The sequence below is a fragment of the Vicia villosa genome, unplaced genomic scaffold (assembly GCF_029867415.1).
Source record: "Vicia villosa cultivar HV-30 ecotype Madison, WI unplaced genomic scaffold, Vvil1.0 ctg.002608F_1_1, whole genome shotgun sequence".
NCBI classification, from domain to species: Eukaryota; Viridiplantae; Streptophyta; class Magnoliopsida; order Fabales; family Fabaceae; genus Vicia; species Vicia villosa.
Genome location: NW_026705984.1, coordinates 29,827 through 101,915, shown reverse-complemented (window position 1 = coordinate 101,915; position 72,089 = coordinate 29,827). Strand labels below are relative to the sequence as shown.

General features: G+C 33.0%; 4 protein-coding genes and 1 long non-coding RNA gene across 5 annotated transcripts in view; 3 read left to right on the top strand and 2 right to left on the bottom strand.

Annotated features, from left to right (window-relative positions):
• The window catches only part of LOC131639383 (cyclin-dependent kinase C-2-like), a 3,979-nt gene extending 2,570 nt beyond the window's left edge, over positions 1–1,409 (bottom strand). Inside the window, exons 1-6 of the mRNA XM_058909882.1 lie at positions 1,096–1,409; positions 712–793; positions 542–632; positions 395–424; positions 195–304; positions 41–113 (exon numbers count right to left, since the gene is read on the bottom strand). Of these exons, the coding sequence (XP_058765865.1) occupies positions 41–113; positions 195–304; positions 395–424; positions 542–632; positions 712–793; positions 1,096–1,277 (568 nt within the window). The 5' untranslated portion in view covers positions 1,278–1,409. The remainder of the gene's footprint in view (positions 1–40; positions 114–194; positions 305–394; positions 425–541; positions 633–711; positions 794–1,095) is intronic.
• Positions 1,410–12,802: 11,393 nt separating this feature from the next.
• Positions 12,803–14,995, top strand: LOC131639384 (uncharacterized). Its single transcript, XM_058909883.1, has 7 exons — positions 12,803–13,030; positions 13,317–13,613; positions 13,701–13,783; positions 13,888–13,951; positions 14,050–14,167; positions 14,412–14,566; positions 14,767–14,995. The coding sequence occupies exons 2-7, from the start codon at positions 13,551–13,553 to the stop codon at positions 14,848–14,850; spliced, it is 567 nt and encodes a 188-aa protein (XP_058765866.1). The 5' UTR covers positions 12,803–13,030; positions 13,317–13,550; the 3' UTR covers positions 14,851–14,995.
• Positions 14,996–32,404: 17,409 nt separating this feature from the next.
• On the top strand, positions 32,405–40,986 carry LOC131639393 (long chain acyl-CoA synthetase 4-like). The gene is made up of 19 exons (XM_058909892.1): positions 32,405–32,746; positions 33,260–33,323; positions 33,442–33,531; positions 33,925–33,981; positions 35,302–35,350; positions 35,705–35,781; positions 35,898–35,937; positions 36,020–36,114; positions 36,563–36,730; positions 36,933–37,043; positions 37,193–37,280; positions 37,471–37,537; positions 37,717–37,792; positions 37,890–38,007; positions 38,367–38,612; positions 38,739–38,878; positions 39,507–39,689; positions 40,174–40,293; positions 40,664–40,986. The coding sequence occupies exons 1-19, from the start codon at positions 32,595–32,597 to the stop codon at positions 40,709–40,711; spliced, it is 1,989 nt and encodes a 662-aa protein (XP_058765875.1). The 5' UTR covers positions 32,405–32,594; the 3' UTR covers positions 40,712–40,986.
• Positions 40,987–43,801: 2,815 nt separating this feature from the next.
• Positions 43,802–50,982, top strand: LOC131639387 (protein phosphatase 2C 77-like). Its single transcript, XM_058909885.1, has 4 exons — positions 43,802–44,181; positions 49,256–50,114; positions 50,304–50,409; positions 50,486–50,982. Exons 1-4 carry the CDS (start codon positions 43,802–43,804, stop codon positions 50,800–50,802), a joined length of 1,662 nt encoding a protein of 553 aa, XP_058765868.1. The 3' UTR covers positions 50,803–50,982.
• An 816-nt stretch (positions 50,983–51,798) lies between these two features.
• LOC131639395 (uncharacterized) lies at positions 51,799–53,122 on the bottom strand. The gene is made up of 3 exons (XR_009294933.1): positions 52,992–53,122; positions 52,537–52,603; positions 51,799–52,427 (listed from the first exon to the last, which is right to left on the bottom strand). It is a non-coding gene; the product is annotated as an uncharacterized LOC131639395 (long non-coding RNA).
• Positions 53,123–72,089: the final 18,967 nt, after the last annotated feature.

The window sequence follows — 72,089 nt, the reverse complement described above, 5'->3', positions numbered from 1 at the left end:
GGACATGCAGCACTTTGGAAGATTTTCACAAAAAGAGAACCTTTGATATCACGGTGAAGCACTTGATTGACATGACAATAATGAAGTCCTGTCAAGAGCTGCCTCATGTAACACTTTTGAGGAAAGAAAAAACAACTCAATCATCAATAAAATATTAATTATTAGTGTGTGAATTTACATTTCAACTGTCATACCTTAATTTGAGGGACAGTAAACCTCACGCCAGGCCGGTCTGCAAGACCCCTTAAATCATGGTCCATATATTCGAAGACCATATATATGTCACCTTTGTATTTGTTGCCATCTGTGCAATCCCAACACAAAAGCGGAAAACAGTAAAAGCATAGAGCATATCATATACTAATGTAAAATATCATGAAAAAGAATAGCTTGCCTGGCCTCCCTTGATCATCTTTCTCAAGACCTGTATCAGTGAGCAAAAATGTTAACTCGCAAAAGGAATCTTTTTCAAGCCTACATATTTTTGAATAGAAATTAGTTATAAAAAAAAAAACATTAAGATCAACATAGAATAAAGTACCTGGAGATGTGACGATTTCCTTCAATTTGATTACATTTTCATGATTTAGTTTCTTTAGAATTTTGATTTCTCGTATAGCAGTTATAGGAAACTGAAATGACATAATTTAAAAACGATTGAGAGGTAATCTAGCCGAATTTGAAACGAATTGAAAAAGTATGTATACATACCCCTTCTTTCTCATTGTCCATTCGTATTTTCTTGAGAGCAACGATTTCACGAGTTTGGATCTCTCGGGCCATGTAAACTTGACTGCATGCATATAAAAATGTTAAAGAGTTGAATTTGAGGAAATATTCGAGCATGGACTTTGAGGAAATAGAAGCAATGACAATCAGTGAATGGAACATAAAGTATAAAAGTAGTTCCTATCCAAAGTGAATTTTTAAAGCATTGAATCAAACCATGTTAGTATAAAGAAGTATAATACAAAAGCAGAAAACCACGTCACAATTCCACAAACAATAAACAGTAATTCAATTCCAAAGAAAACCACGTTAATTCAAGTAACCTATAAGGAGTATAAATCTTGAAGTGGTTAAAGAAAAACTGACCCATAAGTTCCTTCGCCAATTTGCACCAATTTTTCAAAGCAATCAACGCTTCGGGATCCCCGCAAAAGCGATTCAATGACGTTCAGTTTCACTGATGGGGCTGCCGGCAATTCAATGACGTTCAGTTTCACTGATGGGGCTGCCGGCAATTCAATGACGTTCATTTGCCCTAGGGCTGCCATTGCCCTAAAGGAGTGGGAATGCCGAAATTGATGATGAAAACCCTAAAACAACGAGGGTATTTGGAGACGGTGGGAATGACAAATTGATAGCTTTCATTCTTATTTGCTTTTCTATTTATTTATACATAAATTATAGTCTCCGTGTTTGTGATTTCAAAATAACCGATTCTCCAACTTCTTATATTTCAAAACCTTTATGCTGATTTCACTGTTCCATTAAAAATGAATAGATATAAACTCTCATAATTGCCCTTTGTAATTTCAAAATAACCCACTACAAAAGGCTATTATCGTAATCAATTAATCATGTAATTAAATCCACGTGGCTGTTTCTCTAACCCCGCATTCTTTTTGTCTTCAACCAATCAACATCAATTTTGACGGGACGCGCGCATGTACCCTAAAGACCAATCAACATCTATTTTTTCATCTTTTCAATAACCAATCAGAATCAATTTACGCATCCACTAACCTGATATATCATAGGGGTTGCTGTTTTCCAACACAAACCGTTTCAACTCATGTGTTTTTCTGATACATATTTGTCTTCCCAAGTTCTCTCATCATTCCTAAGTATATCTCTATCCATGGCTATTATAAAACTCATATGCTCATTACTTCTTCACATAACTAGTTCTTCAACTTCTTCCATTTCAAGGTTTGTGTCGACTTCCTTTCAATGTTTGTGATTTTCAAAATGTTATCTTCACCGTTAATGTTCCTGTTTTCATGGTTTCATCCATGTTGTCGGCATTTAACTAGATTAAATTATGTTGAAATTGATGCACATTTCTATAATATTCTAGCAAAATATATGACAATGTTTAGAGAAAAATAGAATAATCTAAAGTTGCTACATGTTTCTAGAGTGTTATAATAAATCTTAGATTAACTAATAGTCTAGAAAGTTCTCTGTCAATGTAATGTAGAAAAGACAAACAAAAGTCTAGATAGTTCTATTCTAGTAACATCATCAAACACCTATAAATAGGCAAGCATATGTGTAATTGTATTCAAACCTTTAAGTCTTTAAGGTTAAATATCAATATAATTGGAGGCTTCATTCTACTATTACTCTCCTCCTACAACAAATTGATTACTTATGTGTTACCATGCTCCAATACTAGCTCACACACTACTTGCTACTATCTTTCAACTATCAACCCAAGCTCTTCACACTATCCAACTACATTCTAAACTATCACTACTACCCTCAAATACCAACAGTGGTATCAGAGCTACGTTCGGTCATTCACAGGGCGTAGCGAACTATTTCTTCTTGTCACCGACTATTTTATAAAAACTAGAAAATGAGGTCTCTGACTCAAACACAAAGGAGTACAGGTAGCTACACGGCCCGACTCTGTTTGAGTTAAAACCCAAAACTAAAAATGAGAGAGACTTAATTTCAAGCACAATTGATGTCGTAAACCTATGACAAATAAGGCTCGAGTTCTGATAAAGCGCAAGTCTAGGCGATAAAAAAATTGAGACCTTTGACCTCCGAGGCTCAACTTGAATACAAGCCTAGGGAGACAAATACATCTACTAGAGCAAGAAAGAGTCCCTGTCAAAATTCTTCTACAAGAATGACAAGGAGACTCATAAGTAACTAAGAAGCCAGAGTGATGATAAGGAGATTAACATGCAACTAGATAACAAAAGTGGTCCTTTTAGAAGTCTTTAACAAGACAAACAAGGTTGATCCCAAACACAACTAAGGAGTGAAAATGATTCTCGTCAAAAGCCTTCAACAATATTGAGAAAGAGTGTAATAACATTCATTGAGACAAGTAGTGTGACAAAATTGAATCATGGTGGAGATAATGCTTTTCAAAATAAAATATATTGCATAAAAGTATCAATGAAGGAGGAGATAGCTTCACAAATTCACATTTGAACAACTATGAAGTACACTTGGAGTTACTGAAATATGCATCAAGGAGGAGTGTTGAAATTGATGCACATTTCTAGAATATTCTAGCAAAATATATGACAATGTTTAGAGAAAACTAGAATAATCTAAAGTTGCTACATGTTTCTAGAGTGTTATAATAAATCTTAGATTAACTTAGCCTAGAAAGTTGTCTGTCAATGTAATGTAGAAAAGACAAACAAAAGTCTCGATAGTTCTATTCTAGTAACATCATCAAACACCTATAAATAGGCAAGCATATGTGTAATTGTATTCAAGCCTTTAAGCCTTTAAGGTTCAATATCAATATAATTGGAGGCTTCATTCTACTATTACTCTCCTCCTACAACAAATTGAATACTTATGTGTTACCATGCTCCAATACTAGCTCACACACTACTTGCTACTATCTTTCAACTATCAACCCAAACTCTTCACACTATCCAACTATATTCTAAACTATCACTACTACCCTCAAATACCAACAAATTATCTGAGGCAGTGTTACACCTCAATTTTACAGATTCTAACCATACATTTTTCCTTTCACTTTCTTTCTATGCCAATAAACAAAAATTTGCTTGGAGACTAGAGACAATTAAAAGCATGAAGCGGTGAGAGAGACAATCTTTAACTAGCACAAACTACAATCTTCCTCTTACACTTCCAATTTTCCTTCATGTTCCTATTATATCATCATGGAATTTTTTATCAATTATTTTTAACTAAATAAGTTGTTTGTGTAATTTTTTATTGTCTAAGTTATTGTTTATATCTTGAATGAATTTAGGTTGAGTTGAGATCTATAATTTTTTATTTTTTATTTTTTTTACAAATATAACAAAGCTTGAATTAGTTGTAAATATATTAATTTTTTATACATGCAAAATTGAAATTATTTTAAGTTTTAATTTATTAATATATTAATACTTTAATTGTGAATAGAAAAAATTAAAACGTATATCAATATATTAATAAATCACTTCTTTCTCTCAAGTCGCTAATCAATTTCATATATTTAAAAGAAATGTTTAAAAAATAATAGTTTTGAATAAAACTAGATTCTAAATATTTTTTTGAGAAAAATATGATTCTTAATAAATAAATATTTTCTAGTTATTTTTAATAAATTTCAATTTTCATTTAAATGAAAATTTTCTTTTTACTTGAATTAAATAATGAGTTCCTAGTAATTAAACTCTATCATTTATTTTAAGTACATAGAAAATAATTTAATTTAAATATAAAAAATCATTTAAAAAGAAGAAGAAATTATTTTTTATGAAGAATCATGATTATCTTAAAAAAATATCTAGAATCACGTTTTATTAAAAATAGATATATTTCTACACATTTCTTTTTAACTATATAAAACTTATTAATCACTTGAGAAAAATAAATATTTTATTAAGATATAGATATTATTTTAATTAGGTTGTACAAATAAATATGAATATTTTATTAATTATAGTGTACATAGAATATCTATATATGGAATGATTTTCTTATGTGAAAAAAAATATTTTATCAAACTATCTTTTAATAGTCATTAGATTTAAAATAAATCAAAGGTTATAAATGAATTCACTACTCCCTATATATATATATATATATATATATATATATATATATATATATATATATATATATATATATATATATATATATATATATATATATATATATATATATATATATGGGGACGACTCAAGTGAGAACACTTGGTTATTATGAGAAATGAGAACAATGAATCACGACCATTAAATTTTGATTTTGTTGATTTTAATGGACTGGATTGGTTTCTCTTTCTAGGTTGATTTAAAATAAATATTAAGGATCATAGAAAGAGAAATCAATCTAGTCCATTAAAATCAACAAAATCAAAATTTAATGGTCGTGATTCATTGTTCTCATTTCTCATAATAACCAAGTGTTCTCACTTGAGTCGTCCCCATATATATATATATATATATATATATATATATATATATATATATATATATATATATATATATATATATATATATATATATAAATTTTAAATCAACATAGAAAGAGAAACCAATAAAGTTCATTAAAATCAACAAATCAAAATTTAATGGTCGTGATTCATTGTTCTCATTTCTCATAATAACCAAGCGTTCTCACTTGAGTGGTTTCTTTTATATATATATATATATATATATATATATATATATATATATATATATATATATATATATATATATATATATATATATATATATATATATATATATATATATATATATATATATATATATATATATATGTATGTATGTATATATATATACACACACGCACTAATGGGATACTTTGTAAATTCAAGCTTCTCAATGAAGGAATTTGTTTTGATGAAGACAAATCTCTTAGTGTCAAGAAGGCAAAGATGAAGTTCAAAGATAAAGCATCATGTTCAAATTCAAGCAATTACATGTCAAAGATAGAGCATCATGATTTAAGGCTTTGAATTCAAGCTATTCATTTTAAGAAGGTATAATGATAATATTTACTTTTACTGAAGTCTTAGACGCTCAAGTAATCAAACTCTCATTGCATATATTATCCATGCCCATAACACAAAAGTCTTAGGCAAATTTATCAAGTTTTCCTGTGTGCAATCGATTGCTGCGTTGGTGCAATCGATTGCTCTCGGAAGCTTTTTCAAAAATATAGCCTAAAAACACTTAGCAGAATTTTTGTCCTATTAGTGCAATTGATTGTTGTTTTGGTGCAATCGATTGCTTGCTGAAGCTTTTTTAAAAATTATAGTTGTTGGCCCTTGTGCAATCAATTGATGTTTTTGTTCAATCGATTGCACCCTGTACGAAATTGAAAAAACCAGTAGCTTTTTAGACACCCTTTGATACACCACTTCATGGAACCATTTCATTTAAAATTGACAATTGTTCATGGTATTTCTTCATTCATTTGCCATGTTTCAAAAGGGTGTTATGCACATATAAATACAAAGAATTTCAAATCACAAATTACCTCTTCCAATAAAAACTCTTAGAAATTTTCAGAACTCATTTCTTACATTCTTCAACCTTTACTCAAGATTTCTTGTGCATACTTTCACATTATCCAAAACAGAAAAAATCTTGAGCAATCTATTACTTAAGAATTGAGAACTATTGTCATTGGAAGGGAAGATCAATTTATTTGATACATCACTTAAAGTGATCACTATTATTCAAATCTCTATTCAAAAGGTTCTTGTTATATTCATATCTTATTTCTCAGGATTGTTGAAAATAAGATTGTTATTGACTTGCTTTCTAGGATTGTTAGAAGCAAGGGTTACTTGATTAAGGAGATAATTGTTCTCTTAATCATTTGGATTGATCAAGGAGAGGATTGTTCTCTTGATCATTTGTTAGTCAATCACAAGAGGATTGTTCTTGTGGATTTCATAGCCTATTGTAAGGTGCTTACATTAGTAAAAATCTCTTTCATGTTGAAAGGGGACTGGAGTACTCTCGGACTGTGAGGGGAACCAGTATATATCGTCGTGTCATTTATTTTTCTGCACTTTACATTATTCATGACATCATCATAACCAGAAAAATAATATCATCATCTCCAAACACCGTTAAAATTTTCAAAGTCATAATTCAGCCCCCTCTTAAGAGCACTCTCAAACTTACATACTTGTGCGTTCGCACGGGTACTGGTATGGTACGCACATTTGTTTTTTAAATATGATAAATTATTCTAACAATAAATTTAAATTGTTCAATCAAAAAAGTTAATATTTTTAAAAGAGATGATAAATCAGTGTCTATAATTGTTTTTATATATAAAAAATTTTGAATCAACTTTATATATATATATATATATATATATATATATATATATATATATATATATATATATATATATAAATAAATATTATTTTTATTTTGACATTATATAAAAATATATTAGAACCAATAATAAACTTTTTTTTATTATCATTCAATATTTTGATTATTAAGTCATAATTGTTTTATTTTGGTGTTTTAAAAATATGATAAATTATGATTTGATCAATAATAAAAAAAATCTATATACCATTTTTTATAATAATAAAATATTTTAAATAATATTTTAAATATAAATATTCAAATTTAATTTCATTTGAAATTTTTATAAAAAAATTTATTAATCTTTTTAAAACAAAATTATCTAATATTATAAAAATGATTTTTAAAAAAAAGTTAAAACAAAAACTACAGAGGTCAGAATAGTCCCTGAAAAAAGTCTCTATTAAATCCCTTACAAAATTTAACTGAGTCATATTAGTCTCTCTTGAAAAAAATATTAGTAGAAGGACTAACATGACTCAGTTAAATTTTGTAAGGAATTTAATAGCAATTTTTTTTCTCATGGACTAATCTGACTTCTATAGTTTTTGTGATAGAATAAAAGATCAGTAGGTTAGCAAATGATGTTTAAGCTAAAGAAAAAGATTAGAGGCGTGTCGTAGTACTTAAGGCTGATTTACGTAATCGGAAGGCAGCAGCATCATCCGTCGTTTTCGTCCTACAAAGGAAGGAGAGGATCCAATTTCTAACTTCCATAATACTCTGTTTTCTAGTTTTTCAGTATTTTAAAGCTAAAAAAAGAGGTATTTGTATTTATTTTTTTAATTCTCTTGGATTTCTTATCACTTGCATTCCACTTTCAAGTTCCAATGTGTTGTGTTGAAAATGGAAGAGAGATCAACAATATGGAAATCATTAGTTAAGTTTGCTTCTAATTGAAATCAATCAAGTGATCCAGCTTAGTTTGGGTTTTGGTGGCCATCTGTGGACTTAGAACAACATTGAGGCTGCTTTCATGTTGAAGTTGTTTACTCTTCGGCATGGAGCCCCGATAGTTGTACTCGGGGAAAGGTTTGGTTTGCCTAACTTTTGCATTATGTGCCTAATTTCTATACTCCTCACTTTTACTACTTCTAACCATTAAGAGCCCATATAATTAATCTAGTATTACTCTAATACTATTTCTACAGCTTAATCACCAAATACTCAACTAATGACATGACAACTTAAATCAATATTTCACAATAGTTCACAACTTCGACAATTATTTCGAAAATATTTAATTAAATGATTAATTAAATATGGAACGTTACACAGTTGGGGGAATTTGGGAGGATACATATTAAAAGTTGTTTTGTACCGTTGTTCAGGTTTAACGAACAAAGGCAATTTTAAATTCTCCATTTTCTTGATAAATTTTCTATTAAAGTATATGCAGCTTCACGGATGATTCGACTAAGATCGTCGGGCCTATACCAGTTTCAAAGTACTTTTGGAACGCTTGGATTTCTTTGATGTGAGTCGAAATACCTTTCTTAACTATTTCCCGCACAGAGGTGAGAGCTTTGGTAAGATGTTGATTAAACGCATGAACATAAAAAAAACTCTTTGGTGTAGTAATCATGCCACAAGATATCGAACTCGTGAGTATAGAGGAAATATGGTTTGAACGCGACATGAGTAAGTTGTGTTTTTCCTGAGTATCTGGCTATATACTTGTTGCTGGAAGCTTCTATGTGGATCATGTTGAAAAGAAGAAGGACATTTTTCTTGGTGAAGAGAGGCTTCAAAAAAACCTGAATAAGTTCAAATTATCGAGGAACAAGGTTGGCTTGGTAGATCAACAAAGTGATTTGATTCTTCGATGGACGTAGTCTAAATGGTAACACCCTAGGGGTAAGAAATGCTTCCCATTTGGCAACAGATTCTTCTTCTTGGTCTTTCGATGGAGCATTAAACTTTCTTGTGAACCATTCAAGTTCATACTTCCTACTGGTGAAGGGAGCCATGGCTGGAGTAATCATTCTGCAAGGAAGATGAAAAGCATGATGGGTTCTATCCCGAAAATATAAAGAGGAAACTATCATGGTTTGGCAATATGCAGGTCCTACTTTCGACAAGTGGATCAATTTGAAAATACTGATGTCTTTCAAGACTTGGGATTTATTATTTTCTAACTTCTCTAGCCAACCTAGATAATTAAAGGGGTCCTTAAACAAATGGAAGGATCGAAAAACCCTACAACCATTATTCATGTATGTCAAGTTAAAGGGTTTGTCAGTCGAAGGGCTACCTTGTTGATCGGGATGAGGATTTTCCTCAGTGTGAACCTCATCACTAGCCTTGGGTTTTCTAGTATTTGCTATGGGTTTATATCTATAGTATGTTGGGAATAAATCCTTAAGTTTTTCAGGATAAGAAGTTGGGTCTGATAAGGGTCCTAACATAGCATGAGTTTTATCAGTAATAAAGATAGGGATTAATGCTTGTGATTGGTAAATCCTTCTATGTTCTTTAGTGAGAAACTCTGGCATATATTGTTTGTTACCCATAACCTTTGGCCCTAAGATTTTGTGAACCGGAGGAAGACCACAAGTTTTCTTGGATTCATGCGTATTCTTTGATGATTCTTTTCTGATTGTAGTGGATGACGCCATTACTGCAACAAGCTTAAGAAGAAAAAAGGGTTTTTTCTGCGAAGAAGTTGGAGATAAAAGGAGAAGAGACTTGCGTCTGAGAAAATGCAGAGTAAGGAAAAGTGTTGAAAAAAGGTATTTATAGAGTGGGAATTGGAAGCGGTTTTCACGTCAACATTGATGGTTGAAATGTTAGTGGGACACATGTTAGTCGGAAAAGCCTATGAGAAGACGATGGCAGTTGAAGCTGGCGCACGATCTCCTAAGAACTAGGTGCATGATGATTATACAAAGATTCTCACGTGGATTTTGAGGAGACGTTAGAGAAAAGTGTCATAATGATTATGACGTCATAGCAGTTGAAGAGTTTATGGCGTCGAAAAGAACTTTTAAAAAATGTCTTTTTCTTCACTATGTCGAAAATGACATTTTTGGGGGGCAATTTGTTAGCTGGAAGTTTCCGACATCAAGCTTAACTTAATGTGATGAGTAAAAAAGGAGATATTTTTTAAGGTATTTATGGTTTTCGAAAGGAGTTTGTTGGTCATTCCTAGTCGAAGTCACCCTTGCATGAGGGGGAGATTTTGGATAAGACTTAGAAATGTTTTCTAAGTTTGAAGTTAGGATTCAATGAAATAAGTACTAAAATTGTATTCGACGAGGAGTTTGAATTTGAATAAAGAGATAACTGTATTTCGTCCTTATCCAGTTTCGAAGAAGAGACACGTGTAATCTCAAGATAAATGGAAGACATGCCGAGTGAAACGTGTCACTTTTTGGGAAAAAGATCGTTGATAGGAGTTATATATAAGGGTCTTAGTGTTATGATTTCCGTGTGTTCATTTGTGGTACAAACACTCATAAATACTCAAAGTATCTTGTGAATTGAGAAAACAGTTATTGAGAATGTACGTGTGAAAACACCAATATTTTATTTCAGTTTACAGTTCGTTTACATTTCCAACATTTATCTTTCATTGCAATTTCTTTTAGAAAAGCACTCTTTATTGCATTTCTTTTACATTCTGCAAGTTATATCTTTTAAACAAACAATATCTAAAATATGAATGTTGTTGAAGTGTTCAACATTCAGAAAAACATAATCTAAACAATAGTGTATGTCCTAGTATTCACTGGTTGATCATGTAAGTTAACTATTTTGTTGGAGACCATAGGTTGTTTACCAATTTTCATGGTAAACAGTGCCTAAAGTCGTTGACATCATTCGGGAGACTGGTCTAGATTAGGTCTCAAATTAAATATTCATAGAACTAAGATTTTTTTCCTTTTTGTGATGGTAGTAAACTTCGTGGGGAGTTGTTTCTTTCAAACATTGGAAGGCTGAGGTTGGGGATTAAGTTGCTTGGAAAGGCTTTTAGTCGATGTGAAGGATTTATAGAGGGATTTTCCGTGAAGATAACAACCAAGGATGTTGAGTTAATGCATCTTTTGCCACAACTAAGGGATCCTCAGAGTGAGCTTTTTCTAATTTGATCTTGCACGAGTATCGCCAAAATCTTTTTTGACCTTAGAATATGCAAACCTAATCATAGGGAGAAAGTGATTATTTGATTTGATAAAGAGTTTTGAAGGCAGTAGAAGATATCGTGGTCAGTGGAGGTCCTTTATTCATGGACCTTAAATGGAGGATGGCTTCTTTACCTATTAGAGTTAAAGGATTGACAATAGAGAATGCCTCATACGTGTTTGTGGCTACTAGGGCCTAATATTGGGTGTTATAGGTTCATATATTAAGAGACGGGGGGATATACGGTATGGACCTTAATTTCGAAAAAGCTTTGAATGGTATTAGTGTTGTAATACCAATTTTTTACCTTGTCAATTTTACTAGCAAGAACATTGTCCCTCCTAAAGCACAACGTGTTTCGGCGAATGCCCTTTTTAGTAAAATAATTTAGGACACAGATGTAACGTTTGACATGACCACAACATAGAAAGCAAATTTTTGGTTGTTAACAAGCAGCACATACTCAGGATTTTCTCCTTGTTATCCCTATTAATTTTTTAGGTCAACATATGTCCCCAGTAGAGTACCGTACCATCCTTAAATATCAACTTATGATTCCCTTATTTCTTGTTTATGAGGTTTGCCATGTTTTCAACAATGCGTTCTTGGATATATTTAAGAAACACACAATTCATTGTAAGGAGCTTCCAAGATTCAAATACCGACATAACTTAGTTATAAATGTCTTATTTAATGTATTTCGACGTGCTGGGGTATCTATAAAGAAATGTGTGCTTGTGAATTTCTTTACTAACCCACAAAAGAGAAAATCAACACTTAGCCCAACAAATGTTCTGGTGTACGAGTGGGTAAGAGGAAAACATGTATGTGTATACTTGATTGGGGTTTTCCCACTGTTGGGAATGAGGACTGTAGATTTTACTATATAACTGACAACTTTCAAAGCCGCTTCAAGTAAAGTGGTTAAGCATGAGAAAATGTGTAATCAACATGTTCTAATACCATTTATCTTTGATACTTTTGATTTTCTAACACAAAAAACATTGGATCTTTTAAAAAAAATACAAAAGACTCATGCATTATAATATTGTGTATCCCAAGACAATAAAATTATTTTTAAAAAATTAATTTTATCGTTAAGAAAATTTGTAGCACAACTTATTAACCATTTGCTCTATAACAATTTAAAAGAGAGAAAAAAAAAAGACAAAACTTCAATTTGAATCAATGACAAGTTTGATGAAATCTCAAAGTTTTTATCGAAGATCCATATTTTTGTCTGATTCATTATAATCACAACAATACCACCACTAATTCAAACATGCAATGATTCAACACATATAAATTTATTAAAAACGAAATCGAGCTAAATGAATCGGTATTTATCATGGTTTAATTATTTGGACAATTCAGTTGCAATTTATTCTCGAGAAATTTAAAACACTAACGATATCTAGAGAACCTTCCCATTTAATGTGTGATTGGTTTTACTTTTACATTAGGAAAAATCAAAAGTGATTCTTATTAAAAAAAAAAAATCAAAAGTGATTCTTATCAAAAAAATAAATCAAAAGTGATTAAAAGCATATAAATTTATGACACAAAAATTAATTAAAAATAAATTATAATTTTGGATAAACATAAAGAAAGAAAGAAAGGTAGGTTAGCAATGATGTTTAAGCTAAAGAAAACAAAAAGATTAGAGACGTTGGTGCCGTAGTACTTGGGGTTGATTCCTTCGTTTGAAAGAAATCCATTGGCGTAATCAGTAGGAAGCAGCAGCAGCATCCGTCGTTTTCGTCCTACAAAGGAAGGAGATGATCCAATTTCTAACTTCCATAATACTGTGTTCTAGTTTTTCAGTAATTTAAAGCTAAAAGAAAGAGGTATTTCTTTTTTTTAATTCTCTTGGATTGTTCTGTTTTTTCATTTTTAAATTGATGAATGAGGTTGATCAATTAGGAATTTAATTTGATTTAAATCTAATCGGTTAATCACTGTTCTACTGTAAATGTGCTTTCTTTTTTGTTTTGTGGAAGAGTTACTTGATGAATCCTCCACTCTTGATTATTGCACTTAACTTGATGAACAAGTTTTATCTTAGTTTTCAATAGTTTAGCAGCAACTTTGTTTTAGTTCATATCCAATTTCTTGGCATTCTTGATGTTTCAGGATTTTTCATCACTTGCATTCCACTTTCAAGTTCCAACGTGTTGTGTTGAACGGAACACTTATTACTGAATATCGCTTAATCGTAAGTCTTTGAGGCATTGTTTTCTGGTTGGAAAGGGAAGAGAGAGATCAACAATATGGAAGTCATTAGTTGAGTTTGATTCTAATAGAAATCAATCACGCGATCTAGCTTAGCTGTGCCTGTGGATTTGAACAACATTGCAGGCTGCTTTCATGTTGAAGTTGTTTACTCTTCGGAGGCTGCCATGGAGCCCCAATCATGGTAGTCAGGGAAAGGTTTGCTTTGACAAGATTTTGCACTGCATTTCTTTTGTCATTATGAAGGTTCTGTTATATCTTACCAACGTCATTTGTATTTTGTAGGTTCAGTTAACAGCTGCAGAAGTAGAGTCTCTTCGATCAGAACTTGTTGATTTAGAAGAGAAGGAGGCTCAGTTAAAAGCTCAGTGAGTGATCCTTACCTTTTGACTGTTGCAACATTTTCTGTCATACAATGTGATACTACAAGTCTACAAGATATCATCAACTTTGATCTTTTTCTTTGATACAGGTTGGAAAATATTGATGAAATTTTACGGTCAGCTCGTCTATCTGGATATTTATACATCCGAACTGTACTTACTTTCCAAACCTCCATTAGTTTACTTTGCATCTATCTGTCTGTCATTACCTAACAGATTAGTACTAACTGGCTGTCCCTTTTTTGCTACAGAGATGGGCGGCACTACCGGGTGAACCTCCAACTATTGATGATACCGAAGTAGATGATTGGCTTCCTCGCTTTGTTGTTCTTCAGGGTGAATGTTTATTCTTATATTTGTTGTGTACAGGTATGTAGTCTACGCAGAGCTGTAGTTTTCTTCACACTTCAATGTCAAAACAAAAAACACTTTTTTGTTATTGTACTCGATCTGAATTGAACGCGAGTTTCGCTAACATGTGGCTTTCAACAGTTTTAGTCAAAAGAACTTTTGTAGATTGACATTTTTTATATATGTCTGTTAAGTGCTAAAGAGTAGCTTGATCTTCATTTTCTAGTTAAATGCATGACAAAACAACTATCTGACATTGCAGACTTAAGTCCTCAAGATTCAACGCTTCTATCTGACATTGTTGAAGTAAACCAATTACCAAGTTTTAAGCGTGAAGATGGTGAGATGAGATACGCCTTTTCTATTTTAACTCGACAAGGTTTACGATATGAATGTTCAAGCAGTTCTAAGATACAGGTATGTCTAACTTAAGAATACTTAATTAGTAAGAAAGAAAAACTTATGAATATTTGTTTCTTAGTAGTTAACATTATACAGTGAACAATCAACAAATAGTTTTCTACATATTTTATGGATTATCAACTTCTAGTAACTGCACGGCGTATCTATTTTCATCATGTTAAACAAAGTAGCTCCCGCCTTTATTCCTTTTTCAGGTGGACTCATGGTTATCAGCTCTACAATCTGACTGCAAACTGGAATCTGATACATCAACTTCCAATGGTTCAATACAGATGTAATTACCTTGTATGCTGAATTTGAGATGGAATGAGAGATAAACTTTGCGTGTAAATATAAAACTAATGCTCTGATTATTTCTTCTTGTACATATACAACACAGAGTAACTGAGTAGAGACTGATGATTCCAGTTCTTAATTGTCCCATTAGATTTTGAACTAATATTCGTTGCAAGTTTGGTGATGGGAAAATTGAACAACTTACTTGATCTTTTCATTTTTTGGTGCTATTGAGAAGACTGGAAAAACTGGTCAAATTGAAAGACAGTTCTCCAAGTTTTCTTGAAAATTTTATATGATTATTTGAGAGATTTTGATTGTAATAATCATAAAAACAAAAAACATCAAATTAAGTTTTAGAAAAATGGTTCAAAAAGAAAGAATTCGAGTGAGACATTTTTAAGTCATTAGACTTGGAGTCTTTTTAAGTTAAGTTCGTGAAAAATGTTATACCTCAACATAGTATTTTATTGTCAATCATTATGTCCGGCCAAACAAAAAAAATTCTTTAAATAAATGAATAATGTGTTTAATTTTAATATTTGCCATCTATTGTCAATTTAGTAAAAAAAATCTTTAAAAGGTAGTCAAAGTATAATGTTTCTTCTTTTAGCCCCTTAATTGAGTACAATTTTCTACACAAAAAAAATGTTTTTAAATGGTTGTTATTATTTTTAATTTCTTAAAAAAAATCTTTAAAATTATATTGATTCACTAATTCAATTTTAATCTCTTTTGATTTAGTTGATTAACTTTAAGTCCATTTACATTTTACACGAAAGTCCCAGTTGTTTTTCTAATCCCAAATCAAAATTATAATAAATAATTGAAAATAAATAATTAAAATTAAAAAGAGATTGCTTTCAAAGGCATCAATCGTGGTTACGCTCTCTCACTTTTTTCCAGAAATAAAACAACACCTCTTAAATGGTTTATCATTTTTAATATCTTGCAAAAAAAAAAAATCTTGATTAACTGATTCAATTCTGATTCAATTAGGTGGAGTTTCTCTTTTGATTTAGCTCATTAACTTTGAGCCCTTTTACAAAAGTCCAAATTGTGTTTTTAATCTCAAATAAAAATTATAATAAAAAATTTATAATATAAAAAAAATGGATTCTAGAGTGAGGGACAATTAAGTTCCTCACTCATATACAGCTAATTTTAACCATTAGATTAAATAAATCCATGTAATATCAATAAATATTACTGTACTGAATATTAATCTTTCAATTCTTCTTCTCTTGTGTTGATAATTTCACGTATTGTTCATCGATGTCTCATTTTCAGAATCATAAATAAATAAAATAGATTTTTCTAAACATTAAACATTCCATACTAATATAGTGAAAGTAACTACCAAACTTGTCCTTCTCCTCTTCCATTAACTTTCCTATATCCACTTCTTGAAATTACATTGTGGGTTTTATGAACAAATGAAGTAACAACTTAATGGTCTAATGACAAATCATTTGATAATAGACTTGATTTATCATCGTAAAGCATCAATTCAAACCTAACATCCTTTTTCTTTTGGTTTGTTTTTGAAATTGTTAACATCCTTTTTGGCCACCAAAATTATTCTTAGTTTAATTTTTGTCTTTTTCAATTAATTGCATCATTTAGTTTGAAATCAATCATTGCTTAATTTGCACAACAATAACTCATTCTTCTCCGGTTTCAATTGAACTGTTATTTTCAAGTTCTAAATAAATTATCTATCAAATCAATCATTCAAATTTCTATCACACATTTGCATTTTTAATGTTCAATTTCCCCTTTTCCAACATTAATCAACCCATTGGAATTTTTCTACAAAACCCCGTCACTCTCATCCCGAGAAATAGCTGACCTGATTTTTTTCTTCTTGCTTTTTAAACCCTAATATTTTTATTTCTAGTTCACTTTAGATCATTCACCATGCAAATCTTAAATCATTCACCATACATTGTAAAAAATTGTGGATGGTTGCGGTCACAAGTGAACCACGATATCTAACACCAAAGAGAGCACTTCAGGATGATTTTTATTGATAATGAAGTAAGAAATTATCTCTCTACCTACATTTATTTTGACTTATGTGTTTCGATGAAATTAATTTTGATATTTGCATTGTTTTACTTTCAAACCTTCTTATGCATACCAACTTTGTCCATTATGCATATTATGCTATTCCATTTCTTAACTTTTATAACCTTTAACTTTTGAATTTATGAACTTTTAATTATATAGCTCTGATACAACATTTCTATAACTTTTTTGAATAACTGAACAACGTTTATGTTACATTTATGTATTGACTTCTATAATGCCTTTATTTTACATTGCAGTGATACTTTCTATTGTTTTGTTTACTACAAATATTTAGAGTTTGAAGAAGAGATTTCAAATCTGCTGGCTGAACGCGGAGATGTGGAAGATGGGTTACTACATTGCAACTACCGAGGATCGAACCCTGGACCAACAGCCTACACCTGCTCAGTTAGGGATGTCAATTGCATCTGTTAATGGAGATCCCTGTGGGAAATATCTGTGTGGAGATTCAAAGTTGGGGATTTTTTTCTCCGTGGGGATGGGGATGGAGGGAAAAGTTCCCCCGATAACACTTTAAAACGGAAAAAAAACAAAATACTAGTGTCATAGTTTTGATCAAAAAGTGTAAAAAATTTCTTAAGATTCAATTTCCGTGGGGATCTATGGGGATGAGGATGAAGGGAAATATTCTCCCGTGGCGGAGATTGGGGATGGGGAATAAATTTGGGGGCGGGGCGGAGAGCGGAGAAGCATCCTCCGAACAATCTCTACCCTGTTGACATCCCTACGCTCAGTCGGTAAGTGCCAACTGAGCTACTCCACCCACCCTTGTCTTTTTATAGTAGTTGATTGAGAGAGAAAAGTGCTCCACCATAAGTATATTAATTGATGTTAATATAAAATTATTTTATATTAACTTGTCAATATAAAATTATTTTATATTGATAGTACATATTTTATTTGTTATATCACCGACCTTTATATTTTATAATCTTAACTTTATACGTCAATAAAATAAAAGTCAAAATGTCTAACCCATATTTTAAGCCGCGTGAAATTGAGATGGTTTCAAGGAACTTTTCCAAATTCAACTATATTCAATTTGCTAATATTAGAAAAGAATAGACATCAATTGACGTCAATTATTTTCATCTAACAATTTGTAAAATGGTACTAGACATTTAATATATACCAAATTATCTAAAGTCTCATCCAAAATATCATAAAATGAACATAATAATACAAAACAACATTAATATTTATCTCTAACTCATCAACACTTCATTTAATACATTATCTTACCTTTTCATGAAAAAAATAGGATATGAATGTACAAAAGACATTCTCCAAAAAATAGACATGTAATTATATTGACCTTTTATTGAATGGTCTATATTAAAATATTTAATAAAAAAATCTCTTTACACAACCATGCATCTTTTTAAAGGTCTCTAGTAAAAATTCTAAAATATTTTTAGAATTTACATGTGTACATTCGAACTTTTTTTTTCTAAAAAATTTGACTTCGCATATGCATTCAAGTCGTTTTTTTTTAGAAAAAAAATGAGTTCGAACATGCATATTCAAAATTATTAAATTTAGTCCAGCGTCAACAGACGATTTTTCTCACTCTTCATTTGTATGTTCAAAGACACCCAAAACTCATTTTTTTTTTCAAAATTTGTATTTTTACTTATTTGAAATAATGCTTCACTTAGATTGAAGTATCAAATGTTCTTTTGAAGTATCTCCGACTCATTTCAAGTCATCTTCAAAGCACTTTCCAAACTCCAACACTGTGTAAAATTTTTAAAAATTTATTCCATTGCTAAAATTGATTTTAAGTTAGTTATAATCAATAATAATATATATGTTGATGTTATAGAAGTAAAATTTTGGTGTTTTGGTGTAAAAATCAATTTTTGGGAGGACTTAGGGCAAGAAGAGCATCTTTGCAAAAAATGACCGATCGCAGGTTGTTTCGCAAGTTCATTTTCAAAATTTCCTCTAACCAGTTTCGGATATGCACTTGTGAAATCTTCCATGAGTTGTTTTTTTAAATATTTATTTTTAATTTCTTTATTGCTTGTTTCAGGAAAATGACTGACAACCAATTACCGACGGATCAACTAAGACAAGGCAGGTCAAGCCAGACAGTCTCTGCTCGGTGTGAGAGAGTTGCACAACAAGGAATGACTCGAGGACGGAGTTGAGTCCGACAGGAGGAAGCGCCTACAAGGTCCTCATCTGCACCGAGGAGTAGCCTGTCTCAGACGTCATTCTCTCGTGACCATGAGCAGATTGAGGTTACTCGGGAGGAGGAGGTACCAGAGTAGGATGGGGTACTTGAGGAGGAGGTTCACCCTGAGCATGACGAGGTTGCTCAGGAGGATGTTTATGATGCACATGTTGCTTGGATCGATGCAACAATGGAGGGGGAAAACATCAACTACCCGAAAGGGCCTTCTGACACTTCCTTCTTGATATACTATCATGACCATTCCGCTCGACATATTTGGGATGGAGAGGTTTTTTTTTTTGCTCTTTTTCATTTAAACGATTTACTCGCAAATATTTGGGATGGATTTAAACGGTTTATTCATTATCCAGCAACAACTAACATTGAAGTTATTGTTTTTTTTTTGTTGTGACAGGAACGTTTGCCCATTAGATCCGTGAACCATTCGCGGAAAATCTTTGATTTATTTAAACCACATGCTGAGTGGTTTAATGATGTTATTATTGAATCCGGACTTGGTGAATTATGTTGTACTAGATATTTTACCATAAGCCATGGCATGCAGGGGGCATTTGCCGAAAGATGGCACAAGGAGACGTCTTCTTTCCACTTTCCTGTTGGCGAGTTGACGGTCACCCTCCATGACGTGGCTTGTATGCTCCACCCACTTATCAAGGGAGGTTATTGAACCATTCTCGGATACAACGGGTTGAGGCGGTTGAGTGGATGGTAGATTATTTGTGTATGGATCAATTTGCGGCAGCAAATGAGTGCAGAACAACGAATGGGGCCCATGTTAGATTCTACACCCTGAAAGTGCCTTATGAACACCACTTAGTGGCGGAAGTTGGGGCCGAGGATGATGGTGATGCGATTTTTGTTGAGTACCACTGCGGTTGTGCTTTGTGATGTTGGTTCATGTTCTTGGTTGCCACATCCCTCTTTGTGGACAAAAGTGCAACCTACGTGGACATGACATACCTTCAGTATTTTATTTATTTGACTACAGCTCATGAGTGGAACTGGGGAGCTGCCATTTTGGTATATATATACCAAAAGCTGAATGAAGCATGCAACTGAAGGACTAGGCAGTTGACTGGCTCTTACACACTCCTCATGGTACCTTTCATTTCAATTATATAACATTGAATCTGTTATTTATTAATGTTTTCTTACATATTTTTCTATTTGTGTTTTAGAGCTGAATCATCTCTTACTTCCATCGCATTCATGGCTACGATCATGATCCGTTGTATACTGACAACATGCCTAGGGTTGCAAGATACCTCCTCCAAATGGGGAATCATAAAGTGACGCCATGTCAAGTATAACTCGATCGTAATGTTCATGATGACATAAATCGGACGTTGTTCCGTGATTACGGGAATGTTGTCCCCTTCGACCGCATCTCATTATATTTCTGATGGTTAGCATGTGGGACAAACACTATGGTCAGGTATTTGCCTAAAATAGTGCATGAGACATTTTGGACGTGTGCAGATGATACCTAGGTTTCCATTTGAGGATGCTTTCGACACAATTACCTATCGAGCTCTCATTGATATCTATTAGGATTTGTCGCATTATTTTGTGCCAGAGGAGTATCGGGGGATGCGGGCATCCCAGAGCTGGCACTGTGTAGAGGATTACGTGACGTGGTTTTTTAAAGTATCACATCATATCATGACACCGACTTCTCCTGGGCGTCCACCTAGGTCAGCTCATAAGGAGCTCTTGGAAAATCAACAAGTCGAGGATGATCATGCCACTGATGTCCTGCCGATATGTCAGCGAATACAATTGATTAGGAAGGAGGCATTAGATAGAAGAATCATTCAGGAAGGCGGTGCAGAGGCGGTTGCCAAAGTTGAGAGGATGGTCAGGAGGCGTCCAGTGCGGTGGGCTATAAGAGGCAAAGGAGGTCGCGGGCGGTTAGGATTAGGCATACTCAGTAGCACTTGCCTACGTTTTATGTTTTATATTTCGTGTTGTAATATTTGTACATTTTGAACTTTCAGAACAATCGTTGTCCTGTATTTTCGTATTTTGGAATATTTTACATAGTTGTTATTTTCAAATCATTTTATCGGATAAATGGTATCAACTTTAATTAGTCCATTTCTCTGATTTTATCAATGTAATGATGAAGTTTTTTACAAAAATGACTGATTCAGAGCAAAATTCGCACGTTCATATCCAAAATATTTGTTTTTAGATGGTTTCGGATATGCATATGCGAAAAAATCTCTCATATTTTAATTCTAACTTTTATATGATAAATCATTGGAAAAAAGGTCATTTCAGATATGCATATCTGAAACATCTTGAAAATGTGAAAAAGTACTTTCGGATATGCATATGCGAAGGGTATTTTAGAGTTTTTAGAGGTGTTTTTCACCTTATATAAGTGTACAAAGAGATTCTCTTAAAATACATGTTAAGCAGGACATTGTATGGCTTAATTATATAATTTGTCTTAAGCTATTTGGGTAGAGACGAATTAACTTTTTAATTGTTCAAACGAAGCTTATGACTTTTTTCTCTATTTTTTAACTAAAGTTAAATATATTTGTGGTCTTTATAAATTTTTTATATTTTATTTTAAATCTTGCAAAAATTCTCATTAAAGAATGATATATCTAAAAAATTTCACACATTTTTGGTCTCTCCTGCTGAAATTGCGCTAAAATCGTCTATAATTCAGTTGTTAATTAATAAACCGTCGCTAAAACTGTCTCTAATTCAATCGTTAAGTTGTAAAAATCATTGATAAGTTGCAAGAGGGACCAAAAGTGTGATAGGAGGACAATTCTTTAAAGGATATTTTTCAAGGGACTAAAAATGAAAATAAAATATTTAGAAGGACTAAAAACATATTTAATTCTTTTAATTAATCATGATAGAAAAATTATAAACGTATTTCTTTCACTCCTACAAAATATAGTATTTATTTCTAAGGGTGCGTTTGATATGTTAAAAAATAGGATAGTGGACATCACAATTCTAATTGTTCAACGTTTTATTTAAAAAATATTTACGAAACAAAACAAAATTTAAGATTAGGGACTGAACAAACACTAAATTTTTTGTCCTTCACAAAATCATGGGACTGTTGGGATTGAGCTCCCTTTCTATGTGGAGAAATGTCTTAATATGGTTAACCTATTTGTATCACTTATCTAAGTGGTAATGATCAATTTAAGGTTAAGAGAGATAGAAAGAAAATAAGTATTTAAAAGAGAGAGAAAATGAGAAACCTACTCTTGTTTTTCTAACAAATCTCGCTAAATCGACGATTTTTGATTTGTTAATCGTCGCATTAAGCTCAAATTTAGAGGGCATGTTCGCAACTCCTGTATTTAACTTTTGACCGTTCAGAATTTGAAAACAAGGTCCAAGCTGAGAGATATTTGATTTGCACTGAAGTTGCAGATTTGTGTAATTTTCAGCTTTTTTATTCTTATTTAAAAGCTAGTTTGCTTTGTGATTTTTGGGTGTTAGCACTAGTTTCTGAATCACTTTAAGACTCTTGTATCCTTATTTGATTATAGTGGAGTTATTTCTTTGGTCTAGACAACTCATGATTTTTACTCTCATATTGAGGAATTTTCTACGTTAAAATATCAGTGTTCTTTTGTGCCTTTATTTGTTCGATTTGCTGTCATATATTTGTTGTTGATCCTAATAGGTTCTTACAAGTTTGAGGAATTTTATATCCGCTGCATATTAGTTTGTTATTATGTGTTAATTTCTCATCAGAGCTCTTGTTACAGGTAGAGGTGACAAAATGGGTCGTGGTCCGCCGGGCCGACCCGCGCACCCGCCAAAAAATGACGGGTTGGGTTGACATTTTAGGTTCGCCGTCCGCCATTGCCCGTCTCGTCAAAATCCGCCGCCCGCCATAGTCCGCCCAGCCAAAGCCCGCCGCTCCGTCAAAATCCGTTATTTTTTAAGTTAATTCTACTAATTCTAATTCTTGACGATTTTATTTTATACATTTATTTGTGAATATATGAAATATCTTTAAGTAAAATTTGTTAAAAAAATGTTTTTTAAAAAATTGTTCTAAAAACTATGTGAAAAATCTAGTTAAAATGTAAACAAATATATTAAAAAAATAAAAAAATAGGCGGGTAAGTCCGTCGCTCGCCAACCCGCCACCTTGGCGGGTTAGGTTTTTATGCCCATTTCAATTTGCAGGTTTGCCCACCCCGCGCTTTATTTTGGCGGACATACGACGGGCCGGGACGGGTCGCCTGCTTTGCCACCCCTTGTTACAAGAGGCCGCGGAGGAACGCCTCGAGGGTGACAAGCAGACTCATCATCCGCCATACTCAGTAATTTTTATTGATTTTTTTGTTATTTGGTTATACTTTTTTGTTATTCGGTTTGGATTACATTTTTGTATCTTGTAGTTCGAGTTCAATAGCTTTTTGTTATTTAGTAATTTATGACTTTTTTCCAATAGTACAGATATTTGTATTCTGTGCGAATCAATCTTAAATATATTAAAATGGTTCTGATACTAGTAACAGCAGAAACCAGCAATATATTGTCGGTTTGAAACCGCAAATATACTTCTGGTTTTCAGTCAATTTTAACAATAAATAGTGTGCACTGAAACTATACTTCCAATTTTATAGAGATATTTTAGAAATTATAAAAGGTCTTTCTTTTGGACATGAGATGGAATAAGAAATTCCCTTTAATAATTGTAAATATGTTTTTTTCAAGTGTTTTCAAGATCCAAGTAATACAAAACTTTACATCCAAGTCTTTTTGCCCCACATCAACTCTATGTTACAAGATCCTGGTTTTTTATTTTCCCAACATTTTTAACTATTATTTGTTGTAATTATTTTCCTATTTTTATTTATAATTATTTTTGCTAATTAAACATGCGGTCTTAAACCATTACTGATAACATACTAGAACAAGTTTGAATGCACGAATTTATTTTTAATTAAAAAATAGAAATTTTAAAGAATGTTTCTGAAATACTCGTTAGTCTGACCCTTAATAAAAATATATTTTTTCATAAAATAATTAAATTTCTATACTTTAATCAAACACGAGTAATTTATCTAGTACTATTAACCATAGTATTAACAATAATAAGACAACTACGTAACCTTGCATTTCGTTATATACGAGGTACCTACTACATTTACTCTAACATTAAAAACTACAGTACCATGTGCAACCTACTCGCAACGCAATCCGTGCTAAGGAACGTGTGTTCGGTTAAAGTTTGCATTTTATGACTTTCTAGAATCACCGACCTTTAAATTTTTTACGATTAATTTGCCATTACTAGAAAATAAATAGACAAACAATTGACGTCAATTGTTTTCACCTAACAATTTGTAAATAGATAGAAGTCATTTAATACGTACCAAATAGAGTCTCAATTTACGAAATGTCTTCAAAAAATGAACATGTACCAAAATAGAGACAAAGCAACATTAATATTTATTTCTAACTCATCAACGCTTCATTTAATACAGTATCTTATCTTTACAAAAAAGAAAGAGGTTTTTGAGTATGAAAAAAACATTCTCCAAAAAGGGTCCAAGAACTTGAATTGTAAAAGGTGAATTCTTATCTACCCAACTCAAAAAGTTGGGTAAGGTTACCTCCTTTGTAAAATATTTTGAAAACAACAAATATTTGTAGTATTTTAATAAATAATTAAATGTGTTAAATGAAATGGAATCATGTGATTAGTTGGAGGTACACTACCCAACTTTTTGTGTTGGGTAGAGAAATTGTTCCCTTGTAAAATTGTAATAATATTAGACCTTTTATTGGATGGTCCACAATAAAATACATGTTAGCATATTGGAACATTGTTTGGCTTTTTATTTATTTATTTATATAATTTGGCTCAAGCTATTTGGGTAGAGACGGATTAATTTTTGATTTGTTCAACTTTAAACCACACATATAACTTTATTTTGCTTCTATTCAATTTTTATATTTAATCACGATAACTTATTTCACCCATACAATATATAATATTTATTTCTAAGAACAACAATATAATACTATTAGTTTTTTAATAACATCATAATTTTTGTTCCATAATAACTACTTCTGATATCATAGAAAATGAGAGAAAAAAAAAACATTTTAGAACATTAGTATAAATTTGTAATTCATAATTGTTATGAAGTAAAATTTGTTGCAATGAATTTGAGTCTTTAGTACAGTAGAGAGAGTGTTTATTAGCAATATTAACATTCGAAGTTCAAATTAATAAGAAAATAAAAATAACGAGAGGGAGAATGAATTTAAATACATGAGAATGATGTGTTTTTTCTTTTAAAAAGTGGGAACAATTTAAAACAAAAAGTATAGAGTGAGTTGTGGATTGTGGTCTGCTCTCTCATTTATCTGGACGACTAGTGTTCATAAAGACGAAATTACATGTTTTAAAAAATAGAAAATTATCTCCTCTTTGCGCTTACTACTTTTGCATTACCATTGTGCCTTTCGTCTTAGGCCTTTAAGTATCCCATAATAAGTTCGTTTAGTGCACATAGTAAAAGAAATAGTAAAAATTAAATTATTAATTTAACTCTATAAATATAATAAAATATATAAAAATTTTAAGAGACCTGTCGGAGATATTTTGCACGTTCAACTACAATATTCAATTTTCTCAGAGGTGTTGTTGTAGAAGCTTTGCACTTTCGACTACAACAATCAATGCTCCACAGTACCGAGCCCGCCTAAAGATTTCATGGGTGCTGTCGTAGACGATTTGCACGTTCGACTATATAAATCAATACCCCACTCCGTCGAACATGCCTAAAGATTTTAGGAGAGTTGTCGGAGATGCATTGTACGTACGACTACAATCAATTATCCCAGGGGTGTAACACCCTTTTAAATCCACATATATTTTACGAATAGTTTAATTGAAAATCACCAGATAAAGGTGTCACACGTCATAAAACATAGTCAAAATAATCTTGCTCTGTAATACGAGTTATAAGCATAATGAGAACTATTCATAAATATGCATATGCATGTTATTTATTCAACTTCATAAATTAATCAAAACATCGCAGCGGAATCATCATCATAATATTTATTATCAACTTCCAAACTCATGACATAAGTCTCCTTAAGGAGTTGAAACAAAACATAATGTGACATTAAATTATTTCACAAAGTGTTCCCAATCGGATGTTACATATCAGGGCAAAGGGCAAGACACCTCTATAAATAACGAAAACTACTAAAATATTTCAAGAGCTATCTTCCTTACATCTGCAATCTACTCCCGACTATCTGCACGTTATCCACGTGGAAGCAATATTCAAACATAAAGGGTAAGTAATCACAATCAATTATAAAATTTTGGGTTAATGAACTTTTTAGTCCCTCTAAATATTCCAGATTTCGTTTTTAGTCCCTCTAAATTTTTTTTCAAAGAATAGTCCCTCTAAAATTTTTCATCCATACTTTTAGTCCCTCCTGCTAACGTCCGTTAACAGAGCTGACGTGGCACTGCCACATGGCACTGCCAGAGTGACAAAGATGCTGACATGGATGCCACGTGGCATTTGGTCCCATTTTAAATTTTTTATATAAATTTTATTTATAGCGACAGAAATTCCGTCGCAAACATGAACATCATATAATAGTCCAGAATTTGTAGCTAATCCGTAGCTAATTTGGTTTTGCGGGAAAAAAAATTTGATTTTGAGTGTATTGATTATGTAAAATTGATTCTTGGTAAAAGTGAGTTAAATGTAATGTGATTTATATTTAAAAAAATTCTTGCAAATGTGAATTGATCAATAAATTTTAAAAAATCACGTTTCATCAAAAGTAATTCTTCTAATTATTTGGTTCTATTAATTATTTGGTTCTTCTAACTACATGTTGGGCACAACCATATTTGGTTCTTCTAATTATTTATAAAATTTTCTTTTTCTATACTATCTCTCTTCACATCATATCTTCAATACATCGTATTCCACATTAAAAGATAGTATGATGGGCACAACTATATTTGGTTAGTCTATTTATTTATTCATATAATTTGTCTCAAACCTACTAGAGTTGTTCAACCGACACATATAATCAAGAAAATAAAAAATAAAAAGATTATGTTAGAAAAAACAATAGAAAAATTGATTATCAATTTTTAATTAAATTAATATGCAATTTTTAAGAATAATTTTCCCTATTTAACTTTTAACATGTGTCTTTAAAGGCACGTGATCCATTACTATTATTTACTAACAATGTCATAATTTCGTTTAATACTAATTTAAATGATAAAATATAAAATATAATAAGTATTTGCTAGGTTGGAGGTAGGTTTCAATATGAAATATCTTTACACGTCTCTTCTGATAATTTAATAATTCGGTCAAATTCTTACCTTTTTAATTTTGTTGCGAAATATTTGCAGAATGACTCAAAACAATTAAGAAAAATTATTTAAAGTTTAAATACACAAAAAAAAAATTTGATGCTAAAATAAATGGTTTAAAAGCAAAAGTGAAAGCAAAACTATAATAAAACATAAGAACAATAAAAAAACAAGAATATGTTAACTTATTTACTCAATTTAATCAAAGAATGTACTATGGAGAGGGAACAACTCTCTTATTTACTATAATTTTAAAAATTATAAGATTATAAATGAATTACAGTAGTTTTTCTTGAGTTGTCACAAGCCAGTTTAGAAATGTTTCATAATCTCGTTAGATGCTTTCAAAAATTTCTCAAATTTCTGCTTTTGTCTATTTTTTAGACAACTAAAAATTGTGAAGATAAAAATAACAAATATACAAGTATCTTATAATATTTTTATATTAACTTAGATTATTGTTAATGTCTTAAAAATAAAACTAAATTTGAAAAAGATAAATCTTAAATCATTATGTTTTCAAAATCATTAATAAAAAAAATAATAATGTAAAATAATTAAAATTCAAAAATACACTAAAATAGTTGTCATCATCTTTTTCAAATAGCACTCTATTATAAATAAAATATAATATAGATAGAAGAGCCGAAAAGCCGAAATTATAATATATTCTATAATTTTTTATAGGATATATTTATATCAATATATTTTTGTTGGTTTTTAGTAGGGTTGTTATTGGAGCTGGAGAGCCGGAATTCACTCACGAATCGGTTCATTGGAACCGAACCATTGAATCGGCCGCATGTTGGTCTAGTAATGGATATAATTTTAATCCATATCCAGAACAAATAACCGGACCATTTATTCAACGGGTATCCGGTAAGTATTCATATAAATTCTTTAGTTTTTTCATCTCTCTCTCTCTCTCTCTCCCTTGTCTCTCTCTCTGTCTCTCTCTCACTCTTCTGTTCCGTATATGTCTCCTAGGGTTTCTTCTTCCTCCCAAATTCTGATCAAGCCAAAGTGGTTCCTTGCACGAGTGTTTGAATCATTTCTGTTAGTGTGATTTGTTCAAAACTTCAAGCCTACTAGTACTACAATTGGGTAATGTTTTCAAACTCTTTTATTTCTTCTTTCTGTTCTAATATTGTTTACAATGTTTGCATGTTTGATATGTTGAAGACTTCTTTACCTGGTATCAATTTTGACATAAAATGTTGAGATTTAGGAATCGTTCTTGACCCTATTTCGATGATGTTACAAAATTTTGATCTAAATTGTTTGAGTATTTGTTGTTTATATTGCTTGAGTTGTGATAAAAAAATGTTTGAGAAGATGATTATGTTGATGAGTATTATTCTTCATTAGGGTTTTGGGATTTTAAATTGAGGTTCTTTTTGTTTCAATTTCGAACACAATTTTAACCTAAATTGTTTGAGTATTTGATTTGTTCTTTATATTGCTTGAGTTTTGATAAAAAAAATGTTTGAGTATTTGATTTTGTTGCTGAGTTTTGTTCTTCATTAGGGTTCGGCCTTACAACTGACATGTGGTGATCTGGTGAGCAGAGGATAGGTTATATGATTGTGACTGGTTATTTCATTGATTCAAAATGACAGCTTCACAAGAGAGTTTTATCTTTTAAGAATGTGCCACCACCAAATTCAGGTGAGGTTTTGTGTAAGGAATTGATTAATGTCATGGATGATTGGGGAATAAGGGATAAGGTTGTTTCAATTTCAGTTGATAATGCTAGTGCCAGTGATAATTGCATTATTAGGTTGAAGAGAGATTATTCTGGTAGGAGAAATCTACCATTGAATGGTAAACTGTTTCATGTGAGATTTTGTGCACACATCTTAAATTTGTTGGTTCAAAATGGTCTTGATATGATTAACGTGACTGTTGATAAAATTAGAAATGGAGTCAAATACTTGCTGAATTTTGAAACTAGATGTAAAGCCTTCAAAAAAATTGTTGATGAGTTGCAACTTGAAGGCAGAATGCAAGTGTTGGACACTAAGACAAGGTGGAACTCAACTTGGTTGATACCACTACAGAGAAGTCTGGCCTAGATATGCTGAAGAAAATGGTGCATTTCTCAACTATTTGCCTGATGCAAATGATTGGGAAGATGTTCGTGATATTTGCAAGTTCTTGGAGGTTTTTGCCGATGTTACATCAATTATTAGTGGCACCTCTTACCATACTGCCAATTTGTTTTTAGCTGAGTTTTACAGGGTGAAGGTTCTACTTAATAAACCTTCAAGCATCTCAAATAATCCTCAGCTGCAAGTGCTTGCTAATGAAATGAAGTTGAAATATGACAAGTATTGGTTAGAGTCTAATACATTATTTTTTATTGGTGCAGTTATTAATCCAAGGTATGTACATTTTACAAGTAGATAGTTAATTATGTTTCCATAATATTGTACAATAGGTAGCTACTATTCTTCTTGGTATGTTGCTTTGAGATTCAACCTTGGCCTATGATAAATTATGTTGCCTTGTTTTGAATTGTGATTCTATTTGATCAATTGGTATTAGTTGAGGCCACTTCTATTTGCCCAATCCAAAAGTACTTCTATTTAATGAATTGTTCATATGATGAATTCGGTTTCTTAGTTATGTACTTCTGTTTGATTTAATCTTGGCCTATGATGAATTATGTTGCCTATAAATAAATGTTGAGGCCACTTCTATCTGTCTGATCTGCTTGTGGTTCTGTTTGATGAATTGTTCATATGATGACTTCTGTTGCCTTGTTGTGCCTTGTGATTCAACCTTGGCCTATGAAGAATTATGGTGGCTTTGTTGTGAATCTGAGGCAAATTCAATTATCTAACATTGTGAGTTGTGACTCAATTGTGCCTATGATTAATTATGCTGCCTAGTGAGTTGTGATTTAATTGTGCCTATGATGAATTATGAAATTATGCTAGATATGAATATGATTATAGCAGTCTCTGAGGCCAATTCTGTTACCTCAATCTGATATGACTTTAGTTGTGTCTAGGGCCAATTTTGTTACCTCATAGTGTCTTTTGTTTCCTATGATGAAATCAAGGCCAAACAATGTTGAAAATAAATTATGCAAATAGGTATAGACGAATTTAAGTTGGTTGATAACTTTACTTGTTCAAATAGGTATAAAATGATCTTCAAAAAATGAGTATATCCCTTATTGTATCCAAATCCTACTCAAGCCACTGCCTATGAATAAGAGTTAACAACTAATTCTTCCAATTGTATCAAGATACTTATGGAACCAATGATGAGAATGTCCATGTATCTGAGACTCCAGAGGTTGGATCTAGTTATGGATTGGGAAGGAGGAGTTTTGAGATGTTTTTAGAAACTGTTGTTGGTAACACTAATTCAAAATCTGATCTTGAATTATATCTTGAGGAGCCTCACTTGAAAGTTCCCCCTAAAACTAAGTTCGATGTTTTAACAAGGTGGATGGGGAATAAAGCAAAGTATTCTGTTCTTAGTAAATTGGCAAAGGATATTCTAACTGTTCCAGTTACAACTGTTGCTTTTGAGTAAACTTTTAGTGGTGGTAAAAGGGTTATTGATCCGAAACGATATTCTATGAAAACTAAGACAGTTGAAATGGTTCTTTGTGGGGGTGATTGGGTGAAGGAGAAGTATGAAATTAAAAAGGGTTGCACTGCTAGCATTGTAAGTAACCTTTGATTATGGTCTATTTTAATTGAATAATTATATTACTTATGCTTATGAAGTTATCCTTTTACTTTTGTAGCTTGAAGAATCTCAAGATGAACCTTTAACATATCATTTTGGTGAGGATCCGGTTGTCGCTTCTTCTACAACAACAACTTGAAGATATAATTGCAATGCCAATGATGAGATTGTTCCGAGGCATCATTAGCAAATGTAATGATATTTTGTGTTTTTTTTTTAAAACAAAAGTTTCATAACTCATGTTTGAACAATGTTTAATTATTTGCATCAACTTCTATTTTGAACATGTGACTTGAATATGTGAATTTTGATTAAAATGTAATGTGACTGTCAAATACTCAAATTGGAATGAGATTTTGTTAATTTGTTACTGTATTTTATTGTGAAAATGATGTGAATTTTGCTTAAATTTTTTTATTTTTTTCTCTCTAATTCGGGTGGTCGGGATACCTGATCCAAAATCATCGGTTAGATTTCGGTTTTATAATAACAAATTCTCAAGTATCCGGTCTGGTCCCGGTTTACCCGAACGCACCGAATCGGTTTCGGTTCAAAAATTAACCAATATTATTTAGGTCCGGTCCTAGTTTACCCGGTTAAGTGTTTGGTCCAATTCTCGGGACCTTGGATACTCGATCATCCGGACCAAAAACAACCCTAATTTTTAGGATATATATTAAATAAAAATGAATATTATTTTTTATATAATATCAATCTTTCATAAATTTAATTTATACATATTATTAGCATAAATAATTTTTATATTATTTAACATGTTTGACTTTTATTATGACCGTATTCAAAATCATATTAATGTAATATATTTACTGTGCATAATAATTAAATTTATTTTTAATTTATTATTCTATATTATATTTTGTATAATATTTATTATTTTATTTTATTTCCATAAAAATATAATTTTTTCATGTATATAACTTTGATAGCTAAAAATTAAATTATATTTATCCATCTTAAATTGAATCAGAATTAAATTAATTTTCAAATAAATCCGTCTACACAGAAGCTAAAAGAAAGCATGGTAAATTTTCAATAAGTTTACCATAAGAAGAAGAAGAATAGTCAAAATAAATAAATAAAGTAAAAGTATTAAAAAAAAAAGAAAGTCTAACGTTTCAGCACTATTTGCTGACCCATCCAAACCTAATCCGTCTAGAAGCACACTCGCCAGCAAATAAGCAAGCAAAACCAATTCTCAATCACATACCCTACTACCCTACCCTATTACTAATACTATATCGTTCCAAAGTCAAAACTACCTTTCCCATAACTGACGAACTTCCTTTAAACTCTCTCCTCCTTTTTCCGTCTTTCACAAAATTTTCTTGCCTTCTTCTCCTCGATCGGAATCCATGGCGCAGAACAGATTCGTCATTGAAGTCGAAAAAGCAAAGGAAGCGAGTGATGGTAGACCTTCTAGAGGACCTGCGTACCGTAGCATCTTCGCGAAGGATGGATTTCCTGCTCCTATTCCAGGTCTTGATAGTTGCTGGGACGTTTTCCGGTGAGTTTGTTTTTATCACTTCATGCTTAGGAAAATTCAATTCTCTTAACTCTTAACTTTAATTCATGAATATTTGCTGTGGATTTGATACTTACTACAAGACTTGAGTTGAATTGAAGCGTTGTTGCTTGATGTAATAAATGTTTTTATTATCGCAATCAGTAGAGTTTTTAACACTAGATCGGTTGCGTTTAATTTTATTTAATTGTAGTTAAATTTTTAGGCGAACCAGATTTTATTAGTCGGTTTCTCCGTTTTTTTTTTTTTTTTAATTTTGTTCATCATTGAAGAAATTAATATCGTTGACCTTTTTTGTTTGCATGAAGAGAACTTGGATTTGTTGTTTAATTTTTCGATTTATTTTGCATTCAGTCTGGTGTTAATTTCACAATATTTTGTGTTAAATAGCGTATCAGGCCATGATTTAACAACATTGACATGAATTGGGAGTTTTATTGGTTAGATTTTAGTCATTTCAGTTCTGATTGTATAGTGTTTTTTTTTTTTTTACAGGATTTCTGTTGAGAAATATCCGAATAATCCTATGCTTGGTAACAGAGAGATTGTGGATGGGAAGGTAAAGCCTCTGATATTATATGAATAAGTCTTTTGTTTTATGGAATTTTTCTTGCATTTCTTGACTGCTCGTGGCTTTTGGTTTATTTAAATGTGCATTTTATTTTGACATATAATAGGCTGGCGGTTACAAGTGGCAAACTTACAAAGAAGTATATGATTTGGTGATCAAAGTCGGAAATTCCATCCGTAGCTGTGGTTATGGAGAAGTAAGTCTTCTGTCTCTTGATTATCATGAAATCAAACTTTGTTTTGTTTTTCGTTATTTTAATAGTGTCTTATTTATTGTATGATTTCAAGCATCGATTCTCTGTGCATATTGGGTTGTTCATTATTGACCACTTTCAAATACCTCTTAATATATTTCACCGAAAGTATATTATTGATAATGCGTCATGAATAGTTCAATAGTTATTCACTTCACCAAGAACACGATCATATGAGTTCAATTGTTTAAATCTTTTTCACAGTTTTACTTGTAGAACCATACCGGGCAACATTTGTTTTAAATGATTTAATTTTAAACATTTCACATTTAAATGTAATTATTATTTCTCGGGATTTGTTATTTTGAGCTTAATTAACCTATTTCTGGTTTGCAGGGTGTAAAATGTGGTATATATGGTGCCAATTCTGCCGAGTGGATTATGAGCATGGAGGTACATTTGTTTTGAATTTCTTTCTTCTTGGCTGTCTCTTAAAATTTTCCCAATTCTGACCCCCAATCTGACTCTTGCTGCCTGATTGACTCATTCCTGCCTCCCATTGAAGATTTTATTCTTGTAGTGACGCTCGCATTATGCAGCACCGAATTGGGGGAAAGTTTCTTAATGCGTGACCCAGCCCATCCCTGAGTGATTGTGACTTTTTCTCCAAATATTTAGTCAGTTCAGCGGCCCTCGAGAGCCGAGACTTCATTGATGTTATTCATCCTCATTAAGAACCTTATGTCCGACCTAAGTTCTCCAAAAAGTATCCTAAGAGTGGTCCCTCTTGAACCGAGACTTCATCGATGTTATTCATCCTCATTAAGAACCTTATGTCCGACCTAAGTTCTCCAAAAAGTATCCTAAGAGTGGTCCCTCTTGAATGAGTCCAGCTTGCACCACCATGTTTTTTAAGTTCTACACATGCTCCTCCACCGAGTCCATCCGACTTGATGTGGCCAACTTTTCCAACATTTTCCCTCTCGTCTCAACCTAAGCCTTCTTATCAAAGTCATTTTAGTTGCTTTGCCTATCAGTTCTAGGCTTTAATGGTGTCAAAATTGAAATTGGTGGGTTGCAGCGTTTCCCATATTCACAAAATTAAATTGTAAAGCAAGTGCAGTTTCTCTGCCGAACAAATTCCTCCCACCTCAAAGAATTTCCCCGACTCTGCAATCCACTCAATGGAATGTTTCCTTCTCCAGGGCTCCAACTCCTGACTCCAACTCTGGTCATACCAGCAGTTCTTTCAGGATCCGATAGGTCGGACCAATTGTTGGATTTTTGAAAGAGAGAATATGAGCATTGAGCAGTAGTGAAAAGAATGACAATTATTGATCAATGGTTGTAATACTTTTCTAATGGAAAAACTCCCTTCTACAATTGATACAGTTTTGGTTACGATTAATCCCCTTTTCATCTACTTACCATTTTAACCGGTTCCTACCCTATACATCTGTTTTTCCAACTGTCCTTCTCTTATCTCTCCTTTTAACGCCCCCTCTCCTTGATACCATACACTCACTCTGTCTGTTGAGTTTATGTTATATTTGTTCTTTTGTTTTTTTTATATCCGCTGTTATTTTTTTCTATGTCTACTGTATTTTTCTTAGAATGTCTACTTTCTGCAGTGTTCTGCTTTTATTATTTATTGTTCTCATGCTTGTGTGGTGCTGTTGGTGGCCATCCCTGGGCCCCTGACTATAATATTCTTTTGCTAGCTTCTTCCACTAATCTGCTTTTAAGTTTTAACATATTTTCAAATAAGTGCAGGCTTGCAATGCTCATGGACTTCTTTGTGTTCCTTTATATGATACCTTAGGTAAGTGCATTCGTTTAGCATGTTTCAACATAGAGACAGTGCTTTTACTCAATTGAAATTTGGTTTCCAAATCTATAGTACTAAAGACTTTCCACTTGATGTTGTGTGGAAAGTTGCACAATTTCTGTCAATATGGCCTTTTTTGCTAATCTTCACCAAAGTTCAAATTTTGCATAATACTGGTAGAATGTCCTATTATGTTTATATTGACAACCAGTTACAAGAATTTTGTTAGGTTATTTTTACACTTCTCCGAAAATACATGCATCTGTATTACTTTCAAATTCAATTTTTTTAATTTTGAATATCCAAGTATCATTGGCTTTGACACTCTCATACAAATATATGACTTAGGTTCTGGAGCCATAGAATTTATTATATCCCATGCAGAAGTCTCAATTGCATTTGCAGAAGAAAAGAAAATACCCGAGGTTTGTCTATCGAAATAGTCTATTTCATAGTAATTTTTTTTTGAAAGGATCAGAGTTAGGTACACTTTTTAGTCAACAGTCGGTCTTATCCCTATCTTTATTTAAAAAAATTTCAGCTGTTGAAGACATTTCCAAATGCAACCAAATATCTCAGAAGTGAGTATTTTTAATTATCTTCTTTCTTTGCTAAAGTACACGTGCTTTAAAAAGAAGCAATGACTTTTATGTTTTTATACAGCAATTGTGAGCTTCGGAAAGGTTACCCCTGAACAAAAGCAAGAAGTTGAGAAGTTTGGATTGGCAATATATTCATGGACCGAATTTTTAAAATTGGTGGGCTATTCATTTCATTTATTATTACTCTTTCTACTATTACTTTTAAATAAATTTGACATGAAAGCTGTTCCTTCTATAATTAATTGGCATTACTTACAATTGTTTGAGTCTCCTTTGCTTTGCAGCAAAATATATTTTGACTTGTATCACTATCTCGGTCCACTGAAAGTTAGCCTAATTAATAGTGAAATAATGGAAAGAAATAAGTTAATCTGATTGTTACGCAATCAAAGTAAGAAAAATAAGGATGATATCGTGTCAATGGAAACTTATGCGCTGTTTGGTTAGTTGACTTGGGTTAATGTTTTAAAGATACGTATTCATTAGAAGTTATTTTTCTTAACCTCATTACTAGTATCGCTAGCAGAAAGTAATGTCTCTTTTGCTACGTCTATGGATATTTTGTGGTTGCTATTCCTAATTTGATTTTTAATACTTGACACAGGGTGAAAGTCAGAGTTTTGATCTACCTGTAAAAAAAAGAAGCGACATCTCTACTATAATGTATACTAGCGGAACTACTGGTGATCCCAAGGGAGTATTGATATCCAATGAGAGTATTATTACCCTATTAGCTGGGGTTAAGCGGCTGTTGGAGAGTGTTGATGAAAAAGTAAGTAGTTCTCTGTTATATTTTACATGGTACTACGTGAGTGCTCCAATCATTCCCTATAATTAACTTATTTTCATTTCGTTCATGCATATTTAATATATAATTTCAAAGCTTTGGATATGTTTTTTCAGTTTTAAGATACTAAATGCTTACATGTCCTTCTTTGACTCACATAATCTCCCCTCCTTTTTCTTCATTGCAGTTGACTGAGAAGGATGTGTACTTATCATACCTTCCTCTCGCACATATCTTTGATAGGGTCATTGAAGAGACATTTATATGGCATGGTGCCTCGATAGGCTTCTGGCGTGGGGTGAGTATATGTAATACCAGTCGTTACTGAATTATAACTTAATGTGATAATTGAACTTCAGATTTAATTTTATCACCCCAACAACTCAAAGTATGGACTTTGATTGGATTTGAATATGACCTTGTCCATCATATGCACAATGGCTGCAGGATGTTAAATTGTTAATTGAGGACCTCGGAGAGCTAAAACCAACTATTTTCTGTGCTGTACCCCGTGTACTTGATAGAGTGTACTCAGGTATGCCCTTCTGATTGTTGTATGGTGTTGATGATCAAATCATGATCTCAAGAGGACAAAACTACAATTTGAATTATTTAATAATTGAGTGTTTTTTTTCTTTACATTTTTTTCTTATTTTTCTAAGCTGTCAAACCCCTTTTCCCGGCTAGAAAAAAAGTATATTAAGACTTTCAACTCTGGCATGCAGGTTTGACACAGAAAATTTCTTCTGGAGGCTTCCTGAAGAAGACATTATTCAACTTTGCTTATTCATTGTAAGTACTAATGATCTGTCATGAGTCCTCCATCAGATACTAGGAAACCATGGGTTTTCCTTTGTCAAATCACGCAAAATTATCTTAGATTAGTGTTAATTTAATATTAAGTTTCTACATTTAACTATTGGTTGTCCCAGTAAGCATTGCTATATATAACCTCTGAGAATTTATTGCAGCAAGATGAATAACATGAAGAAAGGGCATAAGCATACAGCAGCATCTCCACTTCTTGACAAAATTGTGTTTGATAAGGTAGTAAAATTTACTAATATTTATTACCAGCCCCGGTTTGACAGCAATGCGTTTTCTCTTTTTGGCTAATCATGATTTGGTCTTGCAATTTGATTAGGTAAAGCAAGGTTTAGGGGGTAAAGTACGTGTCATTTTGTCTGGAGCAGCACCTCTATCTGTGCACGTGGAAAGTTACTTACGGGTGGTGACCTGTGCTCATGTCCTTCAAGGATATGGTATGCTCTTTCTGTATTTGGAAATCAAAATTTACTCCCTGCAATGTGCACACAAATATATAGTTGAATCTCCATTTGTATTTAGTCAAGTCTAGTTTCATATTTCAAATGCTAATTATATGATATCAACTGTCCTCGATTAATTTGTGATGAGCTGTGATAATTAACTAATCTTTTTAGTTTCAATGCATGTTGATAGAAATATAAATAGTGTAACTGAAATCTATGTGGAAGTCATTTTGATGTTTCTTCACTCCAATGCAGCATATGTAATGGAGATATTAGAATGTTGACTTCTTTATGACCCTTTATACTAGACTATGGGCTTCACTGACGTGCCTTTGTTGAAATGAAATCAGGTCTGACCGAAACCTGTGCGGGAACCTTTGTCTCATTACCAAATGAACTAGATATGCTTGGAACAGTGGGTCCTCCTGTACCAAATGTAGATGCTTGCCTTGAATCTGTCCCTGAAATGGGTTACGATGCCCTTGCAAGCACACCAAGAGGAGAAATTTGTGTAAAGGGTGATCCCTTGTTTTCGGGGTACTACAAACGGGAAGACCTCACAAAAGAGGTTCTGATTGATGGATGGTTCCATACAGGTTATTTGATTTGATTTGTGTTTTCTAGTATAGAATTATGTAGATACTAGTATTTAAATTGGCTGTTGGGATTCGGGTTACATTTTGATGTTTATATTCTTTTAAATTGAGTGATTTATTCAACAGGGGACATTGGAGAGTGGCAGCCTAATGGAAGCATGAAGATTATTGATAGGAAGAAGAATATATTCAAGCTTTCACAGGGAGAATATGTCGCAGTTGAAAACCTGGAGAATATTTTTAGCCAAGTTCCTTCTATTGAATCTGTAAGTCTTTAGAGCCCTTCCAATAGTTTTAGCGTCCTAGCTTGTAGTGAGATTGCTGCCCATACAGAGTTGAAAAGAGATATTTGACTCATAATACTAGAATCGATTAACTAGTTGGTTCATTATAGAAATACTGCAACTGCGGCCTTGATGGGCTTGAAACAAATCTAAGCAATCTTGAGCAGCTAATCAGCTCAGCTTGATAATTTTCAATTCCGACAGTCAATATAGACTGATCCTCAGTTTATGCAGACACACCTACTTCCAGGCTTGGATATATTTCTTTCTTGCCTAAAATTAACCTGAATTGCATTCTTATTTCTTGCTGGGCATTTAGTTCTATAACTGTACTGAGCTTTTTTAAATTTTCACCAATACTAGTGCATGTTGCCCATAATCGTATGTGCAGTCGTGCACAGGTACTGGTGCATGCTAATCTACTTTACGTAGTGTCAGCATACTGTAGTCCAGCAGGATCATTTGTCAAAGAGATATGACTATTCTAATAGCATATAGCTGTATAATTACTCATTGTGACATTTATATCATGAGGTCAAAAACACAAAAAACAGTCTATACTTTCATCTTCATTTCATGATGGTTTGAACTTTTTTTACTCCTGTCTCAGATATGGGTTTACGGAAACAGTTTTGAGGCCTTCCTTGTTGCTGTTGTTAACCCTAGTAAGCAGGCACTTGAACATTGGGCAGAAGAAAATGGTATATCAATGGACTTTGATTCTCTCTGTGAAGATTCTAGGGCCAAAAGTTACATACTTGAAGAGCTCTCGAAGCTTGGAAAGGAAAAGAAGGTCCGATCTAATTTAAGTTTGTTATTATTGTTCTACTTTGTTATGTATGGAGTGTATGTATGTGTGTATGTCATAATAATAATATTTCACATTAATCTAATGGGGTTTTCCTACAACTCTCATGACTATTTATGATTCCCATGCATCAGTTTTTAATTCAGCCTAATATGAAATATCAACTGTTGAATCATATACATTTAGTTTGAATACCGTAAAAGAGAAGTTTGAAGTAATATTTACATGAAATATTGGCATAATTAACTTGGACTCAATGGCCGGATATATACATTTAGTTTGAATACCAGTAAAAGAGAAGTTTGAAGTAATATTTACATGAAATATTAGGATAATTAACTTGGACTCAATGGCTGGATGGATCAAAATAATTTTGGTCACTTATGCTTGCACTAATTGATTCTATTCTACGTGTAAGCACGAGTACATTTCCTGAAATTTTATGAGATGATGGATTTTTTTTTGGCAGTTGAAAGGATTTGAGTTTATAAAAGCAGTTCATCTTGATCCAGTTCCATTTGATATGGAACGTGACCTTATCACTCCAACATTTAAGAAGAAGAGGCCTCAGTTGCTTAAATACTATCAGGTAAAAGCTGTCAAACTCTCAGGATTTCATTTCTGCTTCAAAAAAAATTATGCTTCCTAGAATAATGGGTATTTAAGTGCAGTTGTAATTGTAAAAAGAACTTTTTTTTCTTCCCAAATAGTTTCATTCATTCTACTGAGAAATATAAATGAAAAAAAGATGTGGAAATCTCATCTTATTGAATTGACTAATATTCTAATAGTCAGATTTTAGATGTCATTTGTTTGCAATTTCGCATGCTATTAGATTTGATGTGAATCATAGTGCAACTGATGTACTCTGTTTTACTACTTTATTTAAAAACCTGGATTCATGCTTAATAGTTTCTATATTCTGAAAGTACTGACTACAATTTTATTTGTGTCCACAGAATGTGATCGATAACTTGTACAAAAGTGGAAATAAACCCCGTACCTGAGAAATGCTTTTGGAGTTGGTGTCATGCCATGTAGATAACCTATTTTCTGCATGTAATTGTACTTGCCTTTCAATTGTTTTCTTTTGGTGACTATCTGCACATATGATTATCAGGAGACTGTTGATTGTACACTCCACCGTGAAGATACTATAATTCTTAGTTCAAACAAATTGTTGGCTCGACCTGTAACAATATTGGTTGCATACTTTTGTAGGAAAGTACAATATTATTTCATTCATTAGCGAAATGAACAATGAAGTAGTTTTTGATATTTACTTGGTGATGTTTTCAAAGATTTATACAATAAACTGTGAACAATGACTGTTTCTTTTAATGTTTATAGTTGATTGGTTTGACACTGATAACTGCAGCACCTTCATTTTGATATTTAATATTTTACAATTTCATAGATGGCATTGTCTTTATCTTAGTAAGATAAAGTGTGTTTGGTAGTGACCACTGCTGCACGCTTCGACGCTCTCTACCGAAAGTTTTCCTGAAGCTACAACTACTAGTTTTTACACACCGTGCAGTCCCACCGTGGATTTTAAATATACCAAACATAGAAGACAAAGTTTGGTTATATTATGGTATTCTGGCTTCTTTTGTTCCTCAGAGTTGGTGGATGTAAAAAACAAATCATAGAAGACGTAATCATGAAAATAATAAAGAATTCTACAACTTGATAGCTGGAAACACATGCTCATAAAGCTGACTTTTCATGCTTGCCCCTGCACATAGCTGTGCTGAATGAATCATCACTCATCATGCACGAGCTTAGATTGAAATGTTACATAACTTTAAATCTTTAATGTTGCTTAATAAGAATCTACGAAAGCAAGAGTGGGATACAAAAATAAAGGATAGAAAATTTTGCGATTTTATACGATTTATGTCATCAATAGTGCTTTCTTATTGTAGTTTTTGTAAAAAAAAAGTTGTTTGGAATCAATTAATTTGGGATTTGGTAAGGTTTGTGTAAGCAAGGCTTTGGCTCTAAGTGATTTTGTATTTCCTGCCATAACACTTTTATAATACAATTCAGTTGTGTTTGTGGATATTTGTAGTTTAAGTAAACTAAAAATATCTTTAAAACATTAGTATAAGTGCAGTAGTTATGCCTTATCTTTAACCTGCAACTTACGTATTTGATTTGATGATGATTCTAATAATATCTCTAAATTAGATTCGTGTTTGAAGGTCTTAGTTGGTTGAAAAGGATTTGAAGGTTTGAGCTGTGAGGAAAATAAGTAAATATTGTAAAATTGACAATTGAATTTGAAGAGAAGAAAAAGTAAAAGTGTTGAAATGAAAATGACACTTGAAATATATAGTATAGATAAAACAACTGAATTTTTTATTAATTTTAAAAACATTGAAAATATAAACGAATTTGAAAACACAATAAGATAATCTTAAATATCTTAAAAGCCTTCAAAATTTAAATACTCGACCATTTATTATTATGTAATAACTTATAGAAAAACGAAAAGACTTAAATAGATAATTACAATGTTTTAAAAAATCAGATCGAAGAGAGACTATCCTCTCATTTTTTCTATTCATTTTCTTTTCCATTACTATAGTTTTGGAGATATATGCAATGCATAAAAAATAAATGTACCTATTAAATGTCACATCATTACCTTAATATTTCTAAAACTTTGGTAATGCACAAAATGGGAAAGAGTAAAAATGGAGAAGATCTTAACTCCAGATCGAAGGTCGAATTGATAAATTTTTAAATTTAAAGTTTAATTAGTTTAACCAATTAAATTTATGGTCGAACCATTTATTAAATAAATTATTAGTTTAAGATTTAATTAGTTTAATTTAAGATTTAATTAGTTTAATCAGTTAAATTTATGGTGGAACTATTTATTAAATAAAGGGTTTTTCTAACCTATGCAACCTTGTATAGGATAAGAGACAATTAATACACCACTTTTGTAAATATAAATTACCATATTTATATTTATTTATGTTCATCCATTAATTGGGTAGGAGAGATAAAATATAAAAGATTACTTTTCAACAGAAAAATAATTAATATGATAATTTATATGGAAAGAAATAGTTTATTAATTGCCCTTATCCTATGCAATGTTGCATAGGTTAGAAAAACCCTTAAATAAATTATTAATATAAAATTAAATTTCATAGATATGTCATGCATATAATATCGAGATTCAATAAAATAAATATTATAAAAATCTATTACAAAATTACTACAATAATATCAATATTATATATAACAACACATCATAATTGCACCTCAATTTCAACCTTCATTTAAAAATAACTTAAAATAAATAAAATCAATTTAAACCAAAATCAAAATAATAGAATATAATATTTAAAATAAAATTGAAATAATTAAAGAATTGCAAAAATAAATACAATACTTAATTGAGTAACAGTAAGAAATGCAAGTCAAACGACAACAAACAAGTTATAACTGGACAACGACATACAATATTCAGTTGAACGACAATCATTATTGAGTTAGACAACATGACTATATTTTAAAGAGACGGTGTAATAATGATGGATCATCGTTGAAAGAAAAATTATAATGGACTGATAAAACTTAAATGTTTGTATGGTTGTAGAAAATATAATGATTTTTTTTTTGTGAATGGTAAATATTTTAAATTTTGATATTGACATATTAATTTTTTTTTTTAAAAATGGCAATTTGATGCATTTTTTTTGGACTTTGCGGTTTTACAAAATCGACTTCGGTTCTTTGGTTCGAACAATTTTGGATTGTTCAACTCAATTTTTCCAATTTCGCTTCGGGTTTGACCCACTAGTAGTTTTGAAAGGTTGATCGGATCAAATTCAGCTTCGGTTCCTAGTCCAACCGATTGAATCAGACAGTTCGGTTTGGTTTTTAAAACATTGGGTAATTGGTCCTTGTAAGGTGGTGAGATTTTAATTATCATCCCTGTATTTTTATTATTTATTTTTTTAAAATAGACTTTGAATGTTAATATACTTTTGGTATTCATCCCTGATGTCAAGTTTTCGTTACAAAAAAAGTTATGTGGCAATCGTTTCTAATCCCAAACATTGGTGATGTGGCCTATGAGGACAAAATATTTTTTTTTACAAATCCATTTTCTTCCTCATTCCATCTCCATCCCCAAACCTCCATTTTTTTTTTCATCTCCAACCTTCAACCTCTATCTCCAACTTCCATTTTTTTATCTCCAACCTTCAACCTCCATTTTTCATCTCCAACCTCGAACCTCCATTTTTCATCTCCAAGTTTCATATCCTACCTCTATTTTTTCCTCATCTCCAACCTCCATCCCCAATCTCGAACCTCCATTTTTCATCTCCAACCTCCATCCCCAATCTCGAACCTTCATTTTTCATCTCCAACCCCCACCTTCCATTTTCCATCTCCAACCTCGAACCTCCATTTTTCATCTCCAATTTCCATACCTACCTCCATTTTCCAAGTTCTTTTGAAAATAATCCACATTCTCCTTAGTTGTGGAAATGGTCTCAAAATCTTCTGCTCTTTGCATTTTGAAGAATTAGACGCCATCAATGGTCCTGGTTTTTTGGGAAAGAATTGGGGAAACAGGGTCACTATCAATACTAGAATCAAAAGTACTATTTTAATTTTTAAACATCCCTAGCTCAACGAGTTTGTAATTAACCGTCTCACTTGACCGCTTAACGTTTATATTACAATGCCTCCACATATCTATATACTTCATATGAATAGAAAGCTATTTCACATTATTATTCTGGTATAAATCCCCAATAATTACCATGCCAGAAAAAGAAAGGATGAAGAAAAAGGGAGAATTTCAATACTTATATTTGGGATGATGAAAAATGGAAGATGGAGTTGAACTTGGAAAAAATCTAAGAAGAAATCTACGTTTAGGGAATATAGAAAGCATGGAAATAACGTGGAGAAGAAAGGGGTTGAAATCCCATTATTATAAAGTCAAGTACCTAGGTCGCATAGACTATCATTGCCCCACCATAAGTATACACCAATTGTTGGGGAATACAAGCATCTACAACTCAGTGTTGGCACATTAACCGCATCTTCCCAACGAAAGAGCTATCATGCCTAAGCATTAAATGATGCACGTGCCTCTGAAAGCAACACTTGAGGGACTCTCCCCATTTTCTTTGAGGGAATCACCCCAAGCAACAACTGAGAAATCACCTAAGCAACGATTGAGAGACTCTCCCCAAGTGACACTTGAGGGATTCACTCAACAATGCTTGAGGGACTTGTCTCAAGCGATGCTAGAGAAACTCACCTTCGTAGGCTTCACCGACCATTACACGTCTAATTTAACTACTCCATACTTCCTAGACCTTGTGTTTGAGGGAATGTGGACTGAGATAACTTTGTTGGATCATGGAGAAGCAGTCCATGACCTAATCAACCCAACCAATCATGAAATGGCCCTATTAAAAAATTGGGTGGACGAGACCTCAGGTCGCTCCGACCCAAATCTATGCCTATGGTTGGTCCACCTCTCTAATATGTGGCAAATAAGGTATCCTGAAATGGGTCGATTTAAATTCTACCAATTAAAAAGAAAACCGCTCCTCAAATTAAGGACCACTTCCTCCATATTCTCACATACGGAAGTTGAGTGAATACCCCTTATTTCTCTTAAGAGAAATGATATGTTTACATCTAAAATAACAACTACATCGTATTTATAAATACGGTACAATATACATCTCCCTATATTTTATTATTTTTTTGGTTTTGACACTACAAAAAAAAGCTCAGTAATGACGTGATTATCACGCCACAAACAGAAAAAACACTTCAAAAATCATTATTTGCGACGTGGTCATTCACGTCGCAGGAGGCAAGGTGGCAACTTTTAGTGACGTGATTTTCACTTCACTAATTAGTGAAGTGAAAATCATGTCGCAACATTTGGACCAGAGTTTAATGCTTTTCCATTCAGAGTAGGCGCAGCAGTAGTGAGTCAATAAAAGCATATTTATTAGTGACGTGATTTCCATGTCACTACCTAGTGGCATGCAAATCACGTCACTAAATTTGCCTAGAGAGTTGTAAAAGCGCATTTATGTTTGTGAAGTTGCGACGTGATTTACATGTCACTACTTAGTGACATGGAAATCGCGTCACTAATATTTGTTTTTTTAAAAAACCAAATATTATATATATATACATATATATATATATATATATATATATATATATATATATATATATATATATATATATGTATATATATATATATATATATATATATATATATATATATATAATCAAATTAATAAACTAAATATATTAAAATTAATTAATAAAATTTATAAATTAATTCAATAAACTAAATATAAATCTAATATTAAAATTAAGAAAGTAAAATTATAAATCTAATATTACTAAATAATGTAATTATAATTTAATTAATAGTTTACACAAATTCAAAATCAAAAGTTATAACAACAAAATAAAAACTAAACTAAATCAACAATCAATCCGAGTCGGGAAACTCATCCTCATTTAGATTTTCCTGATCAGTCGGCCTGGTTCCACTCTATCGTACATCCAACATAGATAATACAAATAATATTCCATACTGCACATATATTCAACCATTCTCTTTTTAGTAACTATTATTAACATTTAATTACATACCTATATAAATAAAATAAATAAAATAACATATATAACCATATAAACATACAATAAATATTTTTTAAACAAAATACTACTTCACTCTATAATAAATATTTTTTAAACAAATTACTACTTAATACTATATATACTAGTGATATCAACAATACATTTTTTCCATATATATAAATAATATTTGTCTTATATACTTTATTATATTATTAATGACAAATAAATGGCAAATAAATCATTCATTTTATCAACAATAAATAATTCATTTTATTCTTTAATACTTACGAATTAATCATTTTTAAATATTTTATAATATTAATAATCAATTTATAAGTGACAAATACTTTTCCATATAACTATTTATGTAATCATTAAGTTTTATAAATATCAATTAATAACACACATTTTTTTCATATACAAATAAATATTAATTAATAAGATATATTTAATTGAATTGATAACAACGATTTTGTATTAACGCACTCCTATATAAATGTTTTTTATCTCAAAGATTGGTAAAAAAATTATAACGGTAAAAGGAATGTAAACAACCAAATGATTAAAAATAAAAACTATCCAATCTTATATACTAAATAAAGCATTCATTAATTATAACACATAAAAGGAATGATCAAATTAACCTTTAATTTTATTTTAATGATTATTAAATGAGCAATAGTGACTGATTCTTACTAAAACTAATTTCCTCCCACTTTTCGTAACAAATGAACATGCGATTACTATTAATTATTAATTAAGATTTAAAGTTATTCATGACTATTTAGTCCGATTATTTTTTCTTTTTTTAAGTGTTATCATATTATTACACTATAGTATAATATTTATAACGGTCCCTATTAATAAAATATACTCATTCCCAATTAATACACTAAAACTCACAATACTTACTCTATATTGCAAATTTCTCTATTCATAAATCTTATTAACTCATAATTAATACATTTGAAATTGTATCATGTGACTTCAATGAAAGTTATTATCATACTTTTTTTTAAACAAAATACAATAAATATACAACCTACTACAATATTATTTTCTTTAAACATATACTTCACACAAAAATATATATATATATATATATATATATATATATATATATATATATATATATATATATATATATATATATATATATATATATATATATATATATATATATATATATATAAACATATAAAATAAACATATAATAAATATTTTTTAAACAAAATACTACTTCACACTATCCTACTATTATATTATTTTTTTAAAACAAAATAACACTTCAAACTAATATATATAACCATATAAAATAAACATATATAATCATATAAGCATATAATAAATATTTTTTAAACCTATATATATAGTAATCTTTTTTTTAAGTTATAAATAACAGTTTTAAACAAAATACTATATATATACTATTTTCTAAAGTTATATAATAATCTATTTTCTAAAGTTAAAAATAACATATTCATTTTTTAAACTTATAATATATATTTTATTTAAATTTGTAGTGTATATATACAACATTTTTATATATGCATGACAGCAAAAGAGAGGAAGTGAACATCATGAACTTAGAAGGGAGCAGACCTTTTTCTTCAATACAAAAGATTTTTCAAATTGGGATATGGTGGTTCATAGTTTTAATCAGTCTTGAGTATATCATGGTTTGGCTTTTGAACAACATAAGAAATAAAAATAAAATTTTCATAATAAATATATCATATAAAAATCTAATAAACCTAACAAACCTAAATTATAAAAATTTAAACAAAAATCAAATAAAAGAATTTCGAAAAAAACATAGGTTTTCTCTAATCTACTTTTTCTTCTTCTCCTTCTTCTCATTCTTCTCCCTTCAAAATCCAAAAAAAAAATACAGAAATTAACATTATATAAATACAGATGACTATAAATCAGAGTTCTAAATCAATACAGATGCAATTTACCTTATGATTCAAAAGAGCAAGTTTGAAAATGGGTATGAAAATGAGCAAGTTTGAAAATGGCTTTGAACAAAAGAGCAAGGTGTTTGGAAGAGAAAGCAAAAAAATGGGTTTTCTGCAAAATTTGTTAAGGTAAGGTAAGGGTCTGGGGGAGAGAAGGGTAAAGCGTGTACGTATAACACCTTTAGCGACGTGAATTTCAGTTCGCAACATTGCCACGTAAAGTTCACGTCGCAACCTACCCAACGGTAATAATTAAATTCTCTCACTACAATAAAGACTGTACAGGTCAGACCTATTTAATTTTTTTTTTAATTTTATTGTTGCGACGTGATTTTCACGTCACAACTATCTTTTTAAAAAAGCAATTTCTGACAGACCCAATATTTACGTTATGCTTGATATTTTAATATTAAAATTAGTAGTGACGTGATATTCACGTCGCAACTAACATTTATTACTCACGTGATTTTCACGTCACTATATTACGTGGCTATACAGCCTTTTTCTTTTTCTTGTAGTGTGAATAATGTGCTATAATTAAAATATACTTTAAAGCTAGGCATACGGTGTTAAAATATTGGTGTACAAATAACATTGTTGTTCTCTTAATCCGACCCATAAACTTGACTATTAATATTGCAACTCCTAAAATTAAGAGATGCTTTACTAATTTGGCACCCTCATACCAAATTGGGGCATACAAACCCTTTTACGATCACCTTCTTGAACTTATCTTGCAAATTCATAAACAATTCAAAATCACGGTAAAATGAAACACTAATAAAATACAGAAATTTATTCTCTGCCCGCCCAACAACATGTCAAGCCCATGATATTTTCTGAATAGGATGCCACGTATTACTAACACAAATCCAAGCCATCCACGTTTGCCTCGAATTATCCAAAATCATAGACATATGTACGCTTGAGATTTCATTTCCATTCACGAACGTGTGCTGCCTCAACCATTGACATGCGTAGTGTCATCTCATCCCAAACACGTATTCAAAACCATTCTATAGGTTTCTCTCCCTCTAGAACAAAACAAAAAGCTTTAACTCTAACTCTAGATATTTCAACAAAACTTGCTTTTGCACATGTTATATACACCATGTCATATGTAACATCACATTCAGATTCTGCTACTAAAAACAATAACATATGTAGTAGTAGTAGTAATACGAGGAAGTTGTTTAATATGGATGATGATACTAATAATGTTGTAGCCGACATTGATATTAATAAAACTAAACAAATTGAACGGCGTTACGAAGAATATAGGAGGAAGAGAAAGCGTCCTTGTAAAGCGCCAGTGATCCCTACGATGGAATCAACTACCGGAGACACGGCCACGGCGTCACACGGTTTTATTTCGGTGATTGGACGTAGGAGGGTGATGGAAGACGCTATCAAGGTGATTCCACGTTTTATGGCGGCGGAAAAGCAACCGTGTGGATATGATTTCTTTGCGGTTTATGACGGACACGGTGGGATGACAGTGGCGAATGCTTGTCGTGATAGGTTGCACTTGTTGTTGGCGGAGGAAGTGAAGGAGGGTGGAGATCAAGGATTGGATTGGTGTAAAGCTATGTATTCTTGTTTCATGAAGATGGATCGTGAAATTGGAGTCGGTGGTGGTTGTAGTGGGGATGTTGATGCGAATAACGTGGGTTCTACGGCGGCTGTTGTGGTGGTTGGGAAAGAGGAGATCGTTGTGGCGAACTGTGGTGACTCAAGGGCGGTTTTGTGTAGTGGCGGTGTAGCAGTTGCACTTTCACGTGATCATAAGGTGATAGTCATTTGATGATGCATGATTCATGAGATACCAGTTTTATATTTTGCACCTACACATGAACACTTACTTATTATAAAGTCACATATCTAGCACATATCTCTGAAGCATCGACACCTCTGAGACATCGATGTTTCATAGATTAATTCTTGTATGTAATTTTTTTGTTTGAATAATGATGATCAGCCAGATCTTCCAGATGAAAGAGAGAGGATTGAAGCAGCTGGTGGAAGAGTGATTAATTGGAACGGGAGTCGCGTTCTAGGAATTCTTGCTACTTCTAGATCCATAGGTATGTAATGCATGTCGTCAATATTTTTTACATAATGCAGCAGAGACTAATCTCTCGAGTTAATGAAAATATGCAGGGGATCATTGCATGAAGCCATTTGTGATATCTCAACCAGAGATCAACGTGCATGGAAGAACAAAATCAGACGAGTTTGTTGTGGTGGCAAGTGATGGACTTTGGGATGTTGTATCAAACAGTTTTGTTTGTGAAGTGGTTAAAAGCTGTCTCCAAGGTCATATGAGGAGGAATAATAGTGATAATGTAAGAGAGGATCTCAGTATTAAAGGTTATGCAGCTGAGGCTGCTGCAATTCTAGCTGAATTGGCTATGGCTAAGGGAAGCAAAGACAACATCAGTGTTATAGTCATCCAACTCAACAACACTAACATTTGATATATCTGATCCAATTGTTTGCTTTTATTTCCCTTTTGTTTCTTTTGTTTTTTCATTTGTTGTTTCTTTAAAGTTTTTGTATTGGATAGTTGGGATTTTTAAGTTTTTTTTTATTTATAAATTTCTCAGAAAAGCTTTATAGTAAGTTATTGAATAGAGTGATACGGATTAGAATCATAATTTGATCAATTTTATCTTTTATTCATAGTTCTTAATTTCCTATAATTATTCAAAGAAAGATATTAATGTGATCTTATATAATGAGCTTTGATCGGATAATTGTGTAAGATAGATTCAATGTGTATGCAATTTAAACTCATTACTGTGATAAACAATAGAGACGTGTGCTATGTTTATACTTAACTAGTAAAAGACCCGTGCGTCCGCACAGGTTAATTTAGTGCGTCCGCACAGGTTTATTTATATAAGAAATAGAGACGAGATCAATATACCGTTAATCTTTTTTACATAGTTGTCTAAATACACCAATAGAAAAATAGAACTTAAATGATAAGTAATTCTCTTTAAAATGAGTTCACAACAAGTTAATCTTTTTTACATAGTTATCTAAATACACCAATAGAAAAATAGAATTTAAATGATAAGTAATTGTCTTTAAAATGAGTTCACAACAAATAAACTCCATGATTTTGATAGTATCCTGAAAAGTATAGAAAAACAATAATAAGAATATATGTAATATCTAGAAAGTTGAAAATGTTAAAATTGAGCATATACCTTAGGAATATTGTTGGAAATGTCATAGTAAAACATAATTCTTGGACGTCACATGTAAGTTGTATAATAAAAATCATGAAAGTCCATATTATAAATGAGTACTATATATGAAAGTAATAAATGTAAAGGTTGTGCATGAATGATAATGCCTATACAACATTGTGAAAGATCTCTTTGAAAACCACATTCTCTGACTGGTTTTCATCGAAAAATGTTTCTTTTAGGAAGCATAGTCTTCTGAGCTCTACCTCCATGTAAATGGAGTCTGTTTGTTCACCCCTGAACAAAACAAAGAAGTAGGTCATGTGTGTTAATGGCATGTATCAAGATTGCCATAGCTCAATTATATCTTTGCTGTCTCTTAAATTGCAAAGACCAATCGAAAGTCGTTCCCGGAGCCTTAAGCATTGGATCAGAGATGACAATTATGTCATGATAATTATTTTGCATAGTTAACAATTAACATGATATGCAATATATTAATATGCATGCTAATCCAAATATTACAACAGAATTAAATATTATACCGATAAGTAAACCGATCATCAACAGAATGAAATACCAATCAACTACCTACATTTAACCAATAAGTAAACTACAGACCTCTCCATAATCAACAACTATAAGAGAAATTCCAAGAGCAACTACGAATGCTTGACGAATTTTATATCAGTCCTTTTCTAAAGCTGGTTGATTCTAATGTAAATTATACAAGTTAGATTAAAACTTTGTCTTTTGGAAATCTGATGATTAATTGGTCCAAATATACATCTGATGAGAAAGTATAAAAAACATGCAGACTTGGTCTTCTTGCTAACAAACGTCCATTCTCTGTTGATATTTATGGAACAATGAACTCGTTGATCCTTTCCAGATATATCATCTCCCTGTCATTGAATTGAAACATATTAAGCTAGCATACGACATGAAAATAAAAACGACAAGACTGGTGAAAAAGTCGTAAATAAACTTATAAAAGAGAAAAGGAACAATTACTTACAAGGGAAGGATGAAGTTAGAGATCAAAGAATCAATTGTGAGAACTTTATGGTCTTGATTAAAACTGTGAGATATATTGAATTAGTAAGATATTATCTATAACATGAAATGATGGATGAAACAAATAAAGAATACATTAGCACCATCAGTAAAACCGGCTAAGCATGATAATTTAAACAATGACATTGTTGTCCCTTCTAAAAGAGACCCAAAAATAATGAATTCGGTTCAACAATCGATAGTCATGGTATATGAAAATAGATACGTTGCCATTGGATACAAGTATGTTAAGATAAAACTCAGTTTCGGATGAGTAAAACTAATCCATTCTAATCCAGTTTAAACTGAAAAATGTAGAATAAGTTTTATTATAATACAACAGCAGTGCAACAGGGTAGCTGTTTAAGCTAGTGAAGAATGTTAAAGCATATGATATACACTAAAAACAAAACCTTTGCATCTTGAAGGATGACTTCAACGTGTTGCTGACCATTATGTTCCTTGACGTCCCATACATCGACGACACGAATTGCTATCTTCCACACATTTTAATCGGGTTTCAATTCGGGAATCATAATTGGTGGTCTAGACATGGTTGTTCAAAAAACTGAAACAAATACCAGTTTTGTTAGCACTCGGAGAAAACAAAGCACATGCAATAAAAATCTGAACCTCATACAAATAACTACTTTATATCCATGATATCTTTATGGATCGGTTATAAACAACACTATATCAGTCATTTGACAAATTAGTATAAAAAACAATCATCATTCTAAATGAACACTATAAAATACAATCCTTTAACAATCATATAAACTTTATAAAAATCACCACAACACTATGCATACAAACAACAGTTAACTATAAAGAACAATATATGTTAAGAAGTGTGGTTGGGCCTAACTCAACCCTACAAAACCGACTTGTAGGGTGAGGATTGCCCCCACTTATAAGGACATGTTCAGACCATATATTATCCGATGTGGGACTCTTAACACACCCCCTCACGCCCAGGACTAGACAACTGGAGCGTGGAAATAAATGGCGAGTGGTCCGATAGCGGAAACCATAGAAGGTGGCCCACCGGATCTTAAACGAGGCTCTTGATACCATGTTAAGAAGTGTGGTTAGGCCTAACTCAACCCTACAAAACCGGCTTGTAGGGTGAGGATTGCCCCCACTTATAAGGACATATTCAGACCATATATTATCCGATGTGGGACTCTTAACAATATAAAAATCCAAACTTTATGTGTTAAGAACATCATTAGACCATCTAAACTTTGTGTATTTATCAGGACACTTAAAAATCACAACTTTAACATCATTCAACATAAACAGTAGAAAGAGAACTATAAAAATCGCAACTTCATGTGTTTTCAACATGAATACACCATATTTTGGAAAATAAACTCAGAAATACTAGCATCGACACTTATTTCCTCATGGATTTGTAAAAAGAAATGTTAAAAAAGTCAAAAGTGAAACAGAAATGTGAAGATAACACAAAGAAGAAGAAGAGAGAAGGGTTAAATACGCGTTCAACAAAATCAACACTATAAAATACAATCCTTAAACAATCAACTAAACTTTATAAAAATCCAAACAGCACAATGCATACAAAGAACACTTAACTACAAACAGTAGTATAAAAATCATATCTTTATGTGTTTTGAACATCATTATACCATATAAACTTTGTGTGTTTGGGAAGAACACTATAAAAATCAAAACTTTAACGTCATACAACATAATCAAATGAAAGAGAACTATAAAAATCGGTACTTGATGTGATTTCAAGAAATGTGAAGAAGAAGAGAGAAGGATTAAACGGGGCAGGGGTACCTGGGGTATGCGAAGAGTTGGCGAATGCAAATGAGAGAGAAAGATAATTGCAGAAAGATTGTAAAGGAGATAATGAGAGGGAAATCGTAAAGGAGATAATGAGAGGGAAATTTTGAAATTTGGTGAACCTGTTGTCTACCGTGTAAAAGGGTTAATCAAACTTCATTATTACACAATGGTTTAATTGTTGTTAGCAACGAAAGCAATAGCAAAATTGAAAAAAAAAGGTGCCACTTGGAATAATGGATACATTTGATTGGTTTTATAGAAGTTTGATTTAGCAAATTGCTAAAATGCGCATATCTTAGTGCAAATTTAAAAAAGCAAAAGGGCAATTAAGGGAGTTAATAGGCATATTATAATCTTAGTTAGGTAGTTGATTCCCCTGCACCTTAATTACACCGTAATCATTACAAACCAAAGCAAAGCAAGATAAAAAATTATTAAAAAAACAAAGGTATGCTCTAACCTTATTAATAGGGTGTGATTGTAGCTTTTAATGTATTTATTGCATTTTTCTAAACAATAATACACATATACTCCCTCCGTTTTTTATTATAAGTCGTTTTGGAAAAAAAAAATTGTATTTAAATATAAGTCGCTTTACAATTCCAATGAATAATTAATACTATTTTTTCTATTATATCCTTAAATATTTATTATTCTCTCTCCTTTCAATTATATAAATTTATCTTCCACATGTCATTAATGAAGGATAATTTTGTAAAAACCTTCGTAATTTCTCATTTTCATACAACAATTATTATTTTTCTTAAACTGTGTGAAAAGTCTAAAACGACTTATAATAAAAAACGGAGAGAGTATGAATTAAAGAGATACTGATAAGAGGAAGAAGAGTTGCATTTTTAGATTCAACTCACTGTACAGATACACATAATAGGACAGTAACTATTCATAATTGAGATTATGTTTCTATAAGTTAGACAATGGTAAAATTTTGGAAAAGTAACTATGAAAACTAGGAAAAAAAAAGAAATATAACTAAATAAATAGGAAATAAATTAAATATTTAACATAAAATAAAAATTGAAATAAAATAAATTTTGCAAATGAGACGACAATTTTAAATGCATTAGCTAACACTTCTCATTACTTTAGAGAATGCAAATATCAATTTTTATTCTTAGGTCCAAACTTGCTAATTGGTAAAAATTTAGTAAATGTTGTTTGAAAAAAGATAAAATAAAAATACAAGAGATTAGCGTGAAAATTTTAAAATTGGAGAAAAAATCACGGCTGTTGTCAATATACAATTAGAGAATAATACTATATGAAAATTGTTACGACAGATAATACTCTCTCAACTAACCTAGGTTCCAATATACTCACACTCTTCAAAACAAATATTTAACTACATCTTACAACACTCTACTACAAGAGCATAAAAGAACAAAGATAGTCAAATACAAATTTAAAGTGTTTTTGACTAGTGCATCTTGTAAAGAAAATTTTGAATCCTATATATAGCTTTTGACTCCTTCTTCCTTCACAAAACTAAGCAATGTGAGATTTCTTCAACATATATATTTTCAACCAAATCCAACAAATGTCTGCAATTTGTTGTTCAATTTTGCAATAGACAAGAGTCGTACCATAATTCTTCTACACTTCCCTCACAAAAATTAGTTTGATGTTGAAATGTTTAATTTTTTCATTAAAATCTCAATTATGAGAAATAACTATTGCATCTTGATCGTCAATAAAGATCATAGTATTTTCATGAATTTGATATCAAAGTTGATTGTGCTTTTGTTAGTGCGTGACACATTTAGAGTTAGTGCGTGTGACACAAACTGAATTGTATTTTACAAACTGAATTATAAACTGTCTATTTATATACAATTAACTTGTACCCTAAGTAGGTTAACAAATCCTAATTAGGTTTGGGCTTGGTCTTGGACTTGGATTACTCAACTTGGATTATACCTTATATCTCAACATACCCCTATAATTCAAGTTGTCGAACATACGCTAATCATAGTCAATTTGAACTATTCTTACTTTCTTTCTCAAATTCAGGAATCTGTCGATCTTCAATCCTTTAGCGAAAATGTCGGTCAACTCTGCTTCACTTGAGCAATGCCTAATTTCAAGTTCACCTCGATTTACCTTCTCCCTTAAGAAGTGAAATCTAGCTTCAGTATGCTTTCTTCTTCCATGCAGAAGTGAATTCTTTGCAAGATTAATAGATGAGTTGTTGTTGATCTGCAACACCAAAAGTTTTTTCACTTCGACCTTGGCCTCTTTCAACACAGATTTGATCCAAATTGCTTGACATGCAACATAGGATCCTGCTATATATTCAGCCACACAAGTCTTATGATATCCTGCTTTATGATATCCTACCAGAATCATAGGTTCACTCTGGTCATCAAGTTTCCTTCTTTTCACATTAGGAACATGCTTGTAACAAATACACCCAAACACCTTCAGATAACTTACTGATGGTTGTTTTTCACTTTACACTTATTTAGAAACCTTATTCTTCAGCTTCTTAGTAGGGCACCTGTTCAAAATATAAACATCAGTGGAAACAGCTTTACTCCAAAAGGATTTTGGCAATTTTTTCTTTAGCATGCATCTCACCATAGCCAATATGGTTTTGTTTCTTCTTTCTACTATTTCCAAAACTAAAACTTAAACAATAAACTTGAGACTTCTAACTACAATAGTGAAAATATGATTTGGAAGAAACTATGGTGCATTAAAATACATCATAGACTTAAAGCCTTTTTATTATGGTGATTCGCAAGGTCCATGGTAAAAGTCCTAAGAGAGAATTCTAGGTAGAAAGGCGCATGAAACAGGTAGACCGCCACTTTGATTAGAACAAGATAATTTTGTCTTCTAATGTATCAATCACAATCCGATTCAATCATACGACTAATCCAAAAAGCACACTTCATCAGACATGGACGATTTTAACTATCCTTGATATATATAGAGAAATCCATTTCAAGTATTTAAATCCATTCTCACTCATACATTACTAATCATTTATATCACTTTCTTGGACATTTGAGTGCTAAACTTGAAAGTCCTTCCTGCTCCGTCGCATAAGAAGTATTTCTCCGCCGCAGTGACACACAACTCCACCATTTCATTTTCTATTTCTAGTTCAAAATCGAACATTGGCACCGCTTGTGCAAATCAAATTCCCATTCTCGATAATCTTGACGAAAAACCATTGTTTTTAAACCAAAGATTCATAGCATTGGTATCCTTTCTTAAAGCTTCAAACTCCTCCTTAAACATATTTATTATCATATTTTTCGAGAATGGTGACATCCAAAGTCACTCGATATATATTGTTCAACAACAAGATGCTACTACGGACGTTGAAGCTGCCAAAGCTCTACCTCTTCCTCCCCTTTCTCTGGTGGAAGATGGTCCAGTTCTAGTGGCATCTCCATATGGCCCTACACTACAATATTCATCCGTGAGTTGTTCAAGGAGCTTTCTAAGCTCTCCGATTCTTTAGACCTATACAAAAAATTTGATAGAGAGAAACATCATATCGACTTTAGGTTCTAAAAGCAAATCTTGGAGTACACTGAGCCAACGACTTATTGAACAATGTCTACAACCTAGTAAGCCAACATAATTCGCAATTTCTGGATGATATGATACATATGATTGAAGAGAACCTTCAATATGCTCTATTAAAGGACATCACAATATAGGAAACAACCTCTCGGGAAAACCAAGGTGCCACTCGAAAGTCGATCCCTGTTGGCATGAATATTCCATAGTGAGAAGCTTTGATATAACCAGCTCGTAATCAACATAGAATATAGAGGACTCCTCTTCTCGATTATGTAGGAATAATTGGTAGTCATACTCCTTCCAAAGTTCACCATCCTCATATTTCCTTGGCATGCCATTCTCCGAGAAGGGAAATTAATGACATAGATACTCCAACTCTAGAGAAAATAAGAACCCGTTGTCTCTTATCATCCTTGAAACAAGAATCCAGAGGTCTCTTGAGAAACTTCTGAAGCTGAAATGGTACAACATAATAGGAGATTCTGAAGAACGTGTTGTGTATGTAGATAACATGCTAGACTACTACCACGACCAAGGGACCGTGAAGTGAAAGCTCTTCGCACTAACCCATATGGGAGCCACAATGACATGGTTCAAGAACCTTCCAAATAGGATTGAAGATTCGTCGAAGAGTTTGTGTGACTCCTTCACTTCCCAACTTACCACCCAAAAGCAGCAACCCACGACCATGGTTGTACTCAGCGGGCTCATAAAGAAAAAGAAGAAAAACTTACGTTAATACATTGATAGATTCACAAAAATGGCAATGGGAGTTGGAGACACAGACGATAGAGTAAAGTGTTGGATGTTCAAGAAAGGGTTGAGGCCAAATTTCATGTTATGAGAAAAGCGAGGGCTCGAAGAAGTTAGTAATTTAAGTAATTTGCTAAATAGGGACAACCAATTTATCAATTTCGAAGAAAAACTCCTAGCTAGAGAGAGAGAGTGTGTGTGTGTGTGTGTGTGTGTGTGTGTGTGGGGGGGGGGGGGGGGGGGGGGGGGGGGGAAGAACTTGTGATAACACCAATTTTAAGGAAATTGTGATCAAGAACCCTTACCCGGTTAAAGAATCATTTAGGACGTATAAATTAAAATATGTTCGTTTCTAGATTTATGGATGCAACCTAAAATCTAAAAGTCCCTAAATCAAACATTTCTTCCACGTCTTCTCACTTATTATTCTAAACTTCTTCTTCAACTTTATATTAGTTCATCCTCTAATACGAACCTGGTTTGCGCCAAGAGAATTTTGAGTTTTTTAATGATGAAAGTTTAATGGTTATTTATTTATAACAAAAACTTTCTTTTCCCTTTTATTTTCACAACCAAAATATGTGTTTTTATTTATTTTCAATTTTTGGAGATAATCAAAGAAGAAACTAATTGGTAAGAATAAATTGATTCAAGAATAAAAGAGGAAGAAATTGATATTGTCTTCATCAATTTTTCATATCTCTAGAGCAAAAGTCCTCAAAGTAACTCATTTTTTAGCCCAAGCAAGACTCAAAAAATTTCCAAGGTCTCGAACCTCAAAATTTAGGATTTGTGATTGCAGGTTTGAGATATTGGAGTCAAAAGAATTATCGTTGAATTCAAGGTTCTAATTTTTTTGATTTGAAGCAATACAATTTAATGGTATGGTTGATTGGAGTGAAAGAGGGTGGAAAGAAAGTTTAAGGAAAAAATTTCAAATTTTAAGATCTTTCCATTGTTTGGTTTGCACAAAATAGAGAAACGAGATGGTATTTTTATTGGGACCAACCATAAAAATGTTTCTACTTAAAAATGAAAAGAAAGTTGCATGAAAGAGTGATAAAGTGGTTTCTACTTAATAATTATATTTCTTTCATCCCAATTTCTTTTCACTTTCACTCTTAACAAACAATTTAAAAATGATCTCACTTTCCATTCACATTCTATTCACTTTCACTCCTTCAACATTCTCTTCCCTTATTTTCTTTCCTTCTTTCTCTTTGCCTCCAAAAAAAACCTAAAAGTTTCTTTAGTTAATAATTTAAAAAACAACAACGACCTATGCTTATGATGTAATCTAGAGTTCTCAAATTCAGATCTAAACAACGTAGCAATATAACCAATAATTATTACTCTAACAAGAAACAACAAGAACTTTCCGATTTTCATTTTTTCTCACAAGGCATTGGGCTTGTTTGTTGTATCTCAAAAATGAAATTTATGCAATGCTATTTAAAATAGGTTTAAAATTAAGTGATTTTTTCAAAAAAATTATATTTAACAAATATTTCGATAAAATGATAAAATATCTAAAATAAAATTTAAAAAATAATTATTCAAACTAAATTTTTATTTGAAATTTTTGTGAAATCATTTTAAATTTTTTTTTTACACAATTATATAACACTATGTATTTATTTTAAAAAAAGTCAAAACAAAAGGGCCAATTTTCTTCATTTCCAATAGAAGCCAGGTAGCAACAACTTTAGAGAATTTTCTAGAGCACCCTTATACCTTCTTAGAGGCCCTTGGCAAAAACTCCAAAATACCCCTAGAATTCGGATATACATATCCAAACTCACCACATCACATATATTTAGAGGGGTTTTCGGATATGCATCTCCTAAACAATCTTTTTTTCAAAACAGGGGGATTTCGCATATGCATCTCCGAATCAACCCCATAATTTAAGTTCAGTGGTTTCGAAGATGCATATTCGAACCTATTTTAAGTATATATTTGGCGCAAACATAACCCTTCATACTTCATCATCTTTGTACTCTTTCTATTCCATTCACACAAACACTCAAATCCTTCATATCCCCATTTTGAGAAAGTTACTGAAGCAAGTGTTTTCGAGACTTTGAACAAGTGTTACTGAAACAAGGGTTTCTTCTCCTCATTTCAATAAGTTTCCAAAAGCTCTGAATTTAAGTAAGTTTCTTCGAATCATTTATTGTACACTGCATGTATGTAAAATGTAGTTTATTATCATTTAAAATCATTAGATAGAAGTTTAATTTAGAAAATGTGGTTGTTTGGGTCATTATTTAAGTTTATTGAGGCATTTAGGGTAATAACATGCACATGTTCATCCAAGGCTGTTCGCAGGGGTTTTCGGATGTGCATATTCGAAATCCCCTCTAAGGAATTTTCGGATATGCGTATCTGATATGTTGCCTAGGTTTTTTTCTTCATATTTGTTTCATTGTTTCATTGCCTGAGTATTTTTTATTTAATGTTATTCTTTTCAAGATTATGGATGAGAACCCTAGATTGAGACTTGGCAGGTCAAGCCAGACAGCATTCGCTCGGCGTGAAAGAGCTGAGAGTCTAGAAGGGCACAAGGAGAATCCACTTCTTCTCCGAGGAGTCTCCTAGCTCATGCGTCATCGTCTCAGGAACACGAGGATATTGAGCAGGAACCCGAGGAGGAACATGTTAAAGCACAAGCTTCTCCTGATGTGCAGGTGTTTACGGTGATTTCCAGTAAACAACCGCTAGTCCTCCAAACTATAATAAATATGATTTGGTTACTCGCAGGATCGACTAGATTGATCCTAGGACACATAGTCAATTAGATTGTTATCAATATTCTTTAGAACCATGTTCATGATTCGTTGTCTTCGACAAATGTTATTCGATTGAAAACATACACTTTTAGTGATGACTTGATTATATGTGATTATGACTTTAAAATGTAAACAACGCAGATAACGTAACATGCAATTCTGTTAAAAAGAATCTTAAAACATAAAACTGTTAAAGATCTTGAAAGTAAATAACATGAAAATAAATAACATGAAAGTAAATAACATGAAAGTAAAGATACAGTAATGTAAATGACAAGAAGTAAGTAGAATGCAAGAATTTAAAGATATTCGAAAACGAAAAGCAATAAAAGATAATACTCATGTATTAAGATGGTGGTGTCATACGTACATTTTCTCAGCGAACTCGTTCTCGTTAACGCTTGATACTTGAGTAAATATGTGAGTGATTTGTACAAAATGAACACACGGAATTCTATCATAAAAACTCCTATTTATACTAGTTTCGACCATAACGGCCCTATGCTAATCCGCTGCCACGTTTCTCATAAGAACTTCCAGCGATGACATCTGTGAATAAGCAGTTACGCAACTATCTTCGAATTTCAAATCTTCCCGCCTGAGTCCATCTTCGACGCGTGGCAGTATGTTAATAACACTTACTAACAAACACGCTAAATAATAATACTTAAGCAAATTCATAAATTTTGTCTAAGTCTTCGAGGATATGTCCTTCCAATAGCTTTCAGTAGCCATCATCTTCATAAAAAACTTAGACATTTTTTACTATCGAAACATGGCCATCAGTAGCCATTTTATATTTCTCAGAGATGGTCATCAGTAACCACCTTGCCTTCGATCATACACTCCTTCGAAGCACATATATTTGTTCAACGAAATCTTCAGCTAACAAATTGCCCCCAATAAATGCCTGTTTCGAAGATCAACAGAAATAGGCGTTTTTTGCCATCATAAGATTTCTTCTCTTATTAAATTTTTGATAGTTCCAAGACTACTGACTAAACGTCATAATCATTGATAATCTCTGTTTCCGAAACGTCTTGTCATTCTCAAAATGTCTTCTCATAACTTACATTCCCACGTCCTTGACCTTACTTCCTGATTATTACTCCTATATACTAGGAGTAAAGCTGAATCTTTCGACCGCCATTGGATTAAATCATCATTCGCCACGTGTCCTTTGGGTTTTACCCAAAATATTTAAAAAGGATTCCCGTTAAAACCTTTAAATACTTTGGACTTGCACTCTTTTTATAACTTCTCATTCCTATTTCTCCGTCTTCTTCATCAAACAAAGGAACCAACATCTTCAAACTTTTCAAATCTGCATTTCTCAAAACTCGTCCGATGGCTTCATCTTCCAATGTTCTTCAACCTGCTCTAAAGCTCCAATCCACCACACGGTCTGGTGAACACGAACACATTCCAAACCCTAACGTTGAAGAAGTTCGCGCTATCTACGCTTCCCAGGTAATCATACCCTTTGAACTTTCTGGAAAATCTTTTGCTTTTATGGGTCCATTGCCGGGTGAAGATAACCAAACCCTAAGTAAGTTCTTCCCTGCTTATTATAAGACTAGGCCATTAGTGAGCAAAGCTAACACAAATGAAGAGGGTTGTTCTCCTTCAGGAGAATCTGCTAATGTTGAAGAAACTTCAACTGTAGCCCCTTTGGCTTTGCCAAAAATTAGGTTAAATTATATGACCAACTTTGTGAAAGTGTTTAGGTCACTCCCTTTAGCCAAAGATCCTGACTTGTACTTTGCCTGGTTAGAAAAAGTAGAGAAAAAGAAAGAATCTGACTGGAAATCGTTAGGAATCTACGATTTGATCCAACTATCAAAAACAGGCTTAACATATAACCAACCCATGCTAGTAGCAGCGGTCCATTTCTGGGATGCTTCCCACAACACTTTCCACCTCCCATGTGGAATGGTCACCCCTACTCTCTTCGATGTAGCTGCGATTACAGGACTTCGACCAACTGGGGAAGACTTTGATCCCACTGAGATGGATGTTGACACAATTGGTTTTAATAATTCGACAGTTACTTATACTGCGTTTATCCAACAACATCATGTTACCGCGAACGAAGAAGTCTCTGATAACGAACATATTGCCTTCTTGGCACTATGGCTTTCGCGATGTGCTTTCTGCTCAAGATCCATACAAGTTGCAAAGAGATATCTTTGCATGGCTAATCAATTGCATAATGGAAAAAAGCTCAATCTTGGCCAACTACTTCTGGGATTTCTTTATGAAAACCTTAGCGAAGCTGCAAACCTTACCAAGAATTACCAATCTGGTGCCTTACTTTATGCTGGACCTTTCTGGCTTTTGCAACTGTGGCTAAATGCTACGTTCGAAGCTCATCTTCCGTTTCGAGGGAAAGTCAAGGAGGAAGATGACAAAATCAGGAATCGAACTATTGAAGGAACTAGGTTGGCTTACCTAACTCCAAAAGAAGAGCCTGGGAAACTTCAAGAATACTTCTTAGCGTATATGATGATGTTTGCCCAGCGTCATCAATTCGATCCGTCTATGGCTCCGTTTGTACATAGAACCAAGGGTCCTGAATGGTTTACTCAGAAATTCCCACCAACATCTCAGGATCAACAAACTGAGCTTATGGAAATTTGGGAATCTTTTCTGACTCCAAGGTTGTTCCTCCACCGTCTTCGACCATCGAAAGGGCAATGCATCCTTGTGTGCTATCAACCAAATTTGGTTTCACGACAGTTTGGATTGGTCCAAATAAAACCAAAATGCTTATATGAGAAAAGGAGTCATATGTGCTTCCACACCTTATACTTGTCAGAAGAAGAATGTGAAACAAAAGTTAACAGATATGCTGACGTCACCAACCTTTCCCCTATTCCTTTCGAACCTTCCTTTTACTGTACACCAGACTTCCATCAATGGTGGACGAATTATTACACTTCTCAAATCTTTGATGCTGATAGTTTGACGCAGGAACTAACTGCAGCTTTTGCTGATGTGCAGGAGACTTTTCGTAAAGGTACTACAACTCATATTAAAGAAATACAAGCTTTCCAAAAATTTTTTGAAACTATCTATAGGCCTGATGATCTTAGTCGGACCGTTCGTGAGGCTGCAATCACTTTGCGCGAAAAGTTTTCCGCCAAACTGGATAAGTTGAAATTGCCCTCGTATGTTCGACCAGAACTACGTTATGAAGTGGCTTTCAAACTTAATCCTCCAAAATTTCCTCCACTGCCAAGCGCGGATTTTGGTGTGGCTTTGAGCCCCCCTTTTCCAGATTGGTTTGTGTGTGGCAACGTTTTAAAAGATCTTCAAAACAGTAGTAAAAAACGTGCTGAACGGGTGGTTCCGACTAAGCATACCTTGGATACTTTCAAAGGACATCTCCATATAGATCTCGAACACGTTCGTGTCTTGACTCCAATACCTGAAGGTTTGGATTCAGACAATCTTTTCGACTGACTTTTCCTTTTTGGCTGGTATACTAATTTCAGTTTCGACTACAGCTGTTGCTCATAGGAGGAAGATCAAAGAGACTCCTGCCCAAAAGAATCCTGGGACATCCCAAAGCGACAAACCCAGTGAAAGTGGCTCTCTCAATCCTGATAAAAAGCCTACGGTACGCACCTTTTGCGTTCTTAATCTTATATAATCCGTAATCAATAGTCCCTTTGCTTATCATCTGTCTTTTCAGAGTTCGAAGCCCCCAACTGGTCCGAAACGGAAAGTTTCTTCGTCCGCTGCTTCAGATGATGAGGATAAATCTCCTCCTAGCACTAGACAAGGACTTAGGAAAAGGCAAAAATCTGCTACTCCTTCGAAAAAGGGAAAGGGAGCAAGTCCCTCCAAAACTGCTTCTCCTACTGATAAAGCGTCCTCTGAAGATTCCCCTTTGAAAACAACTAGCAACATACTTGTTGTCGAAAGTCACAATTCAAGTCCAGATAATATCCAAACCAAGGTCTTTCAGGTTTCTTCGCATATTAACTTGTGACTTTATCTAAATAATGGGATTAACTTTTTTTACCTTGTTATTGCAGGATGATGCTGGCACTGCTACTTCAGGTTTCAAAGATCCTGGTCTTACCATTGATGTTCCCAAACTCTATGGTAATAATAATCTTTAGCTTCGTTGACAAACTTGTTACAGGTTTATTCTTATGACTAACTCTGCTTTATCTGACACAGATACTTCTCGAGACAAAGCTCCTGCTCTTTCACCCGTGGTCGAAGATGCTCAGCCCATCAACACTATGCTGCCTGATGAACCCATTGAAGAAAGTCATTCTACTGATGAATCTCCAGCCACCCATCAAGACAAAAGTTTGGAAGGCGAAGATCACGCCCTCTCAGGTAGTGACAATGTGAATCTGCATCCTCATCATAGTGACGACACTGTGTCTGAATCAGATGCTATGGAGGAAACTTCCAAACTAGAAAAACAAAACTTTCAAGAAGCTTCGACTCTTGACACAAAAGCTGATCCTGGGACCACTTCAATGCCTGCCCCTACGCCTTCGGAGCTAGAACAATTAAAGCATGCTGATCCTCTTAGTTTCTTGAAGATTATCATGAATGTGGATACTTCTTCGTCTCCAAGTCCCGACGTTATTCCAGTTTCGACTGTGGGGTCTGGCAACCAAGAAGACACTTCTAGCCTGCTCCGACAAATCAAAGAGCGGTTCTTCGATGTCAATCTTGTGGATCTCCTCATTCGGGATCCTCTTAAGAGTCATGGTTTACATCAACTTTTGAGAAAAGTAGATTTACTTCAAGTCTCCACAACAGTCTCAGACGTACTTGTTCTGTTAGGCTCTCTGGTTGAGCAACTTCAAGCTGATATCCTTCGAAAACGAAGTATCGAAAAAGAGTTATCTGAAGCAATAGCCTCCCGTGATTCTTCATGGAATTCTGCAGTAGATGCAACCCAACGAGGCGAAGTCCTCAAACTTAAGCAATCAGAAGACCAGAAGGCCTTTGATGATCATGCAAAAAATATTAAGATCTGGAAACAAGAGATAAAGGCACTTGAGGAGAAAATCAAGGAAGCTGAACGCAGCCAGGCAACCATCCAACAATCCAACCAAAAGGAGTTGGTCGAAATAGTACAATCAGGGATCACACATTTCGAGGCCGCTCAGAAATTGATTCCTGAGATCGAAAGGTTGAAGAAACAACGATCGGTGATTGAACTCCGTATGACTTCTTGGGAGTCACAATATTCAAAGATCAAGAATAACCTCCCTGAGGGTTTCAACTAGCTGCTTCGAACCTTATTATCTGTTGCGTTCTTATTTGTAATCGAAACCTCATATGTTTTGTAAAAGCACTTATTTATATGCTTAACTTCTCCCTTCGTTTAAATATAATATTTATCAGCACCACTTCTTAGCAAATCTTTTCAATCTCTTGTCAAAATATATTTTCAGATCCTCCACAGTACTCTTCATTAATGCAACATACAAACTCCGAATACTCTTCGCAACCTCTTAGCCTTTGGACTTGACGTTTCTACTTCTTTAGCCCTAATCATGACTAAACAGTAACGTTACTTTTTCAAAACGTCATTTCAAGACGTGCGTGAATCAGTTTCATGATTGCTATTCAACTTCCAAGGGCGGGAAACGGCGGATGTAATAACTCCTCTCTTTGGAAAAACCAACTGCAGTCTAATCAATTATTAAAAAACTAAACCAACCTTTAGTATTCCCTTTCTATATAAAGGTCCAATATCACCCTTATTTTCTTCATTCACTCATTCTCTTCTTTCCTAAACTCAGAAAAGAGAAACCATTTTTCTTCCTCCAAAACCTTCTTCTCTTTTTTCATAATGGCCGAAATCCTCTCTTTTAATGAAATCAAAACCCTTATCCGGAGCGAGTTCAGACTTTCTGAGGATGAACTCCTTCGCCACTTTATCACTCTTGAAACTTTGTTTGTCAATCAGGAGTTGGACTTCTACTTTGAGGAAGTCTTGGAAGGTGCTGTTTATCCAAACATGTTGGCTGAGTTTTGGATGAATGCTACTGTACGCATAGATCCTGAAGGTAGAACCACCATAGATTCTGAGATTCGGCATGCACGTTTCAGCATTACTCCTGCCACCATTGCTCACTTAATCAAGTGCAGTAACTCTGGGGAACGCTTTGATGACGATGGCTTTAACATGACCACGCATCTCATGCTGAGGTCCGTCATGGAAAATGATCCTTTTAGTGCCAGAGTTGTTAGGATCTGGCATCAGATGCTCGTGGGTAACTTCCAGCCTCGGAGGGTCAATGAAAACAACATCTTGGTTGAAGATTTGGAGTTCATCTTCTGTGGTCTTCGAGGGAAGAAGATCAACATTCCTTTGATGATATTCAAAGGTCTCGTGAAAGCTGTCTCTATTGGTACTGAACGGCAGAGGAACGTGACTTGCCTCCCATACGGAAGACTTCTTACTTTCATCTTTCAAAGGAAGGGTGTAGTGAGACGCATGCGTGAGGGCGGAGCCATCGACATGTTCGAAGCTGAAGCTTCACCCGTGTTGTCCTTGGAGGGTTTAAACCAAAGGATTAACTAACAACTTTCCTTTTTTTCTTTATCTTAGGGTTTTTTATGCTTTCTTTTCTTTTTCGTTGTACTTTCAGATCCTGTTTGGATCTTTTGTAATGCATGTAAACCCAAGTTATGAATGACAAATATTTTGAAATTTCTTTAGACTTTTCCTTTTTAAGTCTGTTATTCTGCATGCAAAGCCATTTTGATCAATATGGCTCATGTGTTTTGACACATGGCTAACCATTTTGGCTTTTCGTGACACCTCAAGTGTCTACGTTTTTGCAATCTTAACTTCGAACATGCTTGGCTTATATTTCTTCAAATACTTCCCATTTACTCTTAAGATTCTACGATCTTCTGCTAATTCTTCGATTTCGTAAGCATTGTTCGAAAATGTTTTTAAGATTCGAAAAGGTCCTTCCCAATGTGGGGACCATTTACCAAGCGCCTGATTTTTTCGGTCTATAGGTAAAATAACTTTCCAGACTAAATCGTTATTAACAAAAGTTTTACCTTTCACCTTTTTATTGTATGCTCTGGATACCCTTTCTTTCTGTCTTTTAATCATTTCCAATGCTCGAAGCCTGTCTTCGTCTAGATCTACCAACTCATTCATCATTAACTCCCAGTAAACGTTGGGAGAAATGTCTGCTTGTCTTTGTATTCTTACTGACTGCAAACATATTTCGATTGGTAGTACCGCATCATGTCCAAACGTCAACTGGAAAGGAGTTGTATTTGTAGCTTCTCTTGGAGATGTTCGACAAGCCCAAAGTGCTTGATCCAAAGTCTTATGCCAATTCTTGGGTTTCTTCCCCACATGCTTCTTAATAAGACCAATTATAATTTTATTTGCTGCTTCGACTTGTCCATTTGCTTGAGCATAATAAGGTGTGGATGTTAGCAACTTGAATCCTATTTCCTTGGCAAAGTCCTGCATTTTTCGTCCAGTGAAGACTGATCCCTGATCAGTTGTTATGCTTTCTGGGATTCCGAACCTATATATAATATATTTTTGAATAAACTCAATCACCGCTTCTTGGTCCACATTTGCCAATGGTATTGCTTCGACCCATTTTGTGAAATAGTCTATTCCTACCAAAATGTACCTTTGACCTCTGGATGATTTGGGGTGAATTTCTCCAATTAAATCTAAAGCCCATCCTCTGAAAGGCCAAGGTTTCACTATTGTACTGAGTTCATTTGCTGGAGCATGTTGTATACCTGCATGTTCTTGGCATTCTTGGCACCCCTTGGCAAATTCTATGCAATCTTTCAACATTGAAGGCCAATACATCCCATAACGAAACAAAAGCCATTTCATCTTATGTCCTGCTTGATGTGCACCACATGCCCCACTGTGTACGTTTGATAGAGCCAAGTATGCTTCTGCTTCACCCAAGCATTTCAGCAATACCCCTTCAGGAGTTTTCTTGAACAATTCATTCCCCATTAGAAAATATGACAAGGCTCTATACTTGATTTTTCTATCTGTCTCCGTCGAAGGATCCTTCAAATAGTTGATTATGGGGCTCCTCCAATCCGTGTCTGCCAAAGAGTCAATATTTAAGACTTCGAACTCTTCTTTGTTGGCATAACCTAATTGCGAATTCTCTAGATCGCTCGGAGAAAGTTTAGTAGACATTGCTCTTCCTCTTACTTCGATCAATTCTTCCAATTTTTCTTTCGATACTTTGTATCCTGAAGCCAACTGTGCCAAGTCGTTCGCTTCTTGGTTATTCACCCTTGATACGTGTTTCAATTCTACATATTCGAATTTCTTGAGTAGCCTATTTGCAATGACAAAGTACATGATTAGATTCTCTTTGATGCACTTGTATTCTTTTGTTAATTGTTTGATGACCAATTCGGAGTCTCCTTTAATTTCGACTCTGGTTGCCCCCAGTTCTAACAAAGCCTCAAGTCCGGCGATTAACGCTTCGTACTCAGCTTCATTGTTGGAGCATAATGGTCCTTCGAGTTTGTACTTGAGCTTTGTTGGAATTCCATCAGGAGAAATTAGCAACACTCCAACTCCAGAACCTTCTCTATGTGTCGACCCATCGAAGTACAACTTCCAAGGTTTTAGGTCCACGTAATGCAGATGATTCTCAACCACTGCGTGATCGACAATGAAGTCTGACACAATTTGGCCTTTCATTGCCTTGAGAGGTTGGAATATTAGCGAATATTCCGTTAGGGCTAAAGCCCACTTGCCAATTCGACTATGTAATATTGGCTTGGATAACATATGCTTAATAACATCACAATGAGACGAAACGTAAACATCAACTGGCTTTATATAATACTTAAGTTTAATACAAGAGAAATACAAACAAAGGCAGAGTTTTTCTATAGCAGTATATCTAGTCTCTGCATCATTGAGTACTCTACTTAAGTAGTAAATGGCTCTTTCGATGCCATTTTCATCTTCTTGTGCCAGCATGCTGCCTATTGTTTTGTCTGATGCTGAGATGTACAGGCGCATGTGTTTCTTCCCATTTGGGGGAGATAAGATTGGTGGACAAGTCAAGTATTGCTTTATCTGATCGAAAGCTTCTTGATGTTCAGCACGCCATTCGAACTTTCCTTGCTTAAGCCGTAGTAAAGGCGAGAAGGCTTGCGTGCGTCCACTCAAGTTAGAGATAAATCTTCTTAAAAAATTTATCTTTCCCAATAGTGATTGTAACTCTTTCTTCGTGGATGGAGATTTGGTTTCCATGATGGCTTTTGTCTTGTTCTGGTTGATCTCTATTCCCTTTTTATGGACTACGAAACCCAAGAAATCTCCTGCTTGTACAAAGAAAGCACATTTAAGGGGGTTCATCTTCAATCCATGTTTCCTCATTCTTTCGAATGATTGGCTTAAATGATCGAGATGATTCATTCCCGAAGTAGATTTTACCACAATGTCGTCTATATATACTTGCATGAATGTTTCTATAAAGTCATGGAATATAGAGTTCATTGCTCTTTGGTAAGTTGCCCCAGCATTTTTTAAACCAAAAGGCATTACAACCCATTCGTAAGTGCCTATTGCCCCTGGGCAACGAAACGCTGTCTTGGATACATCATCTTCTGCAATAAAGATCTGATTATATCCTGAGTATCCATCCAACATACTTAGATACTCAAAACCTGCGGCTGAGTCTACCAGCATTTCTGCTACAGGCATGGGATATTCGTCTTTAGGAGTGGCTGCATTAAGATCACGAAAGTCTATGCATACTCGTAAAGAGCCATTCTTTTTAATTACAGGTACTATATTGGCAATCCATTCGACATACCTTGTAGTTTGGATAAACTTGCAACGTAAAAGCCTTTCGACCTCTGCTTTAATCTTCGAATGGATCTCTGGCGCGAATCTTCTAGGAGTTTGCTTCACAGGTTTCTTCCCTTCTTTTATTGGAAGCTTCAATTCGACTAGATCCCTTCCTAGACCAGGCATCTCATCATAATCCCAAGCAAAGCAATCTCTATTTTCTTTCAGCATTTTGATGACCGTTGCTTTTAGTTCTGGCTCTAATTTCGCGCTGATATATGTTATCCTTTTTCGATCCCTGTCTCCGAGGTTTACTTCTTCGAGTGGATCTTGGGCTAACATCTTTATATTAGAAGCCATTGGGTCTTTTTCGAACCCTAAAGGTTCTTCGTCGTATATTGCATCTAATCTTTGGTTTGATCCTTCGTCCATAATCTCTTCATCTAGGATCGTATCTTTGGAGTGTTCGAAATCTGTATGCACCTCCAATTCTGCTATCTCTTCTTTGATTTGGATGGTATCTACCTTTACATCTGCTAATTCGGCTTCGAGAGCCGCCTTCTGTTTGTTCTCGGCCACGTAGGCCGAAATCTTTTCGAAGAATGAAGACTCAGACATGATTAATGTCATCGTCCCAGCCTGTTGGCCGTATTGCTGCATGATCTTCTAAAGGTGCTGTATCCGTTGGACCATCCATGATCTCTCTATCCCATTGGAATCCGTTTGGGTGCAAAGTAAGATAATACAATGCATTCTTATTTGGGGTGTACATCTCTTCTGCA

Bases quoted from the DNA above. Each gene is read 5' to 3' on its own strand.
- LOC131639393 (XM_058909892.1), top strand. From the start codon at position 32,595: ATGGCGCAGAACAGATTCGTCATTGAAGTCGAAAAAGCAAAGGAAGCG. The intron at 32,747-33,259 runs GTGAGTTTGTTT...TTTTTTTTACAG, and splicing joins AGTTGCTGGGACGTTTTCCG to GATTTCTGTTGAGAAATATC. The intron at 33,532-33,924 runs GTAAGTCTTCTG...TCTGGTTTGCAG, and splicing joins GTAGCTGTGGTTATGGAGAA to GGTGTAAAATGTGGTATATA.
- LOC131639387 (XM_058909885.1), top strand. From the start codon at position 43,802: ATGAGGACAAAATATTTTTTTTTACAAATCCATTTTCTTCCTCATTCC. The intron at 44,182-49,255 runs GTTCTTTTGAAA...TGTACGCTTGAG, and splicing joins TACCTACCTCCATTTTCCAA to ATTTCATTTCCATTCACGAA. The intron at 50,410-50,485 runs GTATGTAATGCA...GAAAATATGCAG, and splicing joins TGCTACTTCTAGATCCATAG to GGGATCATTGCATGAAGCCA.
- LOC131639384 (XM_058909883.1), top strand. From the start codon at position 13,551: ATGTTGAAGTTGTTTACTCTTCGGAGGCTGCCATGGAGCCCCAATCAT. The intron at 13,614-13,700 runs GTTTGCTTTGAC...TGTATTTTGTAG, and splicing joins ATCATGGTAGTCAGGGAAAG to GTTCAGTTAACAGCTGCAGA. The intron at 13,784-13,887 runs GTGAGTGATCCT...TCTTTGATACAG, and splicing joins GAGGCTCAGTTAAAAGCTCA to GTTGGAAAATATTGATGAAA.